The 72,089-nt window shown below is 36.4% G+C and overlaps 1 protein-coding gene and 1 pseudogene across 3 annotated transcripts; one reads left to right on the top strand and one right to left on the bottom strand.

Moving 5' to 3' along the window:
- The first annotated feature begins 32,339 nt into the window (after nucleotides 1-32,339).
- LOC127110922 (uncharacterized) lies at nucleotides 32,340-34,808 on the top strand (annotated as a pseudogene).
- Nucleotides 34,809-35,103: 295 nt separating this feature from the next.
- Nucleotides 35,104-56,760, bottom strand: LOC127074921 (alpha-glucosidase). Of its 3 annotated transcripts, XM_051016348.1 has the most exons (6): nucleotides 56,498-56,760; nucleotides 55,687-56,405; nucleotides 55,354-55,584; nucleotides 54,630-55,276; nucleotides 53,864-54,550; nucleotides 35,104-35,400 (listed from the first exon to the last, which is right to left on the bottom strand). In XM_051016348.1, exons 1-6 carry the CDS (start codon nucleotides 56,758-56,760, stop codon nucleotides 35,215-35,217), a joined length of 2,733 nt encoding a protein of 910 aa, XP_050872305.1. In that variant the 3' UTR covers nucleotides 35,104-35,214. The 3 variants fall into 3 exon arrangements, with proteins under 3 accessions (XP_050872305.1, XP_050872313.1, XP_050872301.1); XM_051016356.1 differs by lacking the exons at nucleotides 53,864-54,550; nucleotides 54,630-55,276; nucleotides 55,354-55,584; nucleotides 55,687-56,405; nucleotides 56,498-56,760 and adding exons at nucleotides 36,174-36,820; nucleotides 36,938-37,168; nucleotides 37,275-37,993; nucleotides 38,073-38,326 and having other exon boundaries at nucleotides 35,104-36,087; XM_051016344.1 differs by lacking the exon at nucleotides 35,104-35,400 and having other exon boundaries at nucleotides 53,523-54,550.
- Between the last annotated feature and the right edge of the window lie 15,329 nt (nucleotides 56,761-72,089).

Genomic DNA, 72,089 nt, shown 5'->3' with positions numbered 1-72,089 from the left:
AAGCAAACGAGAGAGAAGGTGGAGATCTCCGGTGAACGTATGAGCGAGAAAAAGGTAGAAATGAAGTTACTCAACCCCTTTTTATAGGGCTTGGCACGTGGACCAACACGCTAGGTCATCATTGCCTAGCCTGCCTACGCCGTCTTTGCGCGCGAAACGAAGCGACGCCACTAATCGTGAGACACGTCTATCAAAGACAAGAAGCTGAAACGACCCGAGCACCTGTCCGTCTCCTCGACTCACCAAGACGCCTCCTCCCCGCGCCATACCCGCGTTTACTACAAGGAAGGTGCAGATCAACCGATCACCTCCCTCCCCGACATTCCCGGAGAAATGTCAGTCATGAATAGGCCTGTTACGACCTCACCTGTCTAACGATCAAGCTTCCCCATCGTCTCGGGGAACCCTTAGTTGAAACATAAGTCATCTCTCTGGCTCAGAGACTCGACTTGGGGGGCTCCTGTTCTGGACTGGGCCACGACACTTAGCACGGCACGGCCCAATGCTCGCCAAGCCCACGTCCAAACGACCGTATCCAAGCGACCACGAGGACACGTCAGGTGAACGACCGTCCGCCCGGAGAATGTCTCCCCGGCCCCTTAAATACGTGTCGGACAACGAGCGGGTCCTCCTCATATGATCTCCATCCACTCATCGTCAACCCACGCCGCGGGCACCTAAGTTGTGTCGGGCAGAGCCATAACGGCATCCCACTCACCACGTCACCCAACTCCCCTATATTGTCTCCTTAGGGATAGGGGCAGTTGGACCAGGGGGCAGACCTTGGTCTAGGTCTTAACGCTTCTTACGCGTCCCCTGGCAGCTCCTCCTTGGGCCTAGCTAATCCAGCCCATTAGGAGCCTTGGCCCAGCGCTGGGGGCTCAATATAAATACCCCTTTCATGGCAAAGGGGCAGGGATTCAAACTCACACTCTGATAATCTCATTCTGTACCTTTTCTGACTTAAGCGTTGGAGCATCTTGCAGGTACACCCCCCTCTCATTTCATTCTCCGGCCCATTCACCAAGACCTTGGAAGGCCCTCCTGATCAGGTGAGATCAATAATAATAATAATAATAATAATAATATAAGGGTGTTTGGTGTTTGCTAATAATAGTGATGGAGAAAACTCTAACATTGTTCATGGTCTCTGACAATGCTACTTTCTTAACAATTTATACCTTTTGACTTTTAGATGGAACCTTCAAAATATCATAGGCAATGTGTTGCCACAACCTTAGCTTTTAATCAAGACAACTTTATACCATAACAAAACAAAACACCCAAAACTCTTGTGCAGGCTTTTTATGGTGTTTGTGACATTCCAACATTTCAACTACCTCGATCAATCTTGAAGAGGGAGTATATTTCAATCACAATCCAAAAGAACGAATACCAAGTAGGAGTATATCGGGCAAACATGATCTTCATGGAAAAAATTTGTGTCCAAAAGGTACAACACCATTATTCGCCCTCAATCTGTTCAACAAGCTTGTGACATTCTGGAAGGACTTGGGAAACGAGGTGTCATTTTGTTGGGAAAAGGCTTCTTCGAGTTCACTTTCTCTTCCCTTTAAAATGTTTGAAGGGTTTGTGCTTCAGGTGCTTGAAATTTATCACTAGGTTTGCTAAAACTCTTCCATTGGTTTAATGATTTCACGTCTAGCCTGCAACAAAATAACATTGCTCAAGTATGGGTTTGTTTCTATGGATTGGCGCATGAATGATGGTTGCCTAAGATTCTTTTTGCCATTGCGAGTAGCATAAGTATGCATATCTACTTTGACATTACATAAACTAAACATGTGGTTGATAGAACGTTTGGGTATTTTGTTAGATTCTTTGTATATATGATGTCTCTGGGGAAATTAGATACAAGTTTCTTTCAAAAAGACATGGTTATATTTTTCTCATTGAGATGGAGTATGAAAATCTTCCCTCTATTATACTTTATGCAAGAATGTTTGATATGGTATTTTGCAACCAATTCTAATTGATTGGTTGTGCCACCATGTCTGTCACTGATTTACCTATAATTAGGTTATATCACTTCTCAATTTCTTTTAATTCATTTTCATTAGTACCAAGGACACCTCCTCCTTCAAAATTTGCAGAATATGGACTTTACATGAAGTTTTATTACCAACTTTGGGAACACCCACCATGTTGGTTGTCCCATGTACATATTAAACAAGAAACTTCACATTCTCAAATGAAAGCTTAGAGAGTGGAACATTGAGGTCTTTGGGAATGTGCATGGTTAAGTCAAGGACAATAAAACCTAACTCACAGACATTCAAGGTCTAATTCAAAATGATGGCGCAACTGAATTATCGCTCAAAGAATAAAGGAATGCTTAAGTGGGGTTAGAGAAGGCTCTTGACATTGAAAAGATCTTATGGCAAGAGAAAATATATAGTAACTTAGCATCCGGAAGGAGATAGAAATACATTTTTTCATATGATAGCCAATATTAAAAGTTCTAGAAATATGATCACTCTGCTGAAGGATGGGGAAATTGTCATCATTAAGCCTCTAAGCATTTACAATCATCCATGGTTAATTTGGTAAGACCCAAAAAAAATGCTTTTAACTTCTCAGCTCACATTAATGAAAAAACTCTATTTTATAAGTGTCTTTTAGCTTTTAGTTTGTAGTTTCTTTACTAACTTTTAGTTTTTTTACAAAAGTTATTTGAAATAGCTTTTGAACTTGTAGCTTTTAGCTTGTGACTTTTTCTTTCATTTATACCCTTATTATTTTAACAAAAACATATTCTTACACTTCAATATATATATATATATATATATATATATATATATATATATATATATATATATATATATATATATATATATATATATATTCGCGTCAATTTACAAGATGAAAGATAATGTAATGTTTAATGTTTTTAAGTAACATCTAAATTATATAATGAATTTCAAAATAGTGTTGATAATTTTCGAGTTAGTGAAACGCCATATAAGAATCAATGAGATCAACCAAGATGAAAAAAATTCAGGATATCATTACAGTTTTAATGTAGAATATTAAACAATAAACTTATTTTTATTATTATTTTGGATTAATCTAACTAAATTCAAAATTATAATACTACTAATTTGTGTATCTTATTAAATTTCATTATAAAATTTGTATGCAAATTTAATATATTTTGATGTTATCTTTAATTTTTCATATATATATTAAAACTATTTTGCATGTTTTTATTAATACGTTTATTTTTATCGAATAAAAATTAATTTAATAATATAATATAATAAGATAATGAGCCACCAATTTTTAATTAAGAATATCCTTTTATGTCATTTTGTATCTATCAACTAGTGTAACAATTAATTTACTAAACACTCAGATTAGCTTATCAATTATCAGTCCTCAACTATAAGATATCAATCATCATCTACCAAATATCAGCTACCAACTATCAGTCATCAGCTACCAGCTATCAGCTAGTTTTACCAAACAGAGCCGCATTTTCTTATTTCTCTAACATTTTTTATCATGCAGTTGCGGTTAAGATACACTTATTATTGAAGAGGTCATCTTTGAATTTATGAATGACAACATGAACAACTTGTTGATTGTTATCCCATAAATGGAGGAAATTTACATTATTGTATTTAATCTAACTAAAAATAGATCTTCGGGTCTGAAATTTTACATTGTTGTATCTAAGCTCTATTTTATCATTGTTTTGCCCAAAACCAAAGATGCAAACATCATATATAAGATTATATCTATTTCCATGTCCAACTTCAAATTTAAAATATTCTTCGAGATTTTGGTATGGTATTTGGTCTGCTAGAAATTCCATCTGGTTCAAGGAGTAAGAGGTCTATTTCAACTTTGCTTGTTCACTGATCTTGGCCCAGCTTACTCTAACTAGCACCAAGACTGAGTTAGTCTTTGAGGCATCTTGGGAGGATTTTGCTATCGTCAAGGCTTTCAATATCCCAATCCATACTCTGATAGCTGCTATTATCAAATAAGTCATATGGTTCCCTTCTTCTTTGATTGGATTAAATTTAATATTGATGGGGCCTTCTCTTCAAGTCCAATGGTTGCGGGTTATGGTGGAATTTACCAAAATAGCAGTGGATTGGTTGTATTGGCTTTTGCATAATCTTTGAATTAGAAGAACACTCTTTTGTCTGAATTTAGTGGTGTTCTTGGATGTATTGAAATAGCAAAGGAGAAGGGTTGGTACAAACTTTTGATTGAAATCTAATTCTCTTCAAGTGGTCAAGGCTTTTGCTTCCACCAACCTTGATTTGATGCCTTGACAACTAAGAATCAGACGACATGTTTGCACCAAGATTCTTTTTGACATGTCTTTCATCATTACACACATATTTAGAGAGAAAAAATTGTTGTGCGTTTTTGTTTTGTTAATATAGGTCGCACATCTACTTCTTTCGTTTATTTTGATTATTTACCCTTGGATATAGGAAAGACTATGTAAAAAATATGTTAGGTTTGCGTTTTTTATATTTAAATTTTATTGAGTAGGTTTTAGGCTAGTCATCTACTCCCTTTTGTGTAGAAATTTTATTTTCAATATGTTTTGGTCTTTAACAAAAAAATTGCCTCTTCTAACTTTACTTTATTTTTTACTTCATTCTAACTATGAAAATCATTAAAAACTTGTATACATTTGGGAGATATCGACTTTAAATTAAAATTTAAACATTAAAAGTTCATGCACATTATAAAATCTAGGGTTTGAATCTCTTTTGTCTATACGCAACAAGTAAGTTTGCTTAATAAGACATGGTTTGAGTCTAAATTTTAATATTAGAGGATTATCATAAATCATTTAATTTAAATTATAACTACTCTATTTTTAATTTTGTTTGTGAAATTTTATTTTATGCTTTATTTTTACTCATATTTGTTTCTTATCACTAACTTTATACTTTTGGCATAGTCTTTGTGAGAGAACTTGGGAAATATTTTATCCTAAGACTTTCGTTGTTCGAAATGTATCCTGCCTCTATTAAATATCTAGCCACATGTTCGACAGTGGATTCAGTAGTATCCCTAGAAAACTTAGTGAATTTCGGGAGTTTTGTTCTAGGGGGTGTTTCTGCATGTAGGATATATTCCGACAAAGGTGATGTATAATTTGGCCTTCGTGAAGGAGAATGGCGATTCAAAACGCAGCGGAAATTAAAAATTTCTCCTTTAGTGATCCTTACGAATGGACATGATCAGTGATAGAATAGTTACCTCTTGTGACGATTGAAACCTTTGATGCAGATCTACGGAGCGATCACGAACGTTGAACGATGACAACGCCTCTACTTAGTCCACACGAACGGATTCCTTCAATCTCAGTGCTAGCTGCTACAAATGAAGGCTTTGAGTGTGTGTGTGTGTGTGTGTGTGTGTGTGTGTGTATGTGTGTGTGTATGTGTGTGTGTGTGTGTGAGAGAGAGAGAGAGAGAGAAAACGAAAATGCAACCGCAATAATGCTTCTGCACAAGGATTCTATTTATAGAACCACTTGTGTGGACTATAAGCTAAAAAACCCACTTAAGTGTATGTGACCCATATCTTATAATATGCCAAAATCACTTAAGCGTGTGGTACCTTGCCATATTTCATATTCTACTTAAGTACATCGTACCTTACGATGTTCTACAATTCACTTAAGTGCACCGTACCTTACGGTGTTCCTTAGTTACTCTATCTCTCATCAATTCGTCATTTGTGTGTGACCCTGTAGGTTTTCGCGACATTGACAATTATATTAAATCACGTATTTAACATAATAAACAGTGAGTGATATCTAGCAACACATCACTGCTACCCAAGACACGAAAATGTCATGTGATCTGACAAATCCTTCTGTGATAATACTTATGTGCATAATTACCCTTTTTCCCTTATGTCTTTATTGAACATGAGGCATAGACCGTGTCATCCTTGTCTAGTTCAATATTGGGCCCATAGACATTTATCTTGTTACGCAGGATGGGCAAATTCCATTTAGGTCACTCATGTCCCTTAGCATGCTTCGTGGAGTACCCATCAACTGTCTTTATGGTCATCCAGTTACGGACAATGTTTGATCAACAATAAAGCACTCGACTCTACATCTAGGGTCCATAGTGGTTTCATGTCGAAGGGTGGTATACACCATTATCACCATGAGAATAACTTATGACACTTTGCATAGCATTCTATATAGTATTCTCATAGCGGGTCAATCCAGTATAAATATTACTCTTAATATTCATACCTATGTTTAAGACTTGATAACTCTTTATCCATGATCCATGAGATGTGATCATCAGTCTATATACATAATAGTCTTAACACTTTAATATTATCCCACTTCACAATAAAGCTCGACTACAGATACTTTAAGAATAGTGTCCTTATGTTTAATGTGATCTCATGATTAAGTCATACTTGATACATTAAACAGACTAGCTATTCTAGGGACTTTATTAAACAAACATAATAAATAAAAAGCCTTTTATTATTAATAAATAATTCGATACAAGTACGAAAAGTATTGGCCTTTAGGGCTTACACCAACAATTTCCCACTAGCACTAGAGCCAATCAGGCATACCCCTAATGCCCATAGATCTAGTATGGCCATCATGCTTCTGTTGTGCAAGAGGCTTTGTCAGTGGGTCAGCAATATTGCCAAGTGTAGGTACTCTGCATATTTTCACATCTCCTATATCTATTATCTCTCGAATGAGGTGATAACGCCTAAGTATGTGTTTGGATCGTTGGTGAGATCTAGGTTCCTTAGCTTGTGCGATAGCACCATTGTTATCACAATAGAGACCAATGGGATCCACAATGTTAGGAACCATGCCAAGTTCACTAATGAACTTCTTGATCCAAACAACTTCCTTTGCTGCACTTGAGGCAGCAATATACTCGGCCTCGGTTGTAGAGTCAGCAACTGTATCTTGCTTTGAACTTTTCCAACTCACAGCGCCACTGTTTAAGCAAAATACATAACCAGATTGCGATCTAAAGTCATCCTTATCTGTCTGGAAGCTAGCATCGGTGTATCCAATTACAACCAGCTCTTTCTGACCTCCATATATCAAGAATGAGTCCTTAGTCCTTCTCAAATACTTAAGGATGTTCTTGACAGCTACCCAATGAGTATCACCGGGATCAAATTAGTACCTACTCGTTGCACTCAAAGCATACGAGACATCTGGTCGAGTACATAATATGGCATACATGATAGATCCTATTGTAGATGCATATGGAATCTTATTCATGCGATCCCTTTCTTCCTTAGTTGAAGGGGATTGTGTTTTTGATAGACACAGGCCATGTTGCATAGGTATGAATCCTTTCTTGGAATCATGCATATTAAAGCGTCTCAGCACTTTGTCTATGTATGTACTCTAACTTAGGCCAAGAAGTTTTTGTGATTTATCTCTATAGATTCTGATTCCTAATATATAGCCTGCTTCACCTAGGTCCTTCATAGAAAAGCATTTCCCCAACCAAGACTTTACATGTTGCAGGGTAGGGACATCGTTTCCAATGAGTAATATGTCATCTACATATAATACCAGGAAAACGATCATGCTCCCACTAACCTTCTTGTAGACACAAGGCTCATCTTCGTTCTTGATGAGTCCATATTGTTTTACTGTTTCATCAAAACAAAGATTCCAGCTTCTGGAAGCTTGCTTCAATCCATAAATTGATCTTTGTAACTTACATATCTTTTGGGTTTCTTCTGGTATGTCAAATCCTTCAGGTTGTGTCATGTACACATCCTCAAGAAGATTCCCATTAAGGAAAGCCGTTTTGACATCCATCTGCCATATTTCATAATCATGATATGCAGCGATAGCAAGTAAAATCCAAACAAATTTAAGCATTGCAACTGGTGAAAAGGTTTCATCATAGTCAACCACATGAATTTGTTTATATCCTTTTGCAACCAATCTTGCCTTACAGGTATGTACCTTACCATCCATGTCAGTCTTCCTTTTGAAGACCCACTTGCATCCTATAGGGTTAACTCCTACAGAAGGCTCTACCAAGGTCCAAACCTGGTTTGTGTACATGGAATCCATTTCAGATTTCATGGCTTCTAGCCACTTCTCAGACTCGGGACCAGTTATGGCCTCTTGGTAGGTCACAGGCTCATCTTGATCCATGAGTTATACATCACCTTGATCAGTTATGAGATATCCATATCTCTCAGGTAGGTGATGTATCCTGCCTGACCTACGCTGGTCTTGTTCTACTTGAGCAGGTTGCTCTTCCATAACTACTTGTGTTTCCTGCTCTGATTCCTCCATAGGTGTATCAATGCTTTGTGATTCTTGAATTTCTTCAAGCTCTACTTTCCTCCCACTGATTCCTTTGGAAATAAAATCCTTTTCTAGGAAAACTCTAGTTCGAGCGACAAACACTTTGCCCTCAGAAGGATTGTAGAAGTAATACCCTCTTGTTTCTTTAGGATGCCTCACAAATAAGCATTTGTCAGATTTGGGCTCAAGCTTAGTTGAAATTTGTCGTTTCACATAAACCTCGCAACCTCAAATCTTCATGTAAGACATTTGTGGTTTCTTACCACTCCATATCTCATATGGTGTCTTCTCAACCTTTTTGGATGGAACACTGTTAAGTGTGTAAGTTGTTGTCAATAGTGCATGTCCCCAAAAGGAGTTTGGAAGATCGGCGTGACTCATCATGGATCAGACCATGTCTAACAGGGTTCGATTTCTTCTCTCAGATACAACATTCCATTGGGGTGTTCCAGGAGGAGTAAGTTGGGATAGGATCCCATACTCTTTCAGATGGTCATCAAACTCTAGGCTTAAATACTCACCACCTCGATCTGATCGAAGAGTTTTAATATTCTTACCTAGTTGGTTTTGTACTTCATTCTTGAATTCCTTGAACTTTTCAAATGACTCTGATTTGTGTTGTTTCATTAAATACACATAACCATATCTACTGAAATCATCAATAAATATGATGAAGTACTGAAAACCTCCTCTGGCTGGTATGTTCAGTGGTCCACATACATCAGTATGTATGAGGGGCAAAAGATCATTGGCTCTTTCACCTTTTCCTTTGAATGGATACTTTGTCATCTTTCCAATTAAACAAGATTTGTATGTCTCATATGATTCATAATCAAAAGAGTCCAAAAGTCCATCTTTATGGAGTTTGGAAATGCGTATCTCATTTATGTGGTCTAATCGACAATGCCAAAGGTAAGTTGGATTTAACTCGTTAGGTTTCATCCTTTTAGTATTAATGTTATAAATAGGCATTTCGAGATCAAGGACATATAGTCCATTGCTCATTTGTGCAGTAGCATAGAATATATCATTCAAATAAATTGAGCAACAATTGTGTAGATGTTTGATTGGCTGCATTTTATGGTAAAACACTAACTAGACTATAATGTCTTGACTGATGTCATGACATGCTTTGGAGATGGTTGATTGGCTGCATTTTATGTTAAAACATCTAACTGTACTATGATGTCTTGACTAATGTCATGACATATTTGAGTAGTATGCTGCAGGATTAGCTAATACAGGATTTACTGAATTTCAAACTAGAGGTTGTGACCTTCATCCCTGTCAGCAGATACTGAGGTACAAAATAGTTGGTTGTCTGTTATAACTCAGTATTTATTTCAGTCTGTTTATCAGGAGAATAACAGACCTGGCATAAGGCCTACTGTCTGAATGTCAAACTGGATGTTGTGACATTCATCAGTGACAGCATATACTGAATAATAGGCAGGTTGGTTTTTCTACTTCAGTTCAATAGTTAATTCAGTCTGTTCTTCAGGAGGATAACAGACCTGGCATAAGGCCCATTGTGAAAATGTCAATCTGGATGTCTTGACATTTATTACTGTAAGCTGATACTGAAGTATAAACTGGTTGGTCTTTTATAGTACAACATTTAGCATAGTCTGTTTATAGGAAAATAACAGACTTAGCATATGGTCTATGTTCTGGACGTCAAACTGAATGTTGTGACATTCATTCCTGACAGCATATGCTAAAGTGTAGGATGGTTAGTTTTTCTGTTTCAGTATATTTCTCAGGCTATTCTTCAGGAATCCAACAGCTGAGCTAAAATCCAGGAAACTAATAACTGAGCTACAATTAATGAACCTAACAAATAGCCTATTTGTTAGCACCCTAATGTGTGGAAATTAGGTTAACTTGCTTAACCTTAATTTTAGGAAATACAAGTACAAGGCCCAAGTGCTGCAATATAAAAGGATGGCAATCCTTCTTTCAGAATGAGGCGTTTTAAGGCGTGAAGATTTTATTGTTCCATCATACTTCACTGCTGTATTTTTGTGTGTGTTTTGTATTAGGTGTAACTTATGAGCCAAGCAATTATCACCTAGATGATTGCATTGGACTAGGGTGTTCATTGAGTTGTAAGTGTTGTGTCACTCTAAGCTTTTAAGCGTGAGTGCTGTGTATCTTGATTAAAGCTGTTAAGCACAATCAAGAGTTGTTTGAAGTGTGACTTCACCATTATCTGTAAACTTAATTAAAGGTTGTAATCACCGAGGTGATTGAGGGGGAGTGAGTAGGAACTTTGATCTTAGTTTAAGATTGAAATTGCATTGGGTAGGTATTAAGTCATAAGATTAAACAGGTGGTTTAAGGCCTGAATTAATACTGCTAATAATGGATTTCCTCCCTGACTTGGTAGCCCCCAGACGTAGGTGTGTGTGACACCGAACTGGGTAAACAATTCCTTGTGTTATTTACTGCACTTTACTTTTAAGTTCTGCAAAATTCTTGTCTGCGCAGAATTGGATGTCATAACATCCCGTGTGACATCGAAAGTCTGTTAACTAGAATTTCAATTGGCATCAGAGCGGGCACCCTGCCTGTTAATTTCTGGGTGAGATCTAGGGAAGTTACGTTCTAGTACCATGGACAAGGATGTGGGATACTCAAATAGACCACCCATGCTGGATGGTTCTAACTATGATGACTGGAAACCTCGTATGATAGCCTTCTTGAGGTCTCTAGATACCAAAGTCTGGAGAGCTATCAACAAAGGATGGTAACATCCAATGAAGACAGGTAAAGATGGAATTATCTTGAAAATTCCTGAAGAAGAGTGGGACAAGGAGCAAAAGGCACTATCCCTTGGAAACTCTAAGGCCTTGAATGCACTGTTCAATGGAATAAATAAGAACATCTTCATACTGGTGCACCACTGTGAAGTGGCTAAAGAAGTTTGGGATACTCTCAAAACAACTCATGAAGGTACATCCAAAGTGAGGATGTCTAAACTTCAGATGCTGACCACCAAGTTTGAAAATCTAAGGATGAAAGAGGATGAGACTATTCATGACTTCCACATGAATATTCTTGAAATTGCCAACACTTCTGGTGGCTTAGGAGAGAAAATGGCTGAAGAGAAACTTGTAAGAAAGATTCCCAGATCATTGCCAAAAGATTTACCATGAAGGTCACTGCTATAGAAGAGGCTCAGGATATCGACAATATGAAGGTTGATGAGCTTGTTGTAGGTGTTTGATTGGCTGCATTATATGGTAAAACACTAGTTGGATCCTAATGTCTTGACTGATGTCATGACATGGTATGTATGTGTGACTACAGTGTAGGTTAGAACATCTAACTGTACTTTGATGTCTTGACTGATGTCATGACACACTTGAGTAGTTACTGCAGGATTAGCTAATACAGGAATTATTGAATGTCAAACTGGATGATGTGACATTCATACCTGTCAGCACATACTAAGGAATAGAACAGATGGTGTTCTGTTAGAACTTAGTATTTATTCCCAGTCTGGTTATCAAGGAAAGACCAGACCTGGCATAAGGCCTACTGACTGAATGTCAAAACTGGATGTTATGACATTCATCATTGACAGCATTTACTGAACATTAGACAGAGTGGTGTTCTGATATACTTCAGCATGTTACTTAGTCTGTTCTTCAAGAGAATAACAGAACTAACTTAAGGCCAAATGTGTAAATGTCAAACTGGACACTTTGACATTTATTAATGTAAGTTGTTACTGTAGTATGGTCATTTTGGTCATATACAGGTCAGCAAAATTGTACAGTCTATTTTCTGGAAAAACAGACTCAGCATATGGTCCTTGAAGTCAAGCTGAATGTCGTGACATTCATTCCTGACAGCATATGCTATATTGTAGGTTGTTCAGTTTTCTGTTTCAGCTTTTTCTCAGGCTATTCTTCAGGGATTCAATAGCTTAGAGAAAATCCAGGAAATCAACAACCAAGCTACATTTAATGAACCTAACAAATAGCCTATTTGTTAGTAACCTAGATGTTGAATTTATAGGAACTCGCGTGACCTTAAATTCAGAAGAATACAAGTGCAAAAGCCCAGGTACTGCAATATAAAAGGAAGGCGTTCCTTCATTCAGTTTCGGGGATTTTGAGGCGTGAAGATTAAGTGTGTCCATCATACTTCACAGCCGTATTTTTGTGAGTCTTGTATTAGACATATCTTGTAAGCCAAGTCATTATCACGTTGATGATTGTTTTGGCATAGGGTGTTCATTGAGTTGTAAGTGTTGTGTCGCTCAAAGCTTTGATAGTGGATGCTCAAGACATATGACTGGTATGGAGAATATATTGGCAGATATCCAACCTTACAATACCAACTATGTGACCTTTGGTGATGGTGCTAAAGGAAAAATAAAAGGTGTGGGTAAGCTGGACTGCTCTGGAGTTCCAAAACTGAATAATGTGTTGTTAGTAAGAGGACTAACTACAAACCTCATCAGCATAAGCCAGCTGTGTGATCAAGGGTTCTATGTTCAGTTTACTAAGGAGCTATGTATTGTGACAAATGGGGACAATCAGGAAGTTATGAGAGGATCTAGGTCCAAAGATAACTGCTACCTGTGGGAACCTAAAGTCTCAAACCTCTCCACAATATGCTCCTCAGTCAAGGAAGAACAGGAGGTGAAGCTGTGGCATAGACGCCTTGGACATCTCCACTTACGGGGAATGAAAAAGATCATATCCAAGGAAGAAGTCAGAGGAATTTCAAAGATGCTTATTGATGAAGGAAGAGTCTGTGGAGAATGCCAGGTGGGCAAACAAACCAAGATGTCACATCCGAAGCTGGGACATCCTACTACTTCCAGAGTTCTGGAACTGCTGCACATGGACTTAATGGGACCTATGCAGGTTGAAAGTTTGGGGGGGAAGAGATATGCTTATGTGGTGGTTGATGACCATTCCAGATACACGTGGATAAGCTTTATCAGAGAGAAGTCAGACACATTTGATGTATTCAAAGACTTGTGCATCAGACTTCAAAGGGAAAAGGACAGTTGTGTTGTCCGGATTAGGAGTGATCATGGTACGGAGTTCAAGAACTCCAAGTTTGATGAGTTTTGCTCATCTGAAGGAATAAGTCATGAGTTCTCCTCCCCTATAACTCCCCAGCAGAATGGGATAGTTGAAAGGAAAAATAGAACCATTCAAGAATCTGCCAGAGCTATGATTCATGCAAAGAAGCTCCCCATGCACTTTTGGGCTGAAGCGATGAATACCGCATGCTATGTTCACAACAGAGTCACCTTGAGAAAAGGAACCTCCTCCACTCTGTATGAAATATGGAAAGGCAGAAAACCCACTGTGAAGTACTTTCATATCTTTGGAAGTAAATGCTACATTCTCACAGATCGTGAACAGAGAAGGAAGCTGGATCCTAAAAGTGATGAGGGTGTATTTCTGGGATACTCCACTAACAGCAGAGCTTACAGAGTGTTCAACTACAGGACCAATATCCTGATGGAATCCATAAATGTTATTGTGGATGATAAAGAGGAAGGAATCGATGTCATTGAGGATGTTGAAACATTCCTTGACAGTTCAACAGACATTCCAGTCAAGTCTGAAGAAATACAGGAACCTCCTCCTGAATGTGAAGTAGAGGCAACCTCCAAAATGCCATCTATCAGAATTCAGAAAGACCACCCAAAGGATCTTATCATAGGGGATCCAAATAGTGGTGTGACTACCAGGTCAAAGGGAATAAGCTCAAATTCCTGTTTTGTATCCAAGGTTGAACCAAAGAATGTGAAAGAAGCCCTGACTGACGAATATTGGATCAATGCCATGCAAGAGGAGCTTGAACAGTTCAAACGGAATGAAGTTTGGGAGCTAGTTCCTAGACCTGAAGGGACCAACATCATTGGTACCAAGTGGATCTACAAGAACAAGTCTGATGAGAAAGGAGTAATTACTAGGAATAAAGCAAGACTAGTAGCTCAAGGTTACACTCAAGTGGAAGGGGTTGATTTTGATGAAACGTTTGCTCCTGTGGCTAGACTTGAGTCCATCAGATTGCTTTTAGGTGTAGCATGCATTCTGAAGTTTAAACTGTTCCAAATGGATGTGAAGAGGGCATTCTTGAATGGCTACTTGAATGAAGAAGTCTATGTGGAACAACCCAAAGGGTTCAGTGATCCCAACCAACCCAAGCATGTGTACAAGTTGAGAAAAGCCTTGTATGGCTTGAAACAAGCACCTAGAGCATGGTATGAAAGGTTGACCGAATTTCTGACCTCAAATGGATACAGAAAAGGTGGAATAGATAAAAACTTGTTTGTGAAGGATGAAGAAGGCAAAATCATGATAGCTCAAATCTATGTGGATGATATAGTCTTTGGGGGAATGTCAGAACAAATGGTTCAACAATTTGTACACCAGATGCAATCTGAGTTTGAAATGAGTCTAGTTGGAGAACTGACCTATTTCCTTGGAATGCAAGTAAACCAAATGGAGGACTCTATGTTTCTCTCCCAAAGCAAGTATGCCAAGAACATAGTTAAGAAGTTTGGTATGGATAATGTTAGGCACAAGAGGACTCCTGCACCTACTCATCTGAAGCTAACCAAAGATGATGGAGGGCCTAGTGTTGATCAATGCTTGTATAGAAGCATGATAGGCAGTCTGCTATACCTAACTGCAAGTAGACCTGACATCTCTTATGCAGTTGGAGTGTGTGCTAGATACCAAGCAGAGCCTAAGGTGAGCCACTTGAATCAAGTCAAAAGGATTCTCAAGTACATCAATGGGACTTGTGACTATGGGATGCTGTATTCACATGGGTCTGAGCCTGTCCTATCTGGGTACTGTGATGCTGACTGGGTTGGGTGTGCTGATGACAGAAAAAGCACATCAGGAGGATGTTTCTTCTTGGGAGACAATCTCATATCTTGGTTCAACAAGAAGCAGAATTGTGTATCTCTGTCCACTGCAGAGGCTGAATACATAGCTGTTGGAAGCAGTTGTTCATAACTGGTTTGGATGAAACAGATGCTCACTGAGTACAATGTCACTCAAAATGTCATGACATTGTTCTGTGATAATCTCAGTGCCATCAATATCTCCAAGAATCCCATCCAACATAGCAGGACCAAACATATTGACATTAGGCACCACTTCATCAGAGATCTGGTGGAAGACAAGGTGATTACTTTGGAACATGTAGCCACTGAACTTCAACTGGCTGACATATTTACAAAGGCTCTGGATGCTACTCAGTTTGAAAACTTAAGGGGCAAACTGGGAATATGTCTTTCTGAGACCTTATAGCAACCACTGATGTTTGGGATGTATTGTTTAATATCTCTGCCTATTAAACAATTGATACTATGCTCTGATTGGTCAACAGATCATAGCTATGCCACTTGCAACAAGTGTGGCAACAAGAGGGTAAGGAGACACCCTATCGTGAGAAGGCCCATGTACCTGCAGGAATTCAAGGACGCTGTTCATGCAGAAGTGGTTCTGGATGTCAGAAACAAAGTCATGGCATCTGATATGGTGGTACCTACTGTAAAGAAAAAGTGGGTGATTACTTGATCAAAGCTGTGAAGCAAGATCAAGTGGATGCTAACTTGGTTGAAACTGTGAAGTAAAACCAAGTCTGTAACTCTGTCATTGTTCTCTGGTTATGTTGCTGGCTTTGGCAACATTTTTGACAAAAAGGGGGAGTAATAACCACCACCCCTGACAAACAGAGTGGGTCTCTACAACAGACTCTCATGACAGATTCCCTCCCTTGCAGCTGCTGTGTGTGAAGTTTTATTTAACTTCCATGTGTGTGAGTGTGCTGTCACTCTGAGTGTATTAGCCAGGTTTATTTCCTGCTAGGTGTGTGATTCCGCTGCTAAGAGCTCTGCTATGGGGATCAAAGTGTTTTAGCCAAAAATTTGCCAAAGGGGGAGTTTGTAGGTGTTTGATTGGCTGCATTATATGGTAAAACACTAGCTGGATCCTAATGTCTTGACTGATGTCATGACATGGTATGTATGTGTGACTACAGTGTAGGTTAGAACATCTAACTGTACTCTGATGTCTTGACTGATGTCATGACACACTTGAGTAGTTACTGCAGGATTAGCTAATACAGGAATTATTGAATGTCAAACTAGATGTTGTGACATTCATACCTGTCAGCACATACTAAGGAATAGAACATATGGTGTTTTGTTAGAACTTAGTATTTATTCCCAGTCTGGTTATCAAGGAAAGACCAGACCTGACATAAGGCCTACTGACTGAATGTCAAAACTGGATGTTATGACATTCATCATTGACAGCATTTACTGAACATTAGACAGAGTGGTGTTCTGCTATACTTCAGCATGTTACTTAGTTTGTTCTTCAAGAGAATAACAGAACTAACTTAAGGCCAAATGTGTAAATGTCAAACTGGACACTTTGACATTTATTAATGTAAGCTGTTACTGTAGTATGGTCATTTTGGTCATATACAGGTCAGCAAAATTGTACGGTCTGTTTTCTGGAAAAACAGACTCATCATATGGTCCTTGATGTCAAGCTGAATGTCGTGACATTCATTCCTAACAGCATATGCTATATTGTAGGTTGTTCAGTTTTTTGTTTCAGCTTTTTCTCAGGCTATTCTTCAGGGATTCAACAGCTTAGAGAAAATCCAGGAAATCAACAACCAAGCTACATTTAATGAACCTAACAAATAACCTATTTGTTAGTAACCTAGATGTTGAATTTATGGGAACTCGCGTGACCTTAAATTCAGGAGAATACAAGTGCAAAAGCCTAGGTACTGCAATATAAAAGAAAGGCGTTCCTTCATTCAGTTTCGGAGATTTTGAGGCGTGAAGATTAAGTGTGTCCATCATACTTCACAGCCGTATTTTTGTGAGTCTTGTATTAGACATATCTTGTAAGCCAAGCCATTATCACGTTGATGATTGTTTTGGCATAGGGTGTTCATTGAGTTGTAAGTGTTGTGTCGCTCAAAGCTTTTAAGCGTGAGTGCTATGTATCTTGATTAAAGCTGTTAAGCACAATCAAGAGTTGTTTGAAGTGTGACTTCAAAGTTGTCTTTAATATTGATTAAAGGTAGTAATCACTGAGGTGATTGAGGGGGAGTGAGTAGGAACTCTGATCTTAGAGTAAGATTGAAATTGCATTGGGTAGAGATTAAGTGACAAGTTGTAAACAGGTAAGTTTAACTTTGAATTAATACTACTGATAGTGGATTTCCTCCCTGGCTTGGTAGCCCCCAGATGTAGGTCATGTTAGACTGAACTGGGTAAACAATTACTTGTGTTATTTACTGCACTTACTTTAAGTTCTGCATAATTCTTGTTTGTGCAGAATTGGATGTCATAACAACGCGTGTGACATCTAAAGTCTGATAACTAGAATTTCACTTGTTGGTTCTCTCCAAACTTTTGAAATGGGCTTGTGTGAGAATGTTGAAAAGAAGAACAAAAGCATAGCTTTTGTGTCAAATACTGAAGAGGATTCAGAAGAAGGAAGTACTGGAGGTGATGAAAGCATATCAGAAGCCATAGCCATGCTTGGGAGACAGTTCAACAAGTTCATAAAGAAGATTGATCAAAAAGGTAGACCTAATGTCAAGAACATTTCGTCTGACATCAAGAAAAGATCAACATCTGAAGAAAAGTTCAACCAAGGCAAGGGAATCCAGTGTCATGGATGTGAAGGTTTTGGACACGTTAGAGCTGAATGTCCTACTTACCTCAAGATGCAAAAGAAGGGGCTATCTGTCACCTGGTTTGAAGGAGATTCTGAGAGTGAATCTGAAGGAGAATCTGCTAAGCATGTCACTGCACTAACCAGTGTCTGTGCCTCTGATGATGACTCAAGTGGAGATGAACTAACTTTTGATGAACTTGCTTCTTCATATAAAGAGCTATGTGTCAAAAGTGCAGAAGTGTGTGTACAAGGAGAAAAGCAGAAGAAACTCATCAAGGAGCTGGAGGATGAGAAAAAGAAGCATCTGACAGTCATAGATGGTCTAAATGGTGAGATAACCTTGCTGACATCCAAGCTAGATCAAATGACAAAATCCATCAGAATGCTAAATAAAGGAACTGGCGCGTTGGAAGAGATCCTGAAGGTGGGACAGAAGTCAGGAACCATGTCTGGTTTAGGCTTTGTGAAGAAATCCTCTGCTGAACTCAAACGCTCAAAGGCTGAAGTTCAGAAATTCAAGCAGAAGTCACAACCAATGTCTCAACATCAGGGAACCAGGATGAGTAACCATCAGAAGAAGAAATTTCAGAGATGGAGATGTCACTACTGTGGTAGATTTGGTCATATAAAAGCCTTCTGCTACAGGTTGCATGGTTATCCTAACCAAACCCCTCATGTCAGACCTAAGCATAAGGCATATAAGCATAATGCCCCCATCAAGAAACAACAATGGGTTACTAGATTAGCTCATACAACTCTAAGGGCATCTACCAGAAAAGACTGGTACTTTGACAATGGCTGCTAAAGACATATGAATGGTATGGAGAATTTATTGGTGGATATACAACCTCACACTACCAGTTATGTGACCTTTGGTGATGGTGCTAAAGGAAGAATCAAAGGTGTGGGTAAGCTGGACAGTTCTGGAGTTCCAGAACTGAATAATGTGCTGTTAGTAAAAGGACTAACTGCTAATCTCATCAGCATAAGCCAGCTGTGTGATCAAGGGTTCTATGTTCAATTCACTAAGGAGCTATGTGTTGTGACGAATGGAGATAATCAGGAAGTTATGAGAGGATCCAGATCCAAAGATAACTGCTATCTATGGGAACCTAAAGTCTCAAACTACTCCACAATTTGCTCCTCAGCCAAGGAAGAACAGGAGGTGAAGCTGTGGCATAGACGTCTTGGTCATCTTCATTTAGGGGTATGAAAAAGATCATATCCAAGGAAGCAGTTAGAGGAATCCCAAAGCTGCTTATTGATGAAGGAAGAGTCTGTGGAGAATGCCAGGTTGGCAAGCAAACCAAGATGTCACATCCTAAGCTGGGACATCCTACAACATCCAAAACTCTAGAACTCTTGCACATGGACTTAATGGGACCTATGCAGGTTGAAAGTCTGGGTGGAAAGAGATATGCCTATGTAGTTGTTGATGACCATTCCAGATACACTTGGATAAGCTTCATCAGAGAAAAATCAGATGCATTTGATGTCTTCAAAGATCTGTGCATCAGACTTTAAAGGGAAAAGGATAGTTGTGTTGTCCGAATTAGGAGTGACCATGGGACGGAGTTTAAAAACTCCAAGTTTGATGAGTTATGTGCATCTGAAGGGATATGTCATGAGTTTTCCTCTCCTATAACTCCTCAGCAAAATGGGATAGTTGAAAGGAAAAACAGAACTATTCAAGAATCTGTCAGGGCTATGATTCATGCAAAGAAGCTTCCTATGCACTTTTGGGCCGAAGCTATGAATACAGCTTGCTATGTTCACAATAGAGTTACCTTGAGAAAAGGAACCTCTTCCACTCTGTATGAAATATGGAAAGGCAGAAAACCTACTGTGAAGTACTTTCATATCTTTGGAAGAAAATGTTACATTCTTATAGATCGTGAACAGAGAAGGAAAATGGACCCCAAAAGTGATGAGGGTATATTCCTAGGATACTCAACTAACAGCAGAGCCTACAGAGTGTTCAACTCCAGGACCAATGTCCTGATGGAATCCATAAATGTTATTATGGATGATAAAGAGGAAGGAGTCAATGTCATAGAGGATGTTGGAACATTCTTTGATACTTCAACAGACATACCAGTCAAGTCTAAAGAGGTACAGGAAACTCCTCCTGAATGTGAGGTAGATGCATCCAACAAAGTGCCTTCTATCAGAATTCAGAAAGACCACCCTAAGGATCTTATCATAGGGGATCCCAATAGTGGTGTGACTACAAGATCAAGGGAGAATAGCTCAAATTCCTGTTTTGTATCCAAGGTTGAACCAAAAAATGTGAAAAAATCCCTGACTGATGAATATTGGACCAATGCCATGCAAGATGAACTAGAGCAGTTCAAAAGGAATGAAGTATGGGAGTTAGTTCCACGACCTGAAGGGACTAACATCATTGGTACCAAGTGGATTTACAAGAACAAGTCTGATGAGAAGGGAGTAATCACTAGGAATAAAGCAAGACTAGTGGCACAAGGGTATACTCAAGTTGAAGGGGTGGATTTTGATGAGACGTTTGCACCTGTTGCAAGACTTGAGTAAATCAGATTGTTGTTAGGTGTGGTCTGCATTCTGAAGTTCAAATTGTTCCAAATGGATGTGAAGAGTGCCTTTTCAAATGGCTACTTGAATGAAAAAGTCTATGTGGAACAACCTAAAGGGTTATGTGATCCTAACCTGCCTAAACATGTGTACAAGTTGAGGAAAGCCTTGTATGGGTTGAAGCAAGCTCCTAGAGCTTGGTATGAAAGGTTGACTGAATTTCTGACCTCACATGGGTACAGAAAAGGAGGGATAGATAAGACCTTTTTTGTGAAGGATGAAGATGGCAAAATCATGATTGCCTAAATTTATGTGGATGACATTGTCTTTGGTGGAATGTCAGAGCACATGGTGAAACATTTTGTTCACCAGATGCAATCTGAGTTTGAAATGAGTCTGGTTGGGGAATTGACTTATTTTCTTGGAATGCAAGTTAACCAAATGGAGGATTCTATGTTTCTCTCCCAAAGCAAATATGCCAAAAACATAGTTAAGAAGTTTGGTATGGATAATGCTAGGCACAAAAGAACTCCTGCACCTACTCATTTAAAATTGACCAAAGATGAAGGAGGTCCCAGTGTTGATCAATGCTTGTATAGAAGCATGATAGGTAGTCTACTATATCTAACTGCCAGTCGACCTGATATTTCCTATGTAGTTGGTGTGTGTGTGCTAGATACCAAGCAGAACCCAAAGTGAGCCACTTAAATAAAGTCAAGAGGATTCTCAAGTATGTCAATGGGACTTGTGACTATGGTATGCTATACTCTCATGGCTCTGAGCCTGTCTCATCTGGGTATTGTGATGCTGATTGGGCTGGGAGTGCTGATGACAGAAAAAGCACATCAGGAGGATGTTTCTTCTTGGGAAACAATCTCATATCATGGTTCAGCAAGAAACAGAACTGTGTATCACTGTCCACTGCAGAGGCTGAGTACATAGCAGCTGGAAGCAGTTGTTCCCAACTGGTGTGGATGAAACAGATGCTGACTGAGTACAATGTCTCTCAGAATGTCATGACATTGTTCTGTGACAATCTCAGTGCCATCAATATTTCAAAGAATCCCATCCAACACAGCAGAACCAAACATATTGACATTAGACATCACTTCATCATAGATCTGGTGGAAGACAAAGTGATTACCTTGGAACATGTAGCCACTGAACTACAACTTGCTGACATATTCACAAAGGCTTTGGATGCTACTCAGTTTGAAAATTTAAGGGGCAAATTGGGAATATGCCTTTCTGACGATTTATAGCAACCAAGGATGTTTGGAATGTATTGTTTAATATTTTGAATTATTAAACAATTGAAAGTGTGCTCTGATTGGTCAACAAATCATAGCTATTTCACTTGCTGCAAGTGTGTTAACAAGATGTTAAGGGGATATCCTAACATGATACAACCTATGTACCTGCTGAAGTTCATGCAGGAGTGGTTCAAGATGTCATACACAAAGTCATGGCGTCTGATATATCTGCTGTGAAGACAGAGTGTGTCTCTACTTGATCAAAGCTGTGAAGCAAGATCAAGTGGATGTTGTCTTGATCAAGGTTGAGAAGCAAGATCAAGATTGTGTTTCTGTCATTTCTGTGTAATCCTGTTTTATTTTGGTCTGTAATTTAAAGTGTTGCTTTGGCAACATTTTTGACAAAAAGGGGGAGTAACACCTGTGGTGCCCCAGGACAACAGATTATTTGCTATGTGCTTAAACAGATATTGAAGATCCTCTAATCTAGAGGTTGTGCTGCAGCTTGATGTTCAATGAGTGTGAGTGTGTTGATGTGTGCATTCTATTAGAAGTTTTTATTTAACTTCTATGTTTGTTAAGTGTGTTGCTGTTAGAAGTTTTTATTTAACTTCTATGTGTGTTGAGTGTGTTGCTGCTCTGAGTGTATTAGCTAGGTTAATTTCCCTGCTAGATGTGTGTTTTTTCGCTATTGTGAACTCTGTTGTGATGCCAAGTTGTTTTAGCAAAAAATGTGCCAAAGGGGGAGTTTGTAGATGTTTAATTGGCTGCATTTTGTGGTAAAACACTAACTGGACTATAATGTCTTGACTGATGTCATGACATGCTTTGGAGATGGTTAATTGGCTGCATTTTGTGTTAAAACATCTAACTGTACTCTGATGTCTTGACTGATGTCATGACATATTTGAGTAGTATGCTGCAGGTTTAGCTAATACAGGATTTACTAAATGTCAAACTAGAGGTTGTGACCTTCATCCCTGTCAGCAGATACTGAGGTACAAAATAGTTGGTTGTCTATTATAACTCAGTATTTATTTCAGTTTGTTTATCAGGAGAATAACAGACCTGGCATAAGGCCTACTGTTTGAATGTAAAACTGGATGTTGTGACATTCATCAGTGACAACATATACTAAATAATAGGCAGGTTGGTTTTTCTGTTTCAGTTCAGTAGTTAATTCAGTTTGTTCTTCAGGAGGATAACAGACCTGGCATAAGGCCCATTGTGAAAATGTCAAACTGGATGTCTTGACATTTATTATTGTAAGTTGATACTGAAGTATAGACTGGTTGATCTTTTACAGTACAACATTTAGCATAGTCTGTTTTCAGGAAAATAACAAACTTAGCATATGGTCTATGTTCTGGACGTCAAACTGAATGTTGTGACATTCATTCCTGACAGCATATGCTAAAGTGTAGGATGATTAGTTTTTCTGTTTCAGTATATTTCTCAGGCTATTCTTCAAGAATCCAACAGTTGAGCTAAAATCCAGGAAACTAACAACTGAGCTACAATTAATGAACCTAACAAATAGCCTATTTGTTAGCACCCTAATGTGTGGAAATTAGGTTAACTTGCTTAACCTTAATTTTAGGAAATACAAGTACAAGGCCCAAGTACTGCAATATAAAAGGATGGCAATCCTTCTTTCAGAATGAGGCGTTTTAAGGCGTGAAGATTTTATTGTTCCATCATACTTCACTGCTGTATTTTTGTGTGTGTTTTGTATTAGGTGTAACTTGTGAGCCAAGCAATTATCACCTAGATGATTACATTGGACTAGGGTGTTCATTGAGTTGTAAGTGTTGTGTCACTCTAAGCTTTTAAGCGTGAGTGCCGTGTGTCTTGATTAAAGCTGTTAAGCACAATCAAGAGTTATTTAAAGTGTGACTTCAGCATTATCTTTAAACTTAATTAAAGGTTGTAATCACTGAGGTGATTGAGGGGGAGTGAGTAGGAACTATGATCTTAGTTTAAGATTGAAATTGCATTGGGTAGGTATTAAGTGATAGGATTAAACATGTGGTTTAAGGCCTGAATTAATACTGCTAATAGTGGATTTCCTCCCTGGCTTGGTAGCCCCCAGACGTAGGTGTGTGTGACACCGAACTGGGTAAATTCCTTGTGTTATTTACTGCACTTTACTTTTAAGTTTTGCAAAAATCTTGTCTACGCAGAATTGGATGTCATAACATCCCGTGTGACATCGAAAGTCTGTTAACTAGAATTTCAAATTGTTCTTTATTATAAATGAAAAACCAAACTTGTCCAAACAAGAAATGGAAATAATATTCCTGCTAATTACAGGTACATAATAACAGTTCTCTAACTGAATTATTAAACCACTAGGTAAAGTCAATACATAAGTTCCTACGGCTAAAGTAGCAACCTTTGCTCCATTGTCAACTCGTAGGTCAACTTCACCTTTTGCCAAATCTCTACTTCTTTTTATCCCCTGCACATTTGTACAAATGTGAGAACCGCATCCAGTATCTAATACCCATGATGTAGAAGTAGATAAATTTATTTCAATAACAAAAATACCTGAAGTTGAAATCTCTACTCCATTCTTCGTATCTTCCAGGTACTTTGGGCAGTTTCTCTTCCAGTGTCCGGTCTTACCGCAATGGAAGTAGGTGTCTGCCTTTGCTATGCCTCCACTAAGCTTCAAAGCAGCAACAATGGGTATGGGTTTGGCAACTTCCTTGCCTTTCCCTTTATCACCCTGCTTAGTGGGCCTTTTGTTCTGTCTCTTTCCATTTTCGACCATTAGAATGGACTTCCCTTTTGACTTCAGGTTCTGCTTAGCAGTTCTTAACATGGCTAGCAGTTCAGGAAGAGATTTGTCCATATCATTCATATTGAAATTTAGGACAAATTGACTGAATCTATCTGGCAACGATTGCAAGATCAAATCAGTCGCAAGTTCCTTTCCGAGGGGAAAACCCAACTGTGATACGGTGAACTGACTTTGTGTTTTTGCTTTGAAAAGCCATGTTGCGGATAGCAAGAGTCGCCACCGACTTTTCTTTTATCCAATAAGGAAAGGCGAAAAAGAACAGGAAAGACCTTGATCAAATTTTGAGTTCGGGAGGTACATTATACAAAGGGAAGGTGTTAGCACCCTTTGTATCCATGGTTATCCATGGGCTCTTAATTGCTTAACTCACTTATGTTTTCCTTGTTTGAGAAAGTGTTTGAGAAATGTGGTGTGTTTAGAAAATATTTTGAAAGGAGAGTTTAACTTTGTAATGATTCTTGTACGAATGTATACAAAGTGTTTATCTCGTTTGATTTTGAAAGATGTTTAGAAAATATAACTCGGCGATGATTCTGGTGCGAATGTATACCAAGTGGTGATTTTCTAAAAGATGTTTTGAAAAGTGTGAGGTGTGAAAAGTATTTTAAGCTGTGAGCAAGCATTTAAGAGTTATACCTAACCAAGGTCTTTATAGGTATTTCCTATCCTTAGGAGGGTAAAACTGTCCTTACTATTGAGAAGTAAGTAGTCTTATCTTTTGGATGTAAAGGGACATCGTGGGGTCGTCGATTGGTCATTGAAGGCAACATTTGTAAGGATACCTTAACATTTGAAGAGACGATCATCATTTAATCGTAGGCTACAACGAAGGGTCATCGAGGGACAAAGTCATATATTCGAAGGCAACGTTCGAGGGACAAGGTCATATATTCGAAGGCAACGTTCGAGGGACTATGATTTATCTTGTAGGGACATTGACCTTTTGATCGAAGGGACTATGACTTATCTATTTAGGGACGATGATGATTTAATCGAAAGGATCTTTGCTAAGGGTATCCCCACATTCGCAAGACATGACCGTAATATCGTAAGGCAACAAAGAGAGGGTTACCCTAGAGGTGCAAGTGTGGAAATGATTGGATTCGGATATATTATCTTGAATTAATTTATCTAAGTTCGATTATTTATCTTTCCATGCAATCCTATTAGCATACATCTAGACAATTATATTCACAGTACGGAAAAATTAAAGTGTGAAAAATAAGACTACGCTATTACATGGCTTCAGGATAGGGGTACATAATTTAAAAGGGGATATAAAATATCTAAATCTTAATTAACGAGTACAAAATTAAAAGGGCATACAAAATAATAAAACCTAATTAAACTAAAAAAGAAATAAATAAAAAAAATATAATTAGATTTTTATTATCCAAAATAGCCCATCTTAATTAATTAAGTGATATATGAAAATTTTATTTATGAACTAGATTAAATTATATCCTAGTTTAAATAACTAATATAATATATTAATTAAAAAATTAATCAATGGATTTTATTTTAATAATAGAAAAATAGTGGTGAATTAATTATAGTGGAAAGGGAGTAAACATAGTAAAAACACTGAAAAGCTAAAAAATAGGTCCTGGGGGACCAAACCCAGGACCTCTACGTTAGAATGAGGGGGGAGCTACCAACGAGTCATGTTGGTTCATTCGTTATTTATTCGCCTTCATTAAAGTATGTATTAATTCTACATGAATTTTTCCATTTTTGACACAACACCACCATGCATGTTACAACTTTCTCTCTTACGGCAAGTTACTTTATTTTTTCTCATGCTGTTTCTTTCATGTGAATATAACAAACCTGTAACTTCATCTTATATCAAATCACAAACATAAAATAAGATCATATGTAATCATCATGCAATAATAAAAATAGCCATGCACAAATCAATAAGCTTATATTATTTTACTCATGTATTAGTTCTCTTTACTGCAAGTGATAATGATAAAACAAACCTTACACATACATATTAAACACAACCAAGGATTTATATTATCACCATTATATCATCATCATCATTATTATGCAATAACAACATGTGAAATAAACATAATCATGCTAGAAACAACACTCATATAATAATAATTAAATGACAGATATAATTCTTTAATCAGGCAAACAAAATTTCTCCAACATGCTATGACATATCAAGAACAGATGCATACTTGAATAAAGCAATATCAACATCCACCAAACCACGAATACATCATCTCAATATATATATTAAACCAATATTATTCATGCATGAATTAAGGGGTATTGCAAGGTAATCATGCTGGATGCAAATTCCTTAATGAACACTTACCGGAGATTTGATTCTTCTAGCTTGCTCACTGTATGTGTGTTATTCTTATTCAGGCTATGAGTGCTTTATGATTGCTTCTCTTTTTCCTGCCCGTGAATCTTCTTGCTTCTGCCTTGCCTTGTGTATCTTCTTCTGCTGTATCTCTCCTCTTTTTCCACCCTCTTTTCGCTGCAGCCATATGAAGTATTTATAATGGTGTGGATTAGGGTTTAACCTTGCTAAATATTTGGATCCCTTCCTATACTTTAGGGTTTAACCTTGCTAAATATTTGAATCCCTTCCTATACTTTAGGAGAGTTAGGGCTTAACCTTGCTAAATATTTGGATCCCTTCCTATACTTTAGGAGAGTTAGGGTTTAACCTTTCTAAATATTTATTAAATACAAATATTATTATAAATAATGAATAATTTAAATAAAAATTAGTTTAAATTTTAGTTACATAATTGAATTAAAATTTAAACCTATTTCTATTTTTACTTTCATCATTTAAAAAAATATATCAAAATTAATCTTACTTATATCAACCAAAATTATTTTATAATTTATGGGCTTTTAAAAAAATGTTACTCTTCTAAATAAATTTTATTAAGTAAAAAACGTGAATTACTAAATAAATACTATTTATAAATAATGAATAAATGGAACATGAATCACTAAATTATAAAAAATAGTTATTATAATTTAATGAGCTTTAACAAATAAAATTAATTTAAAATTTTAATTATACAATTAAAATTCAAATCTATTTTTATTTATCATTAAATTAAAACTATTTTATTTATATATATATATATATATATATATATATATATATATATATATATATATATATATATATATATATATATATATATATATATAATTTATTTATATAATACAGATAACCAAATTATTATTATTATTTATATCTGTATCACATAATAAATAAATTAAAATTTATAATTTATATGAGAATGTATGCTAATGAATGAATGCAAATGTGAAATGAATGTCATGCATGAATCAATTTATCATAAAAATTAACAGGCAAATTTTGGGGTATGACACCAACCTTTCAAGGTTTTCCACATACTCAATCATCTTGAGCACATGGGGACCTACAGGGGCTCCCTCTGCTAACTTGACTTGAGAAGGGCTTTTGAAACTTCAAACCTCTCATGCCTTGCTTGCTCTTGATAGAGCATCTTCAGATGTTCGATCATATCGAACGCTGCCATGTTCTCATATTGCTTTTGCAACTCTGAGTTCATGGTAGCTAACATGAGACAAGCAGTTTCATTGGCATCATCGACATGCTTCTTATAAGCATCTATTTCTACCTTAGGTGCAGAACTAGGAGATTCCTCTTCAGGAAGAGGTTTCTCTAAGACATACAACTTTCTATCATGTTTGAGGACAATCCTCAGGTTCCGGTGCCAATCCAGAAAATTTGTCCCAGACAATTTTTCCTTGTCAAGGATTGATCGCAAAATGTTGTTAGAGGTGTTTGTTGTCATGGTAATCTACATGAAATTAATGAAAATATAAGCATCAATAACATATTTAATTAGGCATTTAATTAAATATGCTCCCACTATTTTACTCAAAACAAATGACCCTCATCATTTGATTCGGAAAATCCCGTTAGAAGATTTTCTAGTGGGTCAAGATCCACATTTCACTTTGTTCTAAGTCCGCGTAGGCGGATTACACAAAACTAGGTTATTTAGGTAGGAACTCCTTCCAATTGTATCTAATACAACTCTCGAATATTTTAGTTGGGTGAATAACTCCTTATTCCAATCCATTACATGGATTATTTCCAACCTTTTGCTTCTAAACATATATAATCTTATTATAATTTGTTTAGTTAAGTTTGACCCATTGTTTTAGCAATTGGATATTACAATTATCCCATCGCACCTTACTAATATAGAACATGCACCTCGCGTAGGCGAAACCTACATTATCCGATACTAGTCTTGATGAATGCTAAAACTTGGAAAGCATAAACTTAATATTTAATTTGAGGGAATTGCAATTATTCTGATCTCACCGGCTTATTTATCATATAAATCGTCTCTCACATGCATCAACATACATTCACATGCATCAACATACATAATGAAACAATTATGGCCCCTAGCGCAATTGTTCTCCCAAGCCAATGAGAGAACCTAAGCTAACCTAATAACGATCTAAGCTTCTCCAAGCAAGATCTTCAAGGTTGTCCTCCTTTGATATTTAATTCTTCTCTTTCTTCATAACATTATATTACATAAAAGAAACTCGTTTTACATACGAGGGAGTAAGATGAGAAAAGAAGTTACATTAAGAGATTAAAAGAGAGGCACGACACACATGTCGTATTTTAAAATCCCAAAACAAAATAAAGGAAAACTAAGGCCATAACTGATCACCACAAGACAATAATAATAAGCACATTATTATTATTATTAATTTTAATTCCTTTAATTAATTAAAACCAAATTAAATTTCGGCGACCGATCACACTACGCAGAGTTAGCCGGGGGTTCGCTGTCCGGTCAGCGGGAAAGGGGTTTCCGCTGCCCGGTCAGCGGACGTCAAGGGGGCAGCGCCCCTTGCGAGGTTGTAGGGGCAGCGCCCCGCGCCGAAAATTTTAATGAAAAATTCATTTAAAATCGACGTCGTTTTGCATCAACATAACTCTTGCGCAGTCACAAAACAGAAATCCCGATAATTCTGACTCTGTGAATGTGACGACCGTCACAAGCATGTTACGACCGTCACGTCCATCTTGTTACGACCGTCACATCCCCATGACGAACGTCACAAAGCCAAAATAACAGAAACACCTAGAATTCTGAATCTGTGAATGTGACGACCGTCACAAAGCATGTTACGACCGTCACGTCCAGCTTGTTACGATCGTCACAAGCCCATGACGAGCGTCACGCGGCCAAAACCAGCGCTTTTGAAACAGTCAACAGACGTGATCCAACAAGCCCTCAATTCACAACTCTTTGACAGCACAACCCTTGTGCCGTCACTAACCCTAATGCACCAATTTCAGATCGTCAAACACACCTCGATTATTGATTCAGTATGATTGATCAACAAGTCATTGCTTCACCATACTAATGTCGGATTCCGAAGCAAATGACCATTGATCGCTCAAAGGAAAACAACCATTAAATGTTTGAATGAACAAAATAGAAACAATATATCATATATATCGTACTTTGCATTAGGATTACTTATATCATATATATAACTTGATCGATCTCAATTGCGTAACCTATGGACGATCGATGTATCGCCGCTTCACCATACTAATGTCGGTTCCGAAGCATAGTCAACATCAATCATCCAAATCATACACACATGATGCCAAATTTAATTACTCGTTTATTTTTTGATTCATTCTGTCTTTTAATCATATTAATACAGAAAATAAACAGCTATCCGATGCATGGTTTCGTAAGTGGCTCTGATACCATTGAAGGAGAATGACGATTCAAAACGCAGCAGAAATTAAAAATTTCTCCTTTAGTGATCCTTACGAATGGACATGATCAGTGATAGAATAATTACCTCTTGTGACGATTGAAACCTTTGATGCAGATCTACGGAGCGATCACGAACGTTGAACGATGACAACGCCTCTACTCAGTCCACACGAACGGATTCCTTCAATCTTAGTGCTAGCTGCTATGAATGAAGGCTTTGAGTGTAGAGAGAGAGAGAGAGAGAGAGAGAGAGAGAGAGAGAGAGAGAGAAAACGAAAATGCAACCGCAATAATGCTTCTGCACAAGGATTCTATTTATAGAACCACTTGTGTGGGCTATAAGCTAAAAAGCCCACTTAAGTGTATGTGGCCCATATCTTATAATATGCCAAAATCACTTAAGCGCGTGGTACCTTACCATATTTCGTATTCTACTTAAGTACATCGTACCTTACGATGTTCTACAATTCACTTAAGTGCACCGTACCTTACGGTGTTCCTTAGTTACTCTATCTCTCATCAATCCGTCCTTTGTGTGTGACCCTGTAGGTTTTCGCAGCATTGACAATTATATTAAATCACATATTTAACATAATAAACAGTGAGCGGTATCTAGCAACACATCACTGCTACCCAAGACACGAAAATGTCATGTGATCTGACAAATCCTTCTGTGATAATACTTATGTGCATAATTACCCTTTTGCCCTTATGTCTTTATTGAACACAAGGCATAAACCGTGTCATCCTTGTCCAGTTCAATATTGGTCCCACAAACATTTATCCTGTTACGCAGGATGGGAAAATTCCATCTAGGTCACTCATGTCCCTTAGCATGCTTCGTGGAGTACCCATCAACTGTCTTTATGGTCATCCAGTTACGGACAACGTTTGATCAACAATAAAGCACTCGACTCTACATCTAGGGTCCATAGTGGTTTCAGGTCGAAGGGTGGTATACACCATTATCACCATGAGAATAACTTATGACACTTTGCATAACATTCTATATAGTATTCTCATAGCGGGTCAATCCAGTATAAATATTACTCTTAATATTCATACCTATGTTTAAGACTTGATAACTCTTTATCCATGATCCATGAGATGTGATCATCAGTCTATATACAAGTACCAAAAGTAAATTCGATACAAGTACCAAAAGTATTGACCTCTAGGGCTTACACCAACACTTTGAAGCCCAAGTTTACCCCATTTCGAACCATAATCCTTTCGACCATGGTTGCTAGATTATTATTTGCTGCCATATCATCATGTCGAATCTTCCGTATGATATTATTAGCATTTTGGTTTCTATTTACCATTATTATCCTTGGCTCTCTTTCCCTGGGGATTTGTGGTTCAGTCCTAGGGGGTTCGACTCCTACCCCCTGATTTACCATCTCTGGTTGCGGTTGATTTTGTGGAATTTGGTTAATAGTAGGGCCTTCTTCGAAGGTTACCCTCTGGTTTTCCCTTATCCAATCCCTCGGAGGGTGTCGATGAGGTTGTGGTACACCCAAGAAATCAGACATTCGCGCCATCTGCGCTGTCATCTGCTGATTCGATTGTGCTGTATTTTGAATCAAAGGATTCAATGCAGTGGTCAATGTTTGGGTAAGCATTTGGACAGGGGTGGCAAAATGGGCTCGGCCCGCTGGGCATGCCCGTTTTGCCCGCACTTTTGTGCGGGCCGGGCCAGGGATTTAGGCCCTCACCCTCAAATGTGTCCCCCCCCCCCGTTTTTTCGCGGGTTTTGGCGGGCACGTGAGTTTACATAACTTTTTGCATTTTTAGGCTTAAAGAGTGCAGTGCCCGCGGGCTTTCCCCGCCCCGCCCTCACTTTTTTGCGGGGAGGGTCTAAGTTTTAGGCCCACATCCTCAACTATGACCGCCCCGTCCCGCCCCATTTTTTTGCGGGGCGGACCTAAATGGGGCGGACATGCCCGTTTGCCACCCCTACATTTGGACCATCTCATGGTTGCTTTCGTCAATCTGTTGTCTCCACACTGCTACAAAATTATTGGTAAGGCTGGGTATTTGTGTTTGGCATCCCAAGCCTGAATATCGGTTATTTCGACCCATGTTAACCCCAGATCCTGACCCTTTTAATGGGGAGGTTATGTTAACCACTGGTTCTGAAAATGTCGAAGCAACGTTATGTAAATTTTCCATCATTGGAGTTGGCATTTCATATGGTCGTTCTCGACCACCAAAGGATATAGAAAAATCAGGGGGTATTGAAGGCCTGTTTAGAACATTTCCAATCGGTGTGTGTGTGTGGGGGGGGGGGGGGGGGGAGGCCCCCTAGGCCCAATGTAAGTCAAAATAGGTTCAGTATGGGGAATCGAATGCGTAAGCATCTAACTTGCCATAAATGGAACCAGTTTAGACATGTGCAATGTGGCCGTGTTCGCCCCTATCGAAGAAGAAGGGGGTGGACATTGCTGGTTGATGGATTTTGAGAATTTTGGTTATTTGACGCATTTAAATTCGCCATTCTCCTAGTGGATCTTCTCCTTAGTCTGTGTTCGTTGGTTGTGGCTACTTTACTACTCCTTAATAACATACAACAAGTTCTTTCGAAATGGAGAAAATGATTGAATAACCAGAATTAAAAAGAGACAATTTCACTTTTCTAAAATCGTTAGCACTGTCCCACTGGGCGTGCCAATTTGTTTACTATGAAAAATGGTAAACAACCGCTGATCTTCCAAATTACTAAATTTGATTACTTACAGGATCAATCAGATTGATCCTAGGACATGCGCTAATTATTTGTTAAACTAAATTCTAGTAAATATGAACACTTCGACAATGTTTGCAATGATAATGATTAGTCAAAATACTTAAACAGTAAAAGACCAACACAAATTAAAGAGAAGCATTGTAAGAACGAAGATAAATAGCAACAAAGATGAATTCTTAAAATAAAGAAGAATTTTTGGAAAATAAAGATGAATTGAATTACTTCAAAGTAAATGATAATGGTGTAAATCGAACGTACATTTCTCAATTTACTGTTTCTCTACACACGGATACTTGGTAAATTTTACAGATTTTGTTCACACTTTGAACACACACGATCCTAGCACTAAGACCCTCTATTTATACTAATCGAAATAACCGCTTGTAACGACCTTTCTACCACATCGAGACAAATGACGCTTTGCATGGATGCAACTATCCACTATGCTCCACGTGTACCTTCAACAATTTCAGATAAGAACAAAGTTCCCTCCTTTATTTGAATTTGAATTTCTAGTCGAAAAACGTCTTCAAACACTAAAGAATATTTTTAAGTCCCTACTGCATCTTGGTCCTCTCATCCAGGAACTTTCGACTAGAGCTCCTAATATCAGATTTTGCCGAATCATCTTCACAGAAAATTCTACTTTTTAACTCTAAAATGGGCGTCGAAATTAGGAGCCAACAATACGAACATCAAGTTCCACAATTTTCAATCCCAATATGTATTTTTTTACCTCAAATAAATATTATGTAGTGCTTTTTATGCATCAACAACCTAAAATGATTATTAGTATCAATTTAATTTGAACTGGCCATTACTCAAACCAGTCGTTAGTTATTTAACTTATATATACTTTCATTTCTCTCACTTTTCTATCACTCTTATCTCACTTTGGCATCACTCTTCTCTCATTTTTCTATCACCCCTTTCTCACTTTAATGGATTCAATCAATTCAAAGAGTTTCAACAAACACAAATGAAGAACTACTATTGTCAATGCTCGAGAAGGAACGTTAATCCGAAAGTTCCTCTAGTCCAAAAAGAAGAACATTGATAGATCAGAGTCGTGAAGAAGGGCATAAACGATTATTCAATGACTACTTCTCAGAAAATGCAGTATACACAAATGTCCAATTCCGTAGAAGATTCATAATGCATAGACACATATTTCTTCGAGTTGTAGAAACCCTTGAAAACCATGATCAATATTTTAAAATAAGGGTCAATGTAACTAGTAAAATGAGTCTTTCACCATTGCAGAAATGCACTTCTGCTATTCATATGTTGGCATATGGATCTTCCGTTGACATTGTAAACGAATATGTTCGAATTGGTGAAAGCAATGCAGTTGAGTGCTTAGAGAGATTCATAAGGGGTGTGAATGAGGTACTTTGGGATGCATATTTGAGAAGAACTAACAATAATGATGTTGAATATCTATTACAAATGTTGGAGTTACGTAGATTTCCAGATATGCTAAGTTCCATTGATTATATGCATTGGAAATGAAAAAATTGTCCCGTTGCATGAAAATGACAGTTTTGTCGAGTGATCATGGTAAACCCACGATCATGCTTGAAGCAATGGCATCACAAGATTTGTGAATTTGACATGCATTTTTTGGTATTGCAGGTTCAGACAATGACATTAATGTGTTAAACCATTCCAACATGTTTAAAGATATACGGCCTCTGATACTTCGGCATTCCCTCGTGGTTAAAATCCTTGAATGAATCAGGCTTGACAACTCATCCAAACCACTAGCGCCTCAGTAAGGGACAATGTGTGCTCTACAAAAAGGTCTTCACATGATGACAATGTGTGCACTTTAAATCATATCTTATGAATTGAAATTTATCAATGATGCAGGTTGGTTCATTTAACTAGCACAAAACAATATAAACATCAATAATACTCATATTATTTCATAACCGTGTACAACAATATTATTCAATGACTATTTTTGATACAGAAAATAACATTACAATATTACACTCTCAAAGTTCCCTTCTACTTTCTTTCAGCGTCAAGCTTAAATTCCTCACCAATAAGCTGTTTCAAATTTGAAAGTTCTACAATAACAAACTCAGATGAGTTTTCAGCATTTGTCTCCAAAACTCTCTCCCTCATTGAAATCTTTCCATTATTCACAACTCTCATCACACTCTTATTCTTAGGTACCCCCAAGAAAGTAACCTTTTCAATGATCCATTTTTGGTCTAAAGCAAATTTTCCATTTGTAACATTTGATCTAACAGAAACACTAGTATTATTCAATTCACCATAAAATCTAACAAATGTCCATTGCTCTTTTGCTTCTAGATCAACGGCCTCGCCATCATCCAAATAAACCTGTCCATAACTATTTCCAGTTCCATTAAAAACAACCACAAGTTGGAATGAGGTGTTCCGCGCCGCTTCCGTTGTCATTGCTTCACCTTGTAAGGCCAAAATGTTACCTTCTCCAACATGCACATTTATGTGATCAGATGGTGCATCAAGTTTGACAGTTTTGCCAGATTCTGCACTCACTGAATTTGAGAGATTAAAGAGATCAAACCAATTTCCTTTAGGAAAGTATGCATCAACCGTGGTTGCACCGGATTGTAGCACAGGCGAGACTAGAACTCCTTTGCCTAGTAGAAACTGTGAGTTTATTTCATATGTTGCAGTATCCTCGGGGAACGAAAAGAAAAGCGGCCGCGCAATTGGTGTCCCGTTTTTACTTGATTCGTACATTAGTGTGTAGAAATATGGAAGAAGGCGATAACGAAGGCCGAGCACTTTTTTAGCTGATGCTGCAACTGAATCCCATAGGTAAAGCTCTTGCCTGTTGGAGTTTTTATCTGAATGATCTCTAGCAAAGGGGTAAAAGGCCCCCAACTACATCAAGAAAAATAAAAAGTATGAGATCTTGCGGTAAATTTACGGATACTAGCAAATTTTGTGGATGAATAAATGTTTGTTACCTGGATCCAGCGCTGACAAAGTTCTTCATTTGTGTTACCTTGGAAGCCACATATATCTGCTCCAACCATTGGAACTCCAAAGATTCCAAAGTTCAATATTGTTGGAATTGAGTATGCTAAATCATTCCATGAAGCAGCATTATCTCCTGTCCAATGAGCTGTATACCTGCCAGAGCTTACAAAAGTTGACCTACTCAAAATGAATGGCCTTTTACCAGTTACATTCACTAAGGCCTTGTTTGTTGATTTGGATTCTAAGAGTCCATACAAATTATGAGCATCATACTCCGTGATATTACCATAATGTATCGCTGTTGCTGGCACTGTTCTATCGTTAATCGGTCTTTGACCTCCATTACTGTTAATTTTGTATGGAGGGTTGTCAAGACTAGAATCTTGGTTGTTAGGAGAAGTTATGAAATTAGCTAACTCATTCATGTCAAGCCAAAGACCATCAAAAGCGAGAAGTTCCCTAAACAATTTGATTTCTTCACCCCAAAAGTCTTGGCTCTTAGGGTTAAGAAAATCAGGATAGTAAACTTGTCCAGGCCAAACTTGACCTTGATAATTGCTTCCATTTCTCTTTATGTAGATATCAGCTTTCAAGCCTCGAGTATAGGTTTCGTATGTGTCATTGATACCGATACCTGTGTACAAAATTTGTCTCAAATCAATCACATATGCCACTATTGCTGCTATTCTACAACACTTGAGTAGAGTAAGTTAAGTTTCAAAGATATTTTATGGTGTTTAGAATGAAGTACCTGGATCTATAATAGGCACATATTTTTGACCATTTTTGTGAAGTGTGTCAACGAAAGTCTTCATCTTATCGAGCGGAAAATTAACAGGATCGAGTGTGAAATCCTTATATGCATCCATGTAATCAATATCTGTCCACATAACTTCCAGAGGTATACCAGATTTTGAATAGTTCTGTACCACTTCTGTGATATCTGTTACATTCTTGTAGCCATATCGACACTGATGAAAACCTTCACAAAGAGTTAAAAACATCGACGCGGATCAGCATATGATTTTGATATAATGAATCAGCATGAATAGAAGGACTAAAAAGGAATGAAACATTGTTGGACTTACCAAAAGACCAATAAGGCATAGGAGCAGGCCTACCAATGAGTTCAGTGTACTGTTGCAAAACCAACTCAGGAGAAGAACCAGCAAAGAAATAGAAATCAAAAACACCGCCAATCGCCTTATAAATAACACGATCACCGCTATAAGCAATATCCATTCCATTACTATTAAGAAGCAAAACACCATGTGTGGTTCCATTTTTCACTTTTCCATCTGATGAACCCTTCCTCACATCCAAATAAAATGGGTGAGAGCCATAAAGGTTGACATTAACACTGGAACTAGGAACATCTGCATTCCAAAGAGTGAAATTTTGGCCTGCTTGCAACTTAAAGGTACTCTTAGTATGCTCTCCAAAACCATACAGAGAAGACCTGTCTGAAGGTAGAGAGGTAGAAAGCTGCAAGTACTGATCTTTAAACACGAGAAACGTTTCGGGGTTTGAAGGGTCTTGTGGCGATGTGTTGAAGAGTGTGTCATTGGAGGATTTGCGAGTGATTGTGAATCCAAATGGACTTGTGTTGTTGAGTGTGAAGATAAGGTCTGAATCTGGATGTGTGAGTGTGTATGTTGAGTTTTGAGGATTTTCGTCTAGAATATGGTGAGATACAGAAGAAGAAGAAAAAGATGACGATTCTCTAGGAATCACTTCTTGTGGAACTTCCCATCTTTGATTATTTGAATCAGTGATCCTTACTCTTAATCTATCCTTGGTCTCAAAACTGCAATTCAGAGTTGAAAAAAAAGTCAATAATTATGTTTGTTGAGACAAGAAAATAACAGTAAACTATGATTGGTTACCTGACAGTGAGGTTGAGGAGTTGAATGTCGGTTCCAAAAACTGAGGAGGAATTGATGAGTTTAAGGTTAGCAGTCAAAGAATTTGCTGTTGTGTTATTGGTTACGTTAGTGATTGTGTAGCCATAACCAACTGGTTCATCTGCTACAGTTTGAGATACGACTATGCAAAAAATGAAACAGAAGATTAAGGTTTGAATTCTAGGACTTGTAATCATTTTGATTTTTTTGATGTGTTTGAGGAAAGAGAGATAGAAAATCTTTATATAAGCGAGCAATAATGAGGTGGCAATAAAATCTTTTAAGAGAATAATTATTTAGTTAGTCCAATAAATAATCTATTTAATTCCTCCGTTACATAAAAAGTTATTTAATGAATTACCGTTACTTAAAGAAATTATTTAAAATTTTACAATTTCTTTTTTTGCTTCTAACTGATTTCTTTTTCGCTTTTAACTAGTTTAAGGAAAATTTTATTTTATTTAATTAATTTTTTGCAACAATTATGTAATAATATGATATAACTTAATATTAAATTTATTAAATAATTATGTAAAATTATTTTATACTATCTTTAATCTAATAAATTTATTTTAAAAATCATATAAAAATCTTCATCTCATAAATTTATTTTAAAATTCATATAAAAACCTTTCTCTCACTCCTAACTACTAATATGGCTATCGAGGTCAGACACTAACTACCATTATTGCATTCAATTTCATTGATGGTATGTTGGGTCGAGTTCCTCTTAAATCAATTTTAGCTTGTTATTTTTCAACTAGGGAATGAAAAAAGTTATTTTTTATTCTAAGCTTTGATGTGTTTGAAGAAAAAAGGATATAAGGAATAATGAGGTGGCAATGAAATCTATTATAAAAAAATTTAAGGTAATGCTAATATGTGCTTATAGAACACATGTTTAAGAACAGACAATTTGTTTTTGGAAATTGTAACAAATTTTATTGATAATTTATAGTTAAATATTTATTGTTTTCTAATCCCAAACCTTCCATTTGTAGCATTATCCAAATATATTCATTCGGTCAATCCAATAGGTAATCCATTTAAGTTATCTCTTACATAAAGAATTATTTAATGAGTTAGATCCAATTTATCAATTACTTAAAATGTTATTTAATGGATTAGATCAAATACATTTTATTTTATAAATACAATGATTCATATTTTATTTTTAAGACTTTACAAAAATAAATTTACTTTTAACTAATTTTAAGGAAAAATTATTTTATTTAATTAATTTTTTTAAACTCACAAAAATATATTTTTTAAATATCATATCATATCCTCTCTCTCTCTTTTCTCTCACTCTCACACACACAACTAATGTGATTGTGAATCTTACACACTAGCTACTTTCAGTGCAATAAATTTCATCGATGGTGTTTTGGGGCGACCACAATCCTAATGTACAACATACCCATTTACCAAGGGCTAAGCCAAGATGGGAAATATCCACACACACTTTTCAGACTTCACTATATATCTTTTTTGGACTCAATTATTGACTTGGACGTTAGAGTGATAACCTTGTAGGTCTACTTTCGTGTAAGTTTATTAGGTTAGTTCACTTTTTGTTTTAAGTAATTTTGTGAAGAGTATAATAGGTGCTCTCTTTTATGAGTTTTTATGCATTTGTCACATTTGCATGATTGCTTTTTGATAAGTTCTGACACGAAAAAACTAGAGCATCATCTTAACCTCAATTTCCAGCTAAGTCTCAAATGCAAAATAGTTTACAAGGATTGATTGTTCATGGAATTATGGCACACATGGAAACAACTAGAGGACTGAAGTGCAGAATGAGTTGGAAACGAGAATGTATAAGAGCAAGCACTACAAGACAAAGATCTACAAAATTTGTCCGGCATAAAATGGCATGCATTATGTCTGGATGCGCAGCAGACCTGCTGCAATATGTATTGTCCCATGCATGCTGGAACTTGTATTACCTGGAGCTAATTCAAATGAAATGAGAAAGAGTGTGTTATGATTAGTGGGCAAAATCCACAAAATATCCACAAGGCCCATGATCTAGTTACAATACAAAACCCTAAATGTTAGAGGGTACAAAAGCAACCTCTTGGAAAAATAGAGAGAGGTTCAGAAGTTGTAAACTTGAGAATTACTTTGAAAATATCTTACTAAATAATAAGAAGAAGATTCAAACAATAATGAAGAGTTCCTTTCATTTCTCCATCCATTGAAGAAGCGATGAGCATTCTGGTGTGACAAAACTTGTCCCCTTCTGATTGAAAGAGTGCACGAAATAAAGTGTCATACTTAGATTTATATTTTGTTTTCATTTGTGTTTAGAAAATTTGAATGTAAGAACTTGTGTTGCTGTATTTCTTTTGTTCATCATGAGCTAAAACTCTTTATGTCGAGCAGTGTGAAATTTGATGAAAGTTAGTATTTTTTGTTAACATGGTGTGATTTGAAGTGATGCATTTTACTATCTGAAATAATGTTATAAATACTTTTCTTTGCTTGATCACCTTAGAAATAGATAAAAAAATTATTAAGGGTTGAGAAATTCTTTAACTAACGGATCTGTAAATATGGTTAAAAATAGTATGGTATACATATTCACTAGATTAGTCATTTTAGAGATAAAGAGCTACAATCATAAGAGAATTATAAAATGTAAAAAGACATACTTTAATGTTATTGTGAGACCTCGAGAGTTGTTCCTTTGAGTTATTGCATATGCCTTGATGTTATAGACATACACCATTAAATCACCTCCTGTCTCATCTGTTACGACATATCTCATCAAAAACACACAAAACATGAACTTCATTAGATTGATTTAACTTCTTCATCGTCATTTATCATTTATTGCATTCTAACCTAAAACGGTGACAATCCATTATTATTGTTACCCTTTTGCTCATGGCTATTCACAAGGTTTTATATGAGAATCAACTTAAATTATCACAATCTCTGTGAGATTAATATTTTTTCTTTTATATCATTTGCTACTATCTAACAGCGTATACTTTTCAAGTATCTCTTTCTTTGAAGGGACTATCCGGTGCCAAGACATCACCCTATCTAGTAGATACGAGAGAAGAAATATAGTCAACTTTGAACATGTTGTGGGCAAGATCAGAAGTCATTTCCATATTATCCCCCTCAGAAAGATTTTGAACAGAGGATAAATCCAATATCGAAACGATAATAACCTCTTCCTCAAGAGTGCATGGAAGCCAAGAAAAGAAAATATCTGATATCTTTTTTACGAAAGGAAGAATTATATTAAGGAATGTTTTGAGATTTAGGGTCTGTTTGAAACACTTTTCAATTTTAGTTCTTAAAATTTGTTTTTCAAATCTATTTTAAAAAACTATTTTTAAGAAGAAAATTAACAAAAATAGTTCTACAATAGATTCCATGATTTTGATGATAACAAAGGATGAAACCAAAAATGGCACCCTAACGAAAAGTTTCTAAGTGTGCAGGGTTCTAAAGAAAGAAGAAATAAATCTGATGATGTCATCAGATGCACAACAAGATCAGATGCAAAAACTGCAAAGTATCAGAAGCATCTGAACATGAAGTAAAGTCTAGAAGCTCTGACTCTGAACAAATGCCTTCTGTAAATTCTGAAGTTATCAGCGATTTCTGAACTCTCAAGAGATAACATCAGAAGCCAGTTTCTCCAGATACACAAAGACTCTAATCAGAATTGTTAATCATGATGAAGTAACGTTTAAGCCAAGTTAAAGTTCTGCAAATGGATTTCCTCAATTAGAAAGAGACGTTAATCTCCACTTCCAAGAGAAAAGATACTAATTGTGGTAAGTAGTCACTTCCAAGAGAAAAAGTCTAATGCAGAAGCTATTAATGGAATGGCGTAATTACATCTCAATATCCAACAGATTCAACGCTACTTCAACTCTACTTCAACTCCTATAAATAGAGAAGAAATCTCATTCAGTATATACGAAGAAATCACTAGCCAAAACTATACTGAAATCATATCACGCTCAAGAAAAACATCTTTGATCTTCAAAGATTTTCACTAAGCTTTTGCTTATCAAGTGAAAAATTTGTTCTTAAGTTTGTAATATTTGCTTTCTTAGAAGCACTCTAGATTACACATCTTGTATCTTTTTTTATTTGATTTCCTCAAGTGACTCTTTGTAGTCTGTAGACTTGAGAGGACTAAGAGATTTTCTTTTCTCTTAGGGGTTGTTTGTAATCTTTCAAGATTAGTGGATTAAGTCCTTGTTGAAGGCGAAATCACCTTGGCCGGGTGGACTGGAGTAGCTTTGTGTTATAAGCGAACCAGTATAAAATCATTGTGTGATTTCATTTTGCAAAAGCGCTTATTTTTCAAACAATTCAAACCCCCCTTTCTTGTTTTTCTCACCTTCAATTGGTATCAGAGCCTGGTTCTGTTATTGATTTTCAAATCAAACACTTAACCGTGTAGAGAGATCCAGTGCGAGAAAAACAATGGCCCACTCAAATGAGAAAGATTCTTACAATGCCAAGCCTCCTGTTTTTGATGGAGAAAAGTTTGATTACTGGAAAGATAGAATCGAAAGTTTCTTTCTTGGTTATGATGCTGACCTCTGGGACATTGTCACAGATGGATACAAACCTCCAACCTTAAATGGAGCTGAAGTTCCCAGAAGCAAAATGTCAGAAGATCAGAAACGTGAGTTCAAAAATCATCACAAGGCCAGAACAATACTTCTAAATGCTATATCATACAACGAATACGAAAAGATCACCAACAGAGAGACGGCTAAAGATATACTTGACTCTCTGAAGATGACCCATGAAGGAAACTCCCTAGTCAAGGAGACGAAGACTCTGGCGTTGATCCAGAAATATGAAGCCTTCAAGATGGAAGATGACGAAGCTATAGAAGCTATGTTTTCCAGATTCCAAACTCTTATTGCAGGTCTTAAAGTGCTAGACAAAGGATACACTACTGCAGATCATGTTAAGAAGATAGTCAGAAGTCTGCCAAAGAAATGGAGACCAATGGTTACTGCTTTGAAGCTATCAAAGGATCTGAACAATATCAGCCTTGAAGAACTTGTTAGTTCTCTCAGAAGCCATGAGATAGAACTAGAGGAGGATGAGCCTCAGAAAAGGAACAAGTCAGTGGCGCTGAAGTCCAGACCTGAAAGACGGAAGTCAGACAGAACCAAGGCTCTTCAAGCAGAAACTGCAGACACTGATGACTCTGAGCCTGAAGACTCTGATGATGAAGAAGAGCTGTCCCTACTAACCAGAAGAGTTAAGCAACTCTGGAAAAGAAGGAACAACAACAACTTCAGAAGATCAAGACCCAGAGGGGATAGATCAGAGTCAACTTCAAAAGGTAAACCTAATAAAGATATTACTTGTTTTGAATGTAAAGAAACAGGTCATTATAGAAATGAATGCCCCAAGCTGAAGAAAGATAACTCTAAGAAAGAAAGCTTCAAGAAAAATGCCTTCAGAACAAAGAAGGGATTAATGGCCACCTGGGACGATAGTGAATCAGGATCATCAGAATCTGACTCTGATGAACAAGCCAACGTAGCATTCATGGTTACCACATCCAGCAGCTCAGATGAAGAATCTGAAGAGGTATTTTCTGAACTTTCTAGATCTGACTTAGAATCATGTTTATCAGAAACTCTTACCTCTCTTCAGAAATTAAAACAAAAAGTTAAAAGCATTAAAGGCCTTCTTAAAGCAAAATCTGAAGAATGTAGTGAACTTGAGACAACAATTCTAGCACATGAAGATACAATCAAATCTTTAACGTTAGAAAGAGATGGAGCTAAAACAAAAAGCTTAAAATTAGAAGAAGCGTTGTCTCAAGCACCACAAACTTCAAATGAAATTATTTATAAATATGAAGAAGCCTTTCAGAAGTTTCTGAAGAATGGAATAGATAGGAGTATTATGGCATCCATGATTTATGGAGTAAGTCAGAATAATAAAAGGGGAATTGGGTATGATTCTGATTCTGATAAAACTTCTACCAGTAACCAGCTTAAATCTCCTTTTTCATATCATTACACACACACACAAGAACAAAAATTTAAGAATGCTAGAAGACCCAAAGTTGTAAGAAACTCTGGGAAAACTAATCTAAAAGGACCCAAGAGATTCTGGGTACCGAAAGATAAGATTATCTATGTTGCAGATATCCTATGCAGCAAAGTTCAGACACCAGTCATGGTACCTGGACTCTGGATGCTCGCGACATATGACGGGAAGAAAGTCTATGTTCCAAAGCCTGGAACTTAAAGACGCTGGCTTCGTAGGCTTCGGAGGAGATCAGAAAGGAAGGATCAGAGGCTCCGGAACTATTGGTAATGGTACTCTTCCCTCTATATCTGATGTTCTTTATGTAGAAGGATTAATGCATAACTTGTTATCCATAAGTCAATTAAGTGATAACGGTTATGATGTAATCTTTAATCAAAAAACGTGTAAAGCCATTAATCAGAACGATGGCTCTGTCCTTTTCACAGGCAAGAGGAAAAACAACATTTATAAAATAAATCTTTCTGATTTAAAAGATCAAAATGTTAAATGTTTAATGTCAGTTCACGAAGAGCAATGGGTATGGCATAGACGCTTAGGCCACATTAGCATGAGAAAACTCTCTCAGCTAACTAAACTTGAGTTAGTCAGAGGCTTACCTAAACTGAAGTTTTCTTCAGATGCTCTGTGTGAAGCTTGTCAGAAAGGAAAGTTTTCAAAAACATCTTTTAAAAAGAAAAATGTTGTTTCCACCTCCAAGCCTCTGGAGCTTCTTCACATTGACTTATTTGGTCCTGTGAAAACAGCATCAGTCAATGGAAAGAAGTATGGACTTGTAATCGTTGATGATTACAGCCGCTGGACATGGGTAAAATTTCTAAGGCACAAGAGTGAGTCTCACTCTGTATTCACCAGTTTCTGTTCTAAAGTGCAAAAAGAATTTGACTCTAAAATTGTTAGAGTCAGAAGTGATCATGGTGGAGAATTTGAAAATAAAGATTTTGAAGAACTATTTGATTCTAATGGAATATCCCATGATTTCTCCTGCCCTAGAACTCCACAACAAAATGGAGTTGTAGAGAGGAAGAATAGGACACTCCAAGAAATGGCCAGAACCATGATCAATGAAACAAATGTAGCAAAGCACTTTTGGGCAGAAGCTGTAAATACAGCGTGTTATATTCAGAATAGAATCTCTATTAGACCTATTCTGGATAAGACTCCCTATGAACTGTGTAAGGGAAGAAAACCCAACATTTCTTATTTCCATCCTTTTGGATGCATTTGCTTTATATTAAATACTAAAGAACATCTAAACAAGTTTGATTCCAAAGCACAGAAAGGTATTATGTTAGGATACTCAGAACGCTCTAAAGGCTATAGAGTATACAACACAGAAACCAAAATTGTGGAGGAATCAATTCATGTTAGATTTGATGATAAGCTTGACCCTGAAAAGTCAAAGCTAGTTGAAAAGTTTGCAGATTTAGAGATCACTCTGGTAGAATCTAAGAAAACTCCAGAAGCAACTGTCACTCCAGACTCTGAAGAAATTAAATCTCCAGAAATTCCAAGGAAAGTCAAGAGTCGTAGCAACGTATCTGAAGATTTGATTTTGGGAAACAAAGATGAACCTGTTAGAACCAGATCTACCTTCAGAACTTCTGAAGATATTCCTCTGGGACTAGTGTCTCTGATTGAGCCTACGTCCTGTGATGAAGCTCTTCAAGATAACGATTGGGTGGCAGCTATGCAAGAAGAGTTAGATCAATTCTCCAAGAATGATGTCTGGGATCTCGTTCCTAAACCCAGAGGCACTCATGTCATTGGAACCAGATGGGTTTTCAGAAACAAACTGAACGAGAAAGGAGAAGTTGTCAGAAACAAAACACGACTGGTAGCTCAAGGTTATAGTCAACAAGAAGGTATTGATTATAATGAAACTTTTGCTCCAGTCGCAAGGTTAGAATCTATTCGTCTTCTTGTATCATTTGCTATTAATCACTCTATAAAATTATACCAAATGGATGTCAAGAGTGCATTTCTTAATGGTTATATTTCAGAAGAAGTGTATGTTAATCAACCTCCTGGCTTTGAAAACTCAAACTTTCCAGAACATGTTTTCAAACTTAAGAAATCCTTATATGGACTTAAACAAGCTCCCAGAGCTTGGTATGAACGTCTGAGCAATTTTCTTCTGGAACAAAATTTTATCAGAGGGAAAGTTGATTCTACACTCTTCTGTAAAAATCATGAAAATGATCTCATGATATGTCAAATTTATGTTGATGACATTATTTTTGGTTCTGCTAATATCTCTGTTTGCCAAGAATTTTCTAAGTTAATGCAGGCAGAATTTGAAATGAGTCTAATGCAAGAACTAAAGTTCTTTCTGGGAATTCAAATCAATCAAACTCCAGAAGTCACGTACATTCATCAAAGTAAGTACATTAAAGATGTTCTGAAGAAGTTTGATATGTCTGAATGCAATTCTGCAAAGACTCCCATGCATCCAACTTGCATTCTGGAAAAGGAAGAGGTAAGCAACAAGGTTTGTCAGAAGCTCTATAGAGGTATGATAGGCTCTCTTCTCTATCTGACTGCTACTCGTCCTGATATTCTCTTTAGCGTTTGTCTTTGTGCCAGATTCCAATCAGATCCTAGAGAATCTCATTTAACAGCTGTTAAGAGAATTCTTAAGTATCTGAAAGGAACCCCTAACCTGGGCCTGATGTATGAGAAAACATCAGAGTATAGGCTTTCTGGTTATTGTGATGCAGATTATGCAGGAGATAGAATAGAACGAAAAAGTACATCTGGAAATTGCCAGCTTCTGGGAAACAATCTAATCTCCTGGGCTAGCAAAAGACAGTCAACTATCGCTCTATCAACTGCAGAAGCAGAATATATCTCAGCATCACTGTGCACAACTCAGATGCTCTGGATGAAACATCAGCTAGAAGATCTACAAATCTTTGAGAGTAACATTCCTATCCTTTGTGATAATACTGCTGCTATTTGTTTAAGTAAGAATCCCATTCTACATTCCAGAGCCAAACACATAGAAATAAAACATCATTTTATTAGAGACTATGTTCAGAAAGGGATAGTAACGCTGAAGTTCATTGATACAGAACATCAATGGGCAGATATCTTTACTAAGCCTCTAGCTGAAGATAGATTTCTTTTCATCTTAGAAAATCTGAACATTAAAAATTGTCCTGAGTAAAATTTGGCTCTGAACATGTAAAATGAGACTCTGATAAAAACAAATACACTTCTGCCTCTGACTCTGATACTTCTACCAAGTTAAGAAGATATCTGAGTTAGAAATCTTCAGAAATCCTTTGGTATTCCTGAAGATCAGAAACATCAACACGTGGGGAACATGCGTCTAACCCTAGAACTTCTAGACAGCTGTCAAAAGAAATCAAAGGTCAGAACGCTTGAAATCTCCTTGAGCAGTGTGCTTACTGTTGGGATTAGACATTCATTAATGAGCTGTAATCATTTTTCCCCAAACGTGCTATTTTGGTTTTTGTGCTAACGCTGGTATGTGTGTCGTTTTGCATGTGTTTTTACCCTTAGTATATAAACACTTTTCTCACATTTCACACACTTATCACTCTCACTCACTCTTAAACCCTAAACCCTCTCTCGAAGTTTTCTCTGCAACCCTCTCAGTTCTTCATCTTCTTCATCAATCTTCGTCATGAATCCTCAAGAGCAAGCAGTTTTTAACTTCTCCCAACAAATGGAAGCTGCTTCTAACCCTCAAACCTCACTTCCACCACAAACAACCACCACACCCTCTGAAACCCAACCACCTGTGATTCAACCATCTGAACCTTATATCACTCCACCACTTATTCCCGCTGTACCTGGACCAGACTCTGACCCTTTAGACCTAAATCCATTATATGCTTCTTCTCCTAGTCTTCAACCAGACGCAGATTCTGAACTTCAAGCAGAATCTGAACCTCAACAATCTGAACCTCAACAAACTGAACCTCAACCTCTAAATCTCAGCCCTCAAAACTCTCCACCTCATTCACCTGAATCTGAACCTAAAATTATCATACCTACCCTTGAGGAGGCCATTATACAGGTTGCAGAAGCTTCAGTCCAGAAGATCAAGTCTCTGGCTAAAAACTCTGAAGTAAGTGATGATCCTAAATCTGTTAGGACACACTGGAACAGAGTCATTAGTTGGATGACCTCTGAGTCTTATAGGCTGAAGAGTATCTCTGAACAAGTCAGAAATGGCTACATCAGAGACTCTGAGGAAAGACTCCAAGAAAGACTGGCCAGAGAAGCTGAGGCCAAGAGATTAGAAGAAGAAAGATTGGCTAGGGAAGCTGAAGAAGAAGCTAAGAGGTTGGAAGAAGAACGCCTGGCAAAGGAAGCAGAACTTCTAAGGATTCAGGAAGCTGAAGCCAAGGCTAAGGCAGATGCAGAAGCCCAAGCTGCTGCTGAAGCTGAAGCTCAGCAGGCTCTGATTCAGGGGGAGTCTTCCTCTGCGATCCCTCTGATTCTTAACACTCTGAAGGAGATCAAGCAAGATCAGAAAGAGATCAAGCAAGATCAGAGTGAGCTCCGGGCAAGGATGGACAAGCAAGACGCTCTGAATGAAAACCTCCAGAATATGTTTGCTATGCTACTACAGAGACTTCCTCCTCCTCCAAACCCTTAGGCACTTAGGATTTCTTTTGTTTGCCTAGTGTTTTTGCTTCTGTCTTTTCTTTTTTTTAGCTCTGATATTTCTGTTGAATCTGATGTTTTGACTGCTGCTTGCCTTTGTGCTTTTGTTTAATGAAGTGTTTTTCTCTCTATTATTCTTTTTATTTTTTATGACTTTTTGATTATGCCAAAAAGGGGGAGAAATTATTAAATAGCTCTGATGAAAACTATGTCTAAAACCTTAAGCATTCTGCAACAATTGTAGAAATAGTTCTGATATAAATAGTTCTGATTAAATAATAGCTCTGATTAAATAACTCTAACATTAAAATTAAGAAATTGCAGAAAGTTTTCAGAAATCTTATTGCTTGGAAAGCTCTGGTAAGAATTTTTGAACTCCCTAGTACTAACTCAGGGGGAGCTTTTGTTTATCTGATCTAATATTTTTCATGTTTCATCTGATAATTTTATTTGTTTTGTCATCATCAAAAAGGGGGAGATTGTAAGAACAAAAATAGTTCTACAATAGATTCCATGATTTTGATGATAACAAATGATGAAACCAAAAATGGCACCCTAACGAAAAGTTTCTAAGTGTGCAGGGTTCTAAAGAAAGAAGAAATAAATCTGATGATGTCATCAGATGCACAACAAGATCAGATGCAAAAACTGCAAAGTATCAGAAGCATCTGAACATGAAGTAAAGTCTAGAAGCTCTGACTCTGAACAAATGCCTTCTGTAAATTCTGAAGTTATCAGCGATTTCTGAACTCTCAAGAGATAACATCAGAAGCCAGTTTCTCCAGATACACAAAGACTCTAATCAGAATTGTTAATCATGATGAAGTAACGTTTAAGCCAAGTTAAAGTTCTGCAAATGGATTTCCTCAATTAGAAAGAGACGTTAATCTCCACTTCCAAGAGAAAAGATACTAATTGTGGTAAGTAGTCACTTCCAAGAGAAAAAGTCTAATGCAGAAGCTATTAATGGAATGGCGTAATTACATCTCAATATCCAACAGATTCAACGCTACTTCAACTCTACTTCAACTCCTATAAATAGAGAAGAAATCTCATTCAGTATATACGAAGAAATCACTAGCCAAAACTATACTGAAATCATATCACGCTCAAGAAAAACATCTTTGATCTTCAAAGATTTTCACTAAGCTTTTGCTTATCAAGTGAAAAATTTGTTCTTAAGTTTGTAATATTTGCTTTCTTAGAAGCACTCTAGATTACACATCTTGTATCTTTTTTTATTTGATTTCCTCAAGTGACTCTTTGTAGTCTGTAGACTTGAGAGGACTAAGAGATTTTCTTTTCTCTTAGGGGTTGTTTGTAATCTTTCAAGATTAGTGGATTAAGTCCTTGTTGAAGGCGAAATCACCTTGGCCGGGTGGACTGGAGTAGCTTTGTGTTATAAGCGAACCAGTATAAAATCATTGTGTGATTTCATTTTGCAAAAGCGCTTATTTTTCAAACAATTCAAACCCCCCTTTCTTGTTTTTCTCACCTTCATAAATCACCTCCTGTCTCATCTGTTACGACATATCTCATCAAAAACACACAAAACATGAACTTCATTAGATTGATTTAACTTCTTCATCGTCATTTATCATTTATTGCATTCTAACCTAAAACGGTGACAATCCATTATTATTGTTACCCTTTTGCTCATGGCTATTCACAAGGTTTTATATGAGAATCAACTTAAATTATCACAATCTCTGTGAGATTAATATTTTTTCTTTTATATCATTTGCTACTATCTAACAGCGTATACTTTTCAAGTATCTCTTTCTTTGAAGGGACTATCCGGTGCCAAGACATCACCCTATCTAGTAGATACGAGAGAAGAAATATAGTCAACTTTGAACATGTTGTGGGCAAGATCAGAAGTCATTTCCATATTATCCCCCTCAGAAAGATTTTGAACAGAGGATAAATCCAATATCGAAACGATAATAACCTCTTCCTCAAGAGTGCATGGAAGCCAAGAAAAGAAAATATCTGATATCTTTTTTACGAAAGGAAGAATTATATTAAGGAATGTTTTGAGATTTAGGGTCTGTTTGAAACACTTTTCAATTTTAGTTCTTAAAATTTGTTTTTCAAATCTATTTTAAAAAACTATTTTTAAGAAGAAAATTAACAAAAAATTGTTTGATAAACTAATTTTTAAAAACTCTTTTAAAAATATGAAAATGAAAAAACTTGTTTGATAATCTAATCTTTTGATAGTATTTTAATAAGAGAATAAAAATGCATATTTTGTCATTTATTTTTAAAATCTATTTTATTGTATAAAATATTACAAACTTAAGAAAATTAAGTGATATTTGATCGAATACAAATAATTGGGTTAAACCAATTTTTAATTTTATAAATCACATAACACTTGTTTGTAATAATAATAAGAAAAAAACAAGTAAAAAATGGGATTCCACGTTTAATAGAAAAAAATTATATAGTGAAAATAATTAAGAAACACAAAAAAAAATTAAGTAAAATAAATAAACATATTTGAAAATGTTATTTATACAGAAAAAGAGCATAAATAAAAGAAATAACATACTCTTTCAAATACGTTTTTCTATTTTATTTTTAAAATATAAAAATTATTAAAATTACATTAATATTATTAATGAAAATTATAATTTTTTATATTTTTTCGTCAAACTTTATAATACTAAAAACTAAAAAGTAAGAAACAAAGCACAACTAAACTGATTTACTTTTTTGCTTTTAAAAACTGAAATTAAAAAAGAGTTTTTAAAAATATTTTTGCAAAATATTATATTCAAATAAATTTTTAAATTTTTAAATTTTAAAAACTAAAAAAGAGTTTTTAAGATACATTTCAAACATAGTAAGTAAAATTTAAGATGAGAGTTGTATTACTTTATTTTATCAATAATTTAAAATAAGTAACTAATACATTAATTGTACATGATTTTATCACGTGTTAGTATGTTGTTCTCATAAAAAGGAGTAGTATTTATTCTTTTAACTTGTTGTCCTTATGTCAATCATTGAAGACAAAACTTATAGTATGTAGCCAAACATTATGATAAGATTGTGGTCCGCCCATAAGATTAGACATTGCTGTCGAACTGAATGAACGATGCAAATGCTGCCGTCATCTAGCCACGTGGCATGGGTTTGTTGGATTAGATGGAAAACATTCAAGAAGTCAAATTTATTTTTGATAAATGTCACTTTCTATATCTTAAAATAAATATCATATACTACACTTTCACATATATTAAAAAAATATAATAAATAAAAAAAGAAAATAATAATTTTATTAAATTATTTTTATTAATTATTGATATATTTGAATTAACATTAAAATAAAATAAAAAAATAAATTAAATTAAAAGTATTAATTAAAAAATATAATTAGAAAATCAAAATTAAAACTACATTGATAATTTAAAGTGATAAATATTTTCGAACATATAATTTATTTTTAAAGATGATTACTATCTCATGTCTTATTTCAATTAGGCATGAAAATATAATTCATACCCACTCGCATAAATCCACTTGAATCCGTCTGGAATTTGATGATTTTTTTTTTACTTTAATTGAATTTAAGTTTGAGAATGAGTTTTTTTCAATTATAAAATATAGAGGCATGTCAGATAATGAGGAAACTAATCCCGACCTCTAATCGGTTCTCGAACCGATCTCACTTATTTTATTATATACTTTATTATTATTTATGTTTTTTTTATAAGAGATAACTCAATTTTTAGATCCAATAAATAATTAAAGTATATAGTCTATAAATTAATCAAATATACGATGATAATGATACTTTAGTTATGATAATTTAGAATATAAAATATGTATTCAATACTTTGATAGTTTAATTTATATTTGCTATTCAAAATATTTGAAATGTATATATGAATTTTTTTTTTATTTTTTTAATTTTATTATTTATAATGTCATTTGGTATTGGAAAAAATAATTTTTTTTATTAAAAAAATTTAATTTCATCAAATGATGTCGAAGCGAGAATATTCGAATACAACCTAAACTTGTTTAAGATAATTTTAGATTTTAATTCTCCATTCTGATTGACGATTATAATGAAAAATAAAGATTATTTAGAAATTTGAATAGGTAAAAATTATCTCTGATCCATGTTATCATGCTTAATTTCAATAAATCTAAATTTTGTATTATAAATCGAGAGCAGTATTTATACGTTGAATTTGTATACAATCTTTTAAGATGTCCAATACTGATTTTTTTATAAAATTTTGTCTATTATATGCTTTTTGGCATAAATAGTTATAAATAATGTATTTTTATGGTGTATTGAAATACTATGTCAAAATTTAAGTTTTTAAATAGCATTATTTTATTTTTAATGATCAAAACAATTAATTTTTTTAGTATAATTCAAGATAAATAATAAAATTATTTTTAAAGAGACTTATTTTTCATTTGTTTCAATTAATTGTTTGAGTGGTAAAATATATATTATGAGAGTAAGATATTATTATCTTTGTTCTTTATTATAAAAAGAGCTAAAATTTTATAGGTGTTAAGAAAAATGGTAATAACAATAATTTTATAAAATATAGAGATGTAATAAGAGAAAAAAAATAAATTTATATTTTTCAATTCTACATTAAATAGAGATGGCTTTATAAAAAGTCTAATGTGAAAATTTATAGAAGTCTTATATTAAAATATTACAAATACATTTATTTTAAAAAACTATACAAATATAAAAATGGATTTTATATTTAAGTTCATAGATAGTACTAACTTATTGTTATATAGTATACAATTTATAACAAGGAACTCTTGAAAGAAGTAAAAAAACTAGATTGCATTCTCAAACTTCCTTTCTATCTTATTTTTGTCTCCACCTTAAATTCTTCACCAATAAGCTGTTCCATATTTGAAACTTCCACAATAACAAACTCAAACGACCTATCAAATTTTGTCTTCAGAACTCTTTCCTTCATTGAATTCATTCCATTCACAACATTCAACTCACTCTCACTCTCAGCCAAATCAATTCTACTTAACCTCTCATTCTTTGGTATCCCCAAGAATGTAACCTTTTCAATGATCCATTTTTGGTCTAAAGCAAATTTTCCATTTGTAACATTTGATCTAACAGAAACACTAGTGTTATTCAATTCACCATAAAATCTAACAAATGTCCATTGCTCTTTCGCTTCTAGATCAACGGCCTCGCCATCATCCAAATAAACCTGTCCATAACTATTTCCAGTTCCATTAAAAACAACCACAAGTTGGAATGAGGTGTTGCGCGCCGCTTCCGTTGTCATTGCTTCACCTTGTAAGGCCAAAATGTTACCTTCTCCAACATGCACATTTATGTGATCAGATGGTGCATCAAGTTTGACAGTTTTGCCGGATCCTGCACTCACTGAATTGGAGAAATTGAAGAGATCAAACCAATTCCCTTTAGGAAAGTATGCATCAACCGTGGTTGCACCGGATTGTAGCACAGGCGAGACTAGAACTCCTTTGCCTAGTAGAAACTGTGAGTTTATTTCATATGTTGCAGTATCCTCGGGGAATGAAAAGAAAAGTGGGCGCGCTATAGGTGTCCCTTTTGTGTTTGATTCGTACATTAGTGTGTAGAAATAAGGAAGAAGGCGATAACGAAGGCCGAGCACTTTTCGAGCTGAAGCTGCAACTGAATCCCAACGGTAAAGCTCTTGACTGGTGGCGTTGTTATCTGAATGATCTCTTGCAAAGGGGTAAAAGGCTCCTAACTATACATTGAAGAAAATAAAAAGTATAAGATATGCATAATGCATATATGATTATGCAGGCAATGATGAAAATACTTACCTGGATCCATCGTCGACAAAGTTCTTCAGTCGTGTCACCTGAGAAGCCGCATATATCTGCTCCAACCATTGGAATTCCAAAGAGTCCAGAGTTCAATACTGATGGAATTGAGTATGCTAAATCATTCCATGTAGCAGCATTATCTCCTGTCCAATGAGCTGTATACTTTCCCGAGCTTACGAAAGTTGATCTACTCAAAATGAATGGCCTTTTACTAGTTATACTCACCAAGGCCTTGTTAGTTGCTTTGGATTCTAGTAGTCCATACAAACTGTGTGAATCATACTCGGTTATATTACCATAATGTAAAGATGTTGCTGGAACCGTTTTGTTGTTAATAGGTCGTTGAACTCCGTTACTGTTAATTTTGTAGGGAGGGTTGTCAAGATTTGAATGTGGAGTGGCATCAGAAGTTATGAAATTAGATAACTCATTCATGTCAAGCCAAAGACCATCAAAAGGAAGAAGTTTCCTAAATAATTTGATTTCATCACCCCAAAATTCTTGACTATGAGGGTTAAGAAAATCAGGATAGTAAACTGGTCCAGGCCAAACTTCACCTAGATAGTTGATTCCATTTCTCTTTATATAAATATCAGCTTTTAAACCTCTAACATAGGTTGCATATGTGTTATTCACATTGATACCTGTGTACAAAATTTGCCTCAAATCAATGTCATATGCATAAAGGCTAAAAATACGCTATGGTCTTCGAATTAGGTACCTGGATCCAAGATAAGTATGTATTTCTGACCATTTTTGTGAAGTGTATCGACAAAATTTCTCATCTTATCAAGCGGAAAGTTAACAGGATCGAGCGTGAAATCTTTATATGCATCCATGTAATCAATATCTGTCCACATAACTTCAAGGGGTATACGAGCTTTTGCATAGTTGGTTACCACACCTTGGAGATCACTTACATTCTTGTAGCCCCATCGACACTGATGAAAACCTTCACAAAGAGTTAACAACCATGCGGATTAGCATAGGAATTTGATATAATGAATCAGCATGAATAGAAAGACAACAAAGAATGAAACATTGTTGGACTTACCAAAAGACCAATAAGGCATAGGAGCAGGCCTACCAATGAATTCAGTGTACTGTTCCAAAACCAACTCAGGAGAAGAACCAGCAAAGAAATAGAAATCAAAAACACCACCAATCACTTTATAAGTAACACGATCACCGCTATAAACAACATCCATTCCATTACTGTTAAGAAGCAAAACACCATGTGTGGTTCCACTTTTCACTCTTCCATCAGATGAACCCTTTCTCACATCTAAGTAAAAAGGGTGAGAGCCATACAGGTTCACATCAAGATTGGAACTACCAACATCTTCATTCCAAATAGTGAAAGTTTGGTTTGGCTGCAACTTGAAGGAACTCTTTGTGTGCTCTCCAAAACCATAGAGAGAAGCTCTTTTTGATGGCAGAGAGGAAGAAAGTTGCAAGTATTGATCTTTGAACACTAGAAACGTTTCAGGGTTTAGAGGGTTTTCTGGTAAAGTGTTAAAGATTATATCTTTGTTGGATTTGCGTGAGATGGTGAAACCAAATGGGGTTGTGTTGTGGAGTGTGAAGATAAGGTCTGAATTTGGATGTGTGAGTATGTGTTTTGAGTTTTGAGGATTTTGGTAGAGAAAAGAGTGAGATAGAGAAGAAGATGATGATGAAGATGAGTCTGTTGGAATCAGTTCTTGTGGAATTTCCCATCTTTTGTTAAGTGAATCAGTGATTCTTACTCTTAATCTATCCTTGGTCTCAAAACTACAATTAAGAGTTGAAAAAAGTGTTATTACGATTATATGTTTGCGTGCTGATGAGACAGGAAAACAAAATTGTAAACTATAATTGGTTACCTTGCAGTGAGGCTGAGGAATGGAATGTCGGTTCCATAAACAGTAGAGGATTTGATGAGTTTAAGGTTAGCAGTGAAAGAATTTGATGTGGGGTTATTGGTTACAGTGGTGATTGTGTAGCCATAACCAAGTTGTGAATCTGCTACGATTTGAGATATGATTATGCAAATAATGAAACAGAAGATTAAGGTTGGTAGTGGAGTAGTTTGAATTCTGGAATTTGTAACCATTTTGCTTTTAGATGTGTGTTTATGGGAGAGCATAGAAAATATCTTATACAAGTATGAAACACTAGGCGTGTTCGGTTCCGGACCCGCATGATGCATATATTAGTTATAACTGCTTAGACAGTAATATTTAGTTAGTTTGGGTTGTTATAATTGCTTTTGACAGTTATAAATAGTTAGAAACTAACCATTTCATGTATGCTTTTATTGAATAAATGAAATTCCCCCTTCCTATCTCTACTCTCTATTCTCTCTCTCTCTACATTCTCCATCTTTTCCCTATCATTGGTATCTAGAGCCTGTCGACCTCGGCCACACCATTCATGGTAGAAGCGACGCGACTGCAGAACGCCATTCGTGAGGCGGAGGAACGCATCATGGCGATAGGGGAGCCATGTATCACGAGGCAAATTCGTGAATTGGAGAATCGTTTCGAAACTCAATTCACCAATGTGCAAGAAGCCATGCGCGGAATTGGATTGCAGATGTCGGAGTTAACGGCGGCACGTCGCCATGGCGGCGCCGGCGACGGTGCAACTCGACCAGCAACGCGATTAACGCGTCTGGATTTTCCAAAATTAACGCGATTAACTCGACCAGCAATGCAAACATTTTTTTTCGTTGGATGGAACACAAGAAGGGGACAAGGTCTCGATTGCGAGTATCGCTCTTGATGATAACTCTTTTCGTTGGTTCCAAAGTCTAGAACAGGGATCGAATGGCCGATTGACATGGCCGAATTTCACCGAGGCATTGAAGATGCGATTTAGCCTCGAGTTCGATTCACCTATGGAAGAACTCAAGAAATTGGTGCAAACTAGGGGTGACAAACGGGCATGCCCGCCCCGCAAAAGCCCGTAAAAAAACGGGGCGGGGTGGGGCGGTCATAGTTGAGGATGTGGGCCTAAAACTTAGACCCGCCCCGCAAAAAAGTGAGGGCGGGGCGGGGAAAACCCGCGGGCACTGCCCTCTTTAAGCCTAAAAATGCAAAAATTTATGTAAATACACGTGCCCGCAAAAGCCCGCGAAAAAAATGGGGCGAGGCGGGGCGGACACATTTGAGGGAGAGGGCCTAAATCCTTGGCCCGCTCCGCACAAAAGTGCGGGCAAACGGGCATGCCCAGCGGGCCGAGCCCGTTTTGCCATCCCTAGTGCCAACTGGTTCGCTGGAAGCATATCAGGAATCGTTCGACAATCTGGTGGATAGAACAGCGTTGACAGAATCTCAAAAGCTCCAGTGCTATTTGGGAGGCCTTCAACAAGAATTGTGTAATGGTGTGAAGATGTTCGCCCCGTGTACGGTGTTGGGAGCTACTCGTATTGCAAAGTTGTAAGAACGAAGCTTGGATTTGTTGCAGAAACGGTTGGTGCCTGCAAATCGAACCCAAAGTTCTTGGAGTGAGAAGAAGAATACAGTTTCTAACACCTTTGACAAGAAAGTGATGCCTCAAGAGAAGAAAAGGGATTGCCGAAGGTTCTCAGAAGAGCATTTTGGGAAAGCCGGCATATACGTTTCAGAAGAAACTTTCCTCTAAAGAAATGGATGAACATAAGGCTCAAAACTTGTGTTTTTTCTGTCATGACAAATTCTTTCCTGGACATGATTGTCCCCAGAGAAAAAAAATGCAAGTTTTCCTTATGGAAGTTGGGGAGGAAAATCAATTAGACTCAATTGAAGTTAATTTTGTTTCTGAGGAAGTGTCTAATGAGCCTATTCAAAGTGTTGATCCTACTGTTTCTCTTAATGCCATTCAGGGAGACTCTTCTCATCCTATGATGAGATTGATTGGCTGGTTGGGCAAAAAGAGAGTTCATGTACTCATAGACACGGGCAACACTCATAATTTCATTAGCCAGAAATTATTTTAGGAGGGGCTTAATATTCTACCACCGATGCATCCCTTACGGGTAACTGTAGCTGATGGCGGGCTTATACATGGTGCAGGACGGTGTGAAGGCATCAGGTTAAAGCTTCAAGGGTATGACTTTCTTACTGACGCTATTGCTATACCATTGTCTAGTTGTGATGTTATATTGGGCATGCAATGGTTAAGGCAATGGGGTGTCATACAATGGGATTTCACCAATATGGCTATGGAATTCTCTATGAATGGTATGAATGTGAAGTTGCAGGCTATTAAAGAAAATAAAAGTAAGGTGGTTTCTGCTTCTAAATTGCATCAATTAGTGGTGGAAGATAGCGCATGTTACATGCTATAGCTACTACCTTGTTCAGCAGAGGCAGTGTGTTGTTCTATGACCACTAAGGAGCTAGAGGATCATGTGATGACGATGCATAGAAAATCCGTTTTACAGGAGTTCCAGGAGGTCTTTGAAACACCTACTGAGCTGCCACCCTTTAGGGGTATTCATGATCATCAAATTATGCTAAAGGAGGGTTCTAACCCAGTTAGTTTAAGACCTTATAGATATCCACCAACTCAGAAGGATATCATTGATGGTATGGTTAGGGAGCTCTTGGATTCCGGAGTAATTCAACCAAGTTCTTCCCCTTTTGCTTCTCCAATTGTGTTAGTCAAAAAGAAAGATGGGAGTTGGCGAATGTGTGTGGATTATAGGAGGTTGAATGAAATGACGATGAAGGCTAAATTTCCAATTCCCTTGGTGGAGGATTTATTGGATGAATTAGGTGGTGCCGTGGTGTTTTCGAAACTGGATCTTAGGGCTGGATATCACCAAATAAGGATGAAAAGTGAGGACGCACCTAAGACAGCTTTTCAAACGCATGGGGGGCAGTATGAATATGTGGTGATGCCTTTTGGATTGTCCAACGCACCATCTACTTTTCAGGGCACAATGAACACTATTTTTTCGGGATTATTGAGGAAGTGTGTTCTTATTTTCTTTGATGATATATTAGTGTACAACCCATCTTTGGAGGCACATGTGGATCATCTCCTACAAGTGTTTCAGATCCTCAAAGCTCACACTTTCTATGTTAAGAAAAGTAAGTGTGCATTCTTCACTACACGGATCGAATACTTAGGTCATTTCATTACACCTACAAGAGTCACTACTGATCCAATTAAAGTTCAAGCTGTGAGAGCTTGGCCGATACCTCAAACAGTTAAGCAATTGAGGGGATTTTTGGGATTGACGGGTTACTACAGGCGGTTCATTAAAGGTTACAGTATTATTGCCTCTCCTCTTACTGATTTACTCGAGCGGGATTCTTTCCATTGGCCCGAAGAGGCACACACCGCCTTCACTACATTGAAAGATGCTTTGAGTAATTCCCCAGTGTTGGCCATCCCTGATATGCAAAAGCCATTTGTGGTTGAAACAGATGCTTCAAGCACTGGAATTGGTGTTGTGCTAATGCAGGACAGGTACCCTGTGGCTTTTATTAGCAAGGTTTTATCTCCTAAAAATAGGCTTTTGTCAGTTTATGACAGGGAATTATTGACATTGGTTCATGTAGTCTCTAAGTGGCACCAATACCTCTCCCTGAACACATTTACTATCCTTACTGACCAGCACAGTTTGAAGTACTTATTGGAGCAACGTCTATCTACTCCAGCCCAATATAGATGGGTCACTAAGCTCATGGGTCTTTCTTATGAAATTTTGTATAAGAAGGGTAAGGATACTGTGGCTGCAGATGCATTATCTAGAGCCTCTCACGGTGAAGTTTTAAACTGATTGTTTCTTCTATTTCTTCTGAGTTATGGGATTCTCTTCTTAAGAGCTATGAGCATGATTCAACTTTACAGGGCCTCAAGCTGCAGGTTCTCTCTAATCCTTCCTTGCATCCCCATTTTTCTATTTTGGACAATTTGCTGTATAGAAAACAGAAGTTGGTCATTCCTAATGATGGGCAAGTGCGGCTAGTGATTCTACAATGGCTTCATTCTTCACATCAAGGAGGCCACTCAGGCATCAGGGCTTCTATAGCAAGGATAAAGAGCATGTTTTATTGGAAAGGCCTCGCCAAGGATGTCACAAAGTTCATTCAGCAATGTGAGACTTGCCTTCGATGCAAGTATGAACCGAGAGCTGTTGAGGGTTTACTTCAGCCCCTGCCAGTCCCAGAGGGAGTGTGGCAAAGTATAGCCATGGACTTCATTGAAAAGCTTCCTGAATCTCATGGTAAAGACACGATTTGGGTAGTTATCGATAGGCTGAGCAAATATGCCCATTTTATCCCTATTGCTCACCCTTTTACTGTATCCAAATTAGCTGAAATTTTCATTGCTGAAATCTACAAGTTACATGGTGCACCCGCCAACATTGTGAGTGACAGAGATCCCTTGTTTACAAGTAAATTTTGGGGTTCTTTTCTTGGTCAGTTGGGCATTTCACAGAGCTTAACGACAACTTATCATCCTCAATCGGACGGTCAAAGCGAAGTCTTGAACCGTTGCTTAGAACATTACTTGCGGGCTATGACATGGCAACGACCTAAGGAATTGGTCAATTGGTTACCTTTGGCTGAGTGGTGGTACAATACCACTTACCATTCCTCTATTCAAGCTACCCTTTATGAGATTGTGTATGGCCAAGCACCACCACTGCATCTTCCTTATTGCCCTCAAAGTACCAAGGTCGAGGCGGTCGATCGAAGCTTCATTGTAAGGAAAGAAATGATCCAGAAATTACAGGGTAATTTGGTCCGGGCTCAAGCACGTATGAAGCGACAGGCTGATAAACATCGTAGTGATCGAGAATTTAAGGAAGGAGATTGGGTTTTCCTAAAGTTACAGCCCTATAGACAAGCTTCTGCTCAATATCATGCTTCCGAAAAGCTTTCTCCTCAGTTTTATGGTCCTTATCAGGTGCTGCATAGGGTGGGAAAAGTTGCATACACCTTGATTCTTCCATCTACTTCGCGGATTCATCCTACGTTCCATGTATCTCTTTTGAAACCGTGTCCTGATGAGAACATTCCCGTGGTTGCACTTCCTGAGGAGTGGGGCAGTTTGGATGATCCTAAGGAACCATTTAAGATTTTGAAGAGGCGCTCCATTTAGAGGCACAATAGGGCGGTTACTGAGGTTTTGATTCAGTGGAAAGGAGAGGCTATGTAAGAGGCTACTTGGGAGTTGCTATACAAATTCAAACTCCAGTTTCCTTATTTTGATGTTACAGTTGTTCCTTGAGGACAAGGAAGATTTTAAGGGGCGGGATATGATGCATATATTAGTTATAACTGCTTAGACATTTATATTTAGTTAGTTTGGGTTGTTATAACTGCTTTTGACAGTTATAAATAGTTAGAAACTAACCATTCCATGTATGCTATTATCGAATAAATGAAATTCCCTCTCTCTCTCTCTCTCTCTCTCTCTCTCTCTCTCTCTCTCTCTCTCTCTCTCTCTCTCTCTCTCTCTCTCTCTCTCTCTCTCTCTCTCTCTCTCTCTCTCTCTCTCTCTCTCTCTCTCTCTCTCTCTCTCTCTCTCTCTCTCTCTCTCTCTCTCTCTCTTCTCTCTCTCTCTCTCTCTCTCTCTCTCTCTCCTCTCTCTCTCTCTCTCTCTCTCTCTCTCTCTCTTCTCTCTCTCTCTCTCTCTCTCTCTCTCCTCTCTCTCTCTCTCTCTCTTCTCTCTCTCTCTCTCTCTCTCTCTCTCTCTCTCTCTCTCTCTCTCTCTCTCTCTCCATCTTTTCCCTATCACCACAAGTGTTAGAAGTTTTACAAATGTCTTAGAAAATTCAAATGTTTCAGAAGTTGGTTTCTTTTATGAAGTTTTACTTTAGAGTGTTGATTGGATTCATTTTTAAAAATAAAAACGAATTGATTCAATTTTTTATAAATTTTTTATTAAAGTATATTTACATAAAAAGAGATAATATAACTTTGTATTTAATCATTTATACATTATCAAATAACAAATGATAATATCAATGAATATAAATTACATTATCATTTTAGCACCAAATAACAAAAGAACTCAAATAATCAAATAACAAAATAATAATGTGTATTACAAAATACACATCAGCTAGATCAAAACTAATCTATCAATGACATGATACAAGAGAGAAACACTTCAATCATATATTAGACCTCAAAAACACAACACCTTCTCCCTAAAAAGCAAGAAAGCACATTCTAGTATTAGAAAACTCAATCACATCATCACCAAACTCTTCTATTAAAATTATTATATTCAAATATCATTCATCACAGTTAGTTACATATCTTAATCGACGGGATTAATATTAACAACAAATAAAAATATTTAAAAGGAATGAATAAGATTTAAAAATATACCATTTTATTTTCAAACACATCTATTAATCTGATTCAATATTAAAAAATCCCTCATTTAGTTATGGTATAGAATTAATATAATCATAGTTTAAATCACTTTGTATAATATGAACTAATTAAATCACTTAGAGTAGATTCAATTATTTTGTCCGGCTATTGATAAGTGGAGGCAAGTCATGTTCACTTGAGACAGGACCACCTTGTAACCTGCAACCGACCACCACTTTCCACTCACAATAGCTTTTTTTTAGGCTAAACAGTTAATGATAAATTGTTTTTGTCATTTTTTAAAAGTATTGTGCATGTATTAAAGTTTTTATTAATTTTTCTTTAAAAAAATTGTGTTGTATTTTATATTTCAAAAATTACGTATATATGTTGTATGGAATGTGTATATGTGTACTACATATCTAAGTTTTATAGTTTTTATAGTTTTTATCCTTTGATTTTTGTAGTATTAGATTTTTTATAAGTAAAAGAAAAATTATGAAAGTATAAAGGTATTCACAGGAGTTGGACCAACCCACCTAGCACTCCAGAAATCAATACTTCTTCCATTGCCTAACTTGTAAGTGAGACTGATTTCAAACCAATTTGTTTCAACTCCTGTTGGGCTACAAATCTGCCTTAAATTCCTCCACCAAAGTGAGCCTTTTTCGATATTAACAACTCCATGGACATTCAAAAAAATTCTTTCATTGTACCATAATTGTAACTCATAAAATTATACCAAAAAACATTATAATAATTAAGAGTTCACAAGTACCATTTACTTAACAAAGTCATATTGAATCTTTCACAATTTTTGACCCCTAATCCTCTTCCAACTTTAAAATTCAATGTTGTTGCACTTCCATTTACAAGCACTTCCATACTACTAGAGAACACATTAGCTTCCATCCATTTTAACCATTTAGACCCAAATCACATTCTTTGCAAAATATATCTAAGGTAATTCCAAAACACACAATGGCATGCCTTTAAGCATTCAATCATTTTTTTCCTCCTTGCAAAATACACTACTTCATTGATTAGCAATACACCATCAAGCATTTACCTATTGGGTAAAAAAGAGGATTGACATTCAGATATAAGTAAACCAACCACTTATTTCAACCTTGTAGTAAAAAAATTGGAAATAATTATGTATAGAGACCATATAAGAAAGATTGGCCTGGATTCACAAACTTCCTGAGGATTTAGAGTCTTTGGAATCAAAGCCAAAAAGGATTCCTTAAGTAATTTTGCATTGGTATGGAATTCCATCACATAAGTAATGACATATGAGAATTTCTTATCCCACCCATAAAACACCCTATGAAAAATCCAAAATATCCTCTGGTTCCGAAAATGCATCTCCAGACGCACCTTGTCTTAAGTAAAAACATTAACGGATCCGAAGATGTATTGCCAATTTTTTCACACATACCCCATGCATTAAAAAAATTAAATAATAAAAACTCATTACATTAAAAAAATGAAGTTGATCAAAATCAAAATAAGTATAACTAAATATTATTTTTATTATTATATAATTATATTTTCTATTATGTCATTTTTAATTATTATAATTGTATTTTTTTAAATAAAAAAATTGGTTCATCTTTAAAATTAGAACTGGGTCTCCAGTTTGATTGGGCCAACCCTACTTAAACTTTATCTTTTTTGCTTTGATTTATGGTTTGCTCGTAAGAAGTCTTACTTTAAAGATAAAACCGTTGCTGTGAATAATCTAATCCACTTCAAAATTCGATAATGGGACCACCACAATTTTTGCCACTTACATATAATGGGATTAAATCTCGACGTTCACCAAATCAATGTATATGATGACATATAAGTTTATCGTATAAAAAAAAGTTATGTTCTGGAAATTACCACAATACGCTTCTGCCTTCCCACACTTCCATGTCGCGTGTTTTTCCAACACATTATTTCTTTGCTTTTTAGCACTCCACTTTACAAAATAACTGGTTTGAAAATTTTAACTATTACGAAAATTCAAATTTGTTTTTATTTTTGCTCTTCCATTTCCTCTTCTTCGTCTTTCTTTCTTCTCCACTCTTTCTTTCACCATTTATGTCTCACACTCCCTCTTTCATTACTCTCTCTTACGACCTTTGAACGAACCAGGAAAATAACCATTCGGATTGCATACCAGGGTTTATCAAAAAAGCTTTCTCTTTTTCTTCTTCTTATTAATTTTAATGCTTTTTTCTCTCCATATTTTATTATGATTTGAAACGGCTTCCGACAGATCTGAAATCGAAACAATCAGATTTGAAAGTGATAGCTCAATAAGTGTTATTTTTGGAGTTTTTTCTGTAACCAATGAAAGAAGGAGATAGGGTTTTACGGTACTTACCTTTTTCCTCTTTGCTACTCTTCAATCAAATCTAATATGAGGTACCAACTTCATATGCTGCATCTCCAATCCCCATTCCTCATCTCTCTAATTACCGTTTTGATTTTATGACATAATTTTTCAATCGCGTCTTCATCAATTAAATTGTTTTTTTCTTATCTGATATATTCTCTTCTGAAAATGATTCGGAAGAATCAGTTTTTCAATCGCGTCTTCATCAATTAAATTGATTTTATGACATAATTTTTCAATCGCGTCTTCAACAGTTTTTCTTATCTGATATAATCTGTAGGTTATTTGTTAGGTTTCATTTTGTTTGATTTTATGTGACTATTTGACTTATTCACATTCAATTCGTTACTATTTTTATTGTTGGAGTTTATTTGAAATGGATATGTTGATTATGATTTATATTAACTGTTTAATCTCTTTGAGACATCTGCATTGCTGGATACATACGTCCAACTTCCCTTTGAGACATTTCCATTGTTGCCCGTTGTGATTCAACTTCTCAAGAAGTATCAGCTTTCTATATCGACTATGGAGAGACTGAGATTAATTGTAAGTTGAAATTCCATTTTAATGTGATAATGTATGATTTATTGACATTTATATACATACACAAACAATGGAAGATCTTAAATAGCTCTTCTTGATTTCATATCTTTTATTATTATTTATGATCATCACTATAATTGGATATGAAGGAATTGTTTAAAGTAGAAATCTATTCAAAAACAATGTTAATTTTCAATTTTTGGATTCCTATCAATTCCTTGCCATAGATTCCACATCAAGAAGTTTTCAACAAATCTAAGAACTCATGAAAATGGAGTTGATAACATCATGGTTGTGAAAAATAATACTGTGAGTTTGCCTAAATAGATTCTTAATAGTTTAGGATTGGGTTATAGCAGCGGTAGGTATGTTACCTTTCAGAACTGAAAAACACTCTTTCATAATTTCTTCTCTTAAATACTAAGGTTTGACACTGAGATTTATCATATTGTTTCAGGCTTCCGAATGAATAACATTATTCTATTTATTCTAATAAATTATAGGAAGTTGAAGATGCGCAGAAAATCATAAATACAATTATCCACTGATTATGAAACATTAACCATACTTTGTGATTATTTTTTCTTTTGATGATACCTTAGCCAAATAATTTGTCAAATTTGATGTGTTTTCATTATTTTTTCATAGGTTTGACAAAAGGATAACTGCATATGCTGAAGACAAGTTTCATAGAATTGGGATTGATGTGAAAACAAGATCCATGGTTGTGAAAGAATATGAGAAAGAAATTTCCACTAGAAGATGTTAATATGTTTGATACTCCATGGCTACTACATCTGTATTTATTGTCAATGAGATTGAACCGGGAGGAACAAAATAAGATTGAGATATGGAAGGAACTTTGACCTCAGTCCTATAGAATTAAGACGATTTATTTTTTGCTATTGTCATTCTCATGCATAGTTTTTACATTTATGTGTTTTTTGCATGTCCATCAGTTAATAACTAACATAATAAGAATAGTTCTTATTAAGTATTTTATTTTCGTTTACTTTTTAACAATTCAAGCAATTATGATATTTGGAGATTATGAACCATGGATACATGTACTGAATTGAGATGAGATTGTTCGACATTTATGTGTATTAGTATGTAAATATAAATCAGTTTGTCAAATATCGGCTACTGCTATTATTCTATGATGCGTCATATATTGTCTATTTATTATGTTTTTTTTACCTGATCAAAGTCTCAATTCCATTACTTTTGTTCTTCCTATAGGTAAACACAAAGTTTGTTGAAGTTTTAGCATTCAGGTAAGAGTGACACACTAACTTAAACTAGCATGCAATGTGAATGTTGGCATACATATTATGCAAATGTTGCATATGTATTTTACACAAGAATCTTAGTATTGCTATACATATATTTTATTAATTTTAAATTTTGTAATATATGGTTTGTTACTGAACCTTAGTATTGATTTTTATTTTGAGTTAATATTTCCTTTTGAATTTTCCAGGAGTTTGAGAAATGCAGTAATAAAATTGTTTTTCAGAAAAAAATATAGAAAATGGGGTATAGACATCCTGCAAACAACATAATTGAGCATTGGAATTTATGCAAAAATGATGGAAATGGGGTAGAGGCATCCCGCAAACAGCCAAATTGAGCATTGGAATTGCAAAACTCGGATAGCAAATGTGTTGATTGATTTGACAAAAGAGTTGTTTTACAACTTTTTAGTAAAACATCAATTGGGAAAATAGGGGATGCAAGGCTGCAAGTGTAACACCCACATATAATATATGTCTAGAATACATATTATACATAGTGTAATACTGATACTGAAATACATAAGCGCCTAGCGGCAACAGTGTACATATTTACATGCCCAAAAGAAAACACTACATGGCACAAAACATACACAAAAGTGCCCAAAATAAAACTAGGAGCTAGATCATTATAGAATGATCTTAAAAATATCTAGACAGCGGAGTAGCCAATCAAAACATCAGGTAAGCAAGACATCATTATATCTTGTCCTTACCCTTCGCATGCTCAGAACCACCTGAAAAATAATCAATAACATGGAGTGAGATAATAATCCCAGTGGGTTCCCTATCTTATGGGTCCACTCGACTCTACAGGGTTTTCTAATAAATATCCAACTTAAGTCAACAAGGTAAAGAAGACTTAAGTGATGGGGAACTAACTCGCAATGTATGGAAACATGCACCTGAGTTCTCGTAACTCAAAACAAGATCATTATTCAGATTCACGAAACATCAATCCCTGAGCGGACCTACGTCTAGGGCAAGCCCAGTTCATGCATGCTCGTATGATTCGACTTTCGCGGTGGATATCAGATCCTCTATGAGTTCCAAACTCATTTCAAGAAACCGTCACCCGTATGGGACTCTAACCCACTTAGCGTATCTTTCACTGTATGGGACTATAACCCACTTAGGTGTCCACCTTTCCCCCACGTCCGCCGTGGTTGGGGCTCAAACCCAATTGAGGCACGAATCATCGGTCTCACATCCTATTGCTTACTCATTTAACCATATCAAATAGAGATGTGCACCACCAAGGGAAAACATTCTGAATACATGATCGGTTCCACAAATCATAACAAGATTCATCAATCATAGGTGACTTCATTCACCAAAATACCCAAGCAATAACATGGCATGTTCCATACAAAGCGTCTCACTCTCAACTATGGCAATCACTCATTCACGACCTCTACATAAGCACCGTACGAATGAATGCCGCCTTCCAATGTTTTCTAAGTTATAAGTCTAACTTATTGCCTAAATTTATCACTAGGTTAACTCACTAGATTCATTATATAATTCTCGCATTAAACATCGATTCAATTCAAGTATAACATCACAATTGATTAATGGTTGATGAAATGCATTTAGTAACATCAAGACATAAATTTTGAAGTGTTTGGCATAAGCCAATAGATTGGTTGGAGAAGCCCAATCGATTAGTTACTCTTACATTTCTGTTTTTCAAAGAATACAGAGGATCAATCGATTGATCCTCAGTGTCAATCGATTGACACCTGAAATTTTCCAAAATAGAAAGTTTGTGCAATCGATTGGAGGAGTGTGTCAATCGATTGGTTCTCAACAAACTCTCATATTTTCCATTTTGAGAGTATGTTTAATCGATTGGCTTGGAGTTAAAGCCCAGGACCATTCGATTGGTCCTTATCATGTTCACAAAAACACTTTCTATATCACTAGGATTTCCACCTGCATAACTTTGTTTCTTTTCTAACAGATAAACACACTTCTTCTTCCAACAAAATCCATCATACAACATACTTATATACATATATATATATATATCATGGGTTTCAAGTTCATAACCACAACCATAACCAATCATTTAGTCACAACAATCATAAAGAGTATATCAAAGCACTTGTTCATGTAAATCAATATAATGAAGATAAAACATTCATTATATATCATGGATTCTTATAGTTAATCTATGATTCTACAACCTTAATCTCTAGAAATCCTAGGGTTTATAACTAGAACCCACCTCAAGAAATAGAAGAGGAGAATTTATTGAGGATGAGATGATGATATGAAGATGATGGTGATGATTCCAAGCCCTTGATTTCTCCAAGCCTTTCTTCTTCTTCTTCACTAGCTTGCTTCCTCTTCTTCTATCTTTTACCTTTTACTGATAAGTTGGAGAATGAACATGGCACAAGTAGGAGATTATAAGATAGTAAGGATATGTGGTCACAATTTGCCACAAGAAACATGTGGTTAGAACAAGGTTACCGGTAGTAACAAATATCTCAAGTGGCACTATACTTGTAATATCTATTCTACTAGAGCTATTGACCCATTATTGGTGTTACCAAAATGTCCCAATTAATAAAAGGTCAGTCCCAATTAATATTAATTAAGTCAAATTGAATTCACTATTTATCCTATTTATCCCAACTGATAACTTTTATAGCACATAGGAACTCAATTGATCTCAATTAATAGGAATTTGGGTATTTAAGGAAATACGAGGTATTACATCCTCTCCCCCTTAAATAAATATTTGTCCTCGAATTTAAATATTACCTAGAAGAGATGAGGGTAAGCTTCTCGCATTTTTGACTCCAGTTCCCAGGTAGCATCGCCCGGATGTGATTCATCCCACTGAACCATAACAAGAGGGATCTCCTTGTTCCTCAACACCTTAACTTCTCCTCCTGCAATACGACTTGGTAGAGGTTCAAAAGTTAGGTCTGCTTCCACTTCTATTGAATCTGGAAGAATTGGCTGAAGAGAGAATCTGGAATGAACTTTCAAAGTTGAGATACGTGAAAAACGTCATGCATTCCTGATAGAGAAGGTGGTAAGGCTAATTTGTAGGCTACTTCTCCAATCCTCTCTATAATTTGGTATGGCCTTACGTATCTCGGACTTAGCTTCTGTGACTTAAACGGTCCCTTCAGTCTCAATCTCGGAGTCACCTTCAGAAATACATGATCACCTTCATTAATTTCCAATGGTCTTCTCTTGTGATCTGCATAGCTGTTAGATGCCCAAAAGTGCTTATTTGAGCTATCATATGTGGGCATCTTTCACTCTTTTTCCTTGCTAAAATTGTCAAAACCACATTTGTTTTACATGGAATGCATTACATTGATAAACAAGCTTGGTGCCTTTGATTTGTGTGTTATTGTGCAGGAAAAAGGCATGAACTAATTGAAAATGAAGACACAAGAAATTGGCAAAGGAACCAAAGAATACAAGCATTTCATCAGCCTGCTCGCTAGGCGAGGCTGTGGCGAAGCACTGCTTCGCTAGGCGAGCTCCAGGCGAAAAGCTCCAGTAAATTGTCAAATTAATTCGCCAGGCGAGCTGAAGGCGAAGGTGGTAGCGAGTTCGTTCTGTTTTGGTGAAAAACACAGCCAGCACTCACTCGCTAGGCGAAGCTCTAGCGAGTCCCCAGCGAGCATTCCAGTAGCAAAACCTCTCAACCTCGCTGGGGCGAAGGTTGAAGCGTGTCCTTCGCTAGGCGAAGGTATGTTCGCTAGGCGAACATGACAGTTCAGCAGACCCTGTTTTCTCTGGGCGCAGGGGCCTTATGTGCCCATATTAGACCCTCGCTAGGCGAGCCATTCTGCTCGCCTAGCGAACATGACAGCCCAACAGAGGTCTATAAGTAGCAGGTGCCACTTTTGAGCACCATACCTCATTTTTTACCAACTTTTTCCACTTTTGTACTTTCTTCTAGATATTTTTGCAGCATTGTTCTTGGGATTTTTTATGCCCTAGTTTTCATTTCTCTTCATCTTAGAACCATCTTCTACAAAAAGAAGGTGGATTCCCATCCAACTTCGATTATCCGACTTGGATGTTGATCAACCTTCTTTCCTTACTTGCCGACCAAGCTACCATGAAAATGAGTAGCTAAGTCATCCATTTGTCAAAGTTAGATGTAGGTGATTACTAGCTTTGTGTGTAAATGTAAGGATCCTCATATGTAAACTCTTTAATGGTAAATATATGATGAAAACTTTGTTTCTATTTAAAACTCTTTGTGTTGGTTTATGATCGAGAGATGTTTACCGACTCTTGACCTAGGTTTTCATCCAAACTTGTTTGTTAGCTAGAGATAGTAATGAATGATTTTGTTCACCATAAGGTTGAACCAAAAAGTTGTCATTTTGATAGATTGTGTTCGAGAGAAACAATGGATCAAAATGGCAAAACTCACAATGTGTGTTCGAGAGAAACATGTTGAGAGGACTTTGTGAAATGATTTATCATCTAAAGGAGTTTATAAGATTGTTGACCGAGCAAATACATGCAAAGTGATCATTGAAACCTAACTTTGGCAATATTTCTCATTTAATCAAACCATAACTTTTACCGCAATTTATTACTTTTTATGCAAGATAACTTGATTAAAATCAAAACCCTATTGTTACTTGAGCTAGAATTAATACAACCATCGAACGGCGGTGATATCTTACAATCCCTGTGGATACGATAACAAAAACCCGACACGAAACATATACTTTCAACAAAATGGCGCCGTTGCCGGGGATTGTAAATTGATATTGCGAGCATCGCAATGGTTGTTTAAGTTTTAGCTTGTGAATTTTTGACTTGTGCTTGTAATTTGTTTGGTTTAGTGTGCAGCTTACGTTTTATGCGAGGGCAAATCCCTGTGGACGAACTTCTTTTTGATCCTGAGATCGAGAGAACCGCAAGG

Source organism: Lathyrus oleraceus, chromosome 1 (genome assembly GCF_024323335.1).
Source record: "Lathyrus oleraceus cultivar Zhongwan6 chromosome 1, CAAS_Psat_ZW6_1.0, whole genome shotgun sequence".
NCBI classification, from domain to species: domain Eukaryota; kingdom Viridiplantae; phylum Streptophyta; class Magnoliopsida; order Fabales; family Fabaceae; genus Lathyrus; species Lathyrus oleraceus.
Note: the sequence above shows the minus strand (reverse complement) of the source record. Positions and strands in the feature narration are given on the sequence as shown.

What these genes read in the sequence shown, in the direction of transcription:
- LOC127074921 (XM_051016344.1), bottom strand. Translation starts at nt 56,760, where the DNA reads ATGCTCTCCCATAAACACACATCTAAAAGCAAAATGGTTACAAATTCC. An exon ending in CATACTTATCTTGGATCCAG is followed by an intron (nt 55,277 to 55,353) that starts GTACCTAATTCG and finishes TTTTGTACACAG; the next exon opens with GTATCAATGTGAATAACACA. An exon ending in TTTGTCGACGATGGATCCAG is followed by an intron (nt 54,551 to 54,629) that starts GTAAGTATTTTC and finishes TTCAATGTATAG; the next exon opens with TTAGGAGCCTTTTACCCCTT.